Here is a 72,089-nt window from a genome sequence, read left to right on the forward strand (position 1 = left end):
GAGCCCCTGGGAGGGTCCTGCTGAACGCTGAGCTGCCAGTGGAGGTGGGAAATCGCCCACAGTGGCTGCGCCAAATTTCCAATGGTGGAAATGTCCTCAAACTGACCTTCAGAATGTGGCCTTGAAGCAAGCCATCCACGGTCAGAATAATCTTGAATGGATCCTTGCTTTCTCAGAGCCTTGCCTGCTCCAGTATGCCTGCGGAACTCAGTATTATAGATGAGGAAAAGGGTGAACGGGAGATACATCCACACCTTTAGGGAATCATCTCTCGGCGTGAGAGTTTGGGAGACATGGACCTTACTAGCTCCTGGCTCCTGGCCAACCAGCTGCCGGGGAGGCTAATGAAGGCCTGTCAGTTCTCTGCCTTGCCCTTCCCTCTGGTTAATGGGGTGGTCTTCATGGTGGCCGAATTGAGCCCAGGAGCCTGGAGCAGAGCCCTTAATGAGGGCGACTTGGTGATGAAAGGCCCCTTAAGCTTCAGCCACCATTACTACATGATGAAATAAATGCAGTCGGGCTCAGAGCTGCACGAGAATAAATTTGAATAGCGAGACACAAATGCGGCCCTTAACTCTGACGCGCAAATAGAGTTTAATACCGAGGTAAACTGAGACCGCTTTTATTTATTGCTGTGTAAATGTATTTAAAAAGTATTGGCTTTGTGCAGCTACAGAGGCCGGCTCCTCCACAGCCTGGCACTTTCATGCCCGCCGCTGTTATTAGAGCCATAATGAATGGGCCGCTGTGAGTGCACTCTTCAGAAGGGCTGCAGAGGTACAAGATTAATGAGATGACAGCATCGAAAGGTACAGACAGCCCTGTTTCCCAGCCGCGGCGCACTGTCTACAGCAGCACCTCTGCCTTTGTTTGCTCTGCAGTAGCTGTGAAGCTGCGGCAGATAAACGTTGACAGGAACCAGGCTCAGCGATGGAGATTGCAAAGCAGAGGCATCCCCGACACACTGAATTGGGGGCCAGAAGCAACGCATGTCCCACTAGCCTCCGCCTTAAGATGCAGCATCTCCTCCCGGAGGGGGAGAGTCCTTGTCAGCCCCTCTCCAAAACAAGCTGCTCCAGCTACTGCCCCCACCCCAGCCTGCACTGACTTCACTGCGATGCACATTTGTTTTTGTTTCTGATTGCCCATAGCCTCCCCACACTCTCTTTTTTTTGGGGGGGGGGGGAGGGCTGTAGAAAGCTTCCCATTGCTCCTGAAACCCAGTAGCCACATTCAAAGTGAGGAATTGAATGTGCTGGAAGGCTGCTTCTCAGAAAAAGGTGTGGTACGTTTAATATCTGTGTGGAGGTCTTCAGGACGGGGGTCAAATACTAACGCAAAAGTGAGCTTAGGCGGTGGTAAAGAGAAAGGACTATCGTGGACTGGGAATCCACAAACCACCTACAGGAAGATTATCTAGATCAGTGGTTCTCAACCTTCCTAATGCTGCGACCCTTTAATACAGCTCCTCATGTTGTGGTGACCCCTAATCATAAAATTATTTTATTGCTATTTCATAACTGTGATTTTGCTACTGTTATGAATCACAATGTAAATATCTGCTATGAGAGCCCCAAAGTGGGGTTGAGACTCACAGGTTGAAAATCGCTGATCTAGGGGGTTGAGAAAAAATCAATTAGTGTCTCACATCCCTAGAGGGAAGATAAGAACCCATTTTATAGATATGGACACAGAGACAAAAAGAGAAAAATGCATGTCTAATGTGACATGGCTAAGGTGCTAGGTTCGAGACCCATTCTTCAGTGAAAAGGACTTCTGTGTGACAGTGTGGTGCCATGCCGTATCTTCACACTTCAGTCATAGTCTGGATAGTTGTGAAGAACTGATGCAGGCCGGAGAAAAGAGATCCCACCTCTAGGGACAGGGTGAGGATCTGGCGAAAGCGTTTGCATGTAGAGCCTGTGTGAGCCAGGTAAGTCATTCTGGCTCTTCGAGCCTCAACTTGCTCATTTAGCCAATGGAGATGGTGCTATTGCCACATTCTTTGCATAGAAACACATACATCTAAAATACTTAAAAAGACATGACAAGGGGCTGGGGAGATGGCTTGGGTCAGTATTGCACTTGTAAAAGCAGGAGGACTGGAGTTCAAATTCCAGCACACACGTAAAGAGCTGTGTGTTTTGGGTGTACACCTGTAATCCCAGCGCAGGAGAAGAGGACGCAGGCTCTGTGGCCTTATATGAGCTGGTGAAAGACTCTCAAAATTTTGTGGAGAGCAATAGAGAGGATGCCTGGCTTTGGCTGCTGACCTCTAAACTCTCTCTCTCTCTCTCTCTCTAAAACAGACACATATGCATGCAGTCACCCATAAACATGTGTGACTGCATGTACTCCCCCATCAAAAGAAAAATAAAACACATGATAAATCCTTAAAAATGAAAAAAAAATAACTCAAGCACCATAAGAAGGTGATTCTGAGTCTATGCACAACACATTTAGACAGTGTAGCAAGGAGAGTTCCTAGATTGGAGAAGTGAGTTTTTGTGTGCTCTGTTTTTGTGTACAGTTGAATGATCATAATTAATAATTACATTGCATGTCTCAAAACCACCATGAGAAAGGTCTTTGAGTTTTCTACCTATAACAAATTGGCCAGTATATAAGGGGATAGATATGCTAACTGCCCTGATTTGATTGTTGTACAATGGATTCACAAATGTTGCAACCATAAATATAAATACTTAATAAGTCTCATCAGTGTATTTTTTTGTGTTTTGTTTTGTTTTGTTTGAGACAGGATCTCATATGTAGCTCTGACTAGCCTGAAATTTGTTTTTGTAGACCAGGTGGGCCTCAAACTCATACAGATCTGCCTGGTTTTGCCTCCTGAGTGCTGGGATTACAGGCGTGGACTGGTACACCCAGCTAATCAGAGTATGTCTTTAATGCTAGCACTTGCGGGAAAGAGGGATGATCTGGTGGAGGGTGGGGTCTGGACACATTTACTTTTTAGCAGAAAATGTGGCATGGCTTCCCCGCATGTGATCTTGTGTTGGCTACAAGAGAGGCAGCAGTGACCACGGGGCCCTAGCACCTACCTTTCTGCGGTGTACTGTCGAAGGATGTCGTCAGGACTTTGGTGGTGGGAAGGGTCACCAAGAGGGGTGGCAAGGGTGGGCCAGGGACTCAGTGGAGGATGAACAGGTGCGGCGTCACAAGAGAGACATCTCAAAACATCTTAGCCAGGTAGAAAATGAGTTACTCAGGTGTCTGATGAGAAAATTTTCTAGACAAGAATTCCAATCCACATCACCAGAATGAACAACTCCGGCCCAGTTCTGCAAGCTGTGGGTCGTCTCAAGTGCTTCAGTACTGACGGAGGCAGAGAGGACAATTTAGGGTGATTGTGGGCTTAGGAGATAGAGGATGTCCTGGACAAGAACTAGGGCAGTGCCGGGGACAAATAGCAAGCTGGTGGGTAGACTCGTACCTGAACCAGGAGGACGCAGCAGGTGTGTAGAGCTGGGAGTCCCAGAGGCAGAAGTAGAGCTGACCCAGCTGATGCCCAAGCCTGAGCCCACCCTCGGCCCTCCTGGCCCCACATTAGTACTCATTAGCACATCTTCTAACTTACCAAGAAATTCAATTTTCTACAAAATAACCCGCCAAGTCCCCAGGGAACCACAGCCTTATTCATCACAGCCAGCCTCACTAAGGACCTCACTGTCTGCCTGTGGATCTCCTCCTGTAGGGAGACTAGCCCACCGTGGGAAGAGGGACTAATTGGCACCACAGCATGCTGGGGTGTTTTTTTCCACTGGATCTGCAGTTTCTGAGTAAACAGGCATCAAATGAGCAGAATGTATGAGCCAGGGGAAAGTCTGCACACCGGCCATGTGGCTTGAATTAAAGAGTGTGGTGCAGTCACCAAGGCCTGTGTGCTAAAAAACAAACTTCCAGGATGGCAGGAATGGGGATGTTTTCTGTGGCCTTTTAAGGGAGGCAGATGTCAATTTTTAAAAAAAATTCCAAATAAAAATGTCCCTGGCAATATTTCTGACAGCATTTCACAAACATCAGCCCGTGCAAGCTGTAGTACGCATGCTGACATGACATGGATGTGAATATAGATGAGGATGTGTGCGAGAGAGGACCTTAAAAAGTTTTCGGACCCACATGCATCACCGTGGGTAAAACACGTAAGTGGGTGTAAATCTGCATGTGTGTGAATATAGGCTGCATGGATGTGTGTGTGATTACGTGTGGGAGAATGCACGTGAGCACATATGTGTGTGCATGCGTGAGTGTGACATATGAAAAGGCATGAGTGAGTGCATGCATTGTGTGTGCGAATGAGTGCATGTTTGAATGCGTATGTGTGGATTGTGTGTGAACATGTGAGCATACTGCACGTGTGTGTCATGTGTGGACGGATAGGTAGTTGTGTGTGTGAGCACGGGGACTGAATACCTGTGTCTCCTCATGCCTTCTTCAGCAGCAGAGGCGCTAAGGCTGCAGCCAAGAAAGCAATCAGACCTCCCATTCGTCTCCTGTCTGTCACCCACAGGGGCTGGTGGTATGGCAGGTTGGGAGTATGTGGGGGAGTGCAGTCCCCCTCCTCCTTGGAAGCCAGGACTCACTACAGCAGAAGAGCACTGAGCCCCGCTGGGGGCAGGGGCAGGTTTCCACCACGCTCCCAATTACTGGCACCTTCTGAGCAGCTTATGGAAAAGGCCTCGGTTGCCACGAGGAAGATATTCCACTGAAGCATTCCCGTCCCCACAAAAAGAGCCTTCCACATATTAGCCACATTTTTCAACGTAATTATCCCCAGCCCACACACACACAGCTTGGAGGATTAAAACATAAAATACAGTCTGCTCCCCACACATGAGACCAACGCTACAACTGGCATCATAATAAATAAATGAGTGGCCTCTCTCCTCCTTCTCCCCTGCTCCGCTTCCTCCCCCTCCGCCTTTTCTCCCTCCCCTCCCCCTCCACTCTGCTTGGCACCGGGCTTGTTTTGCATCTTGTCTTCTGGTTCCAATCCATCCCTCCCACCCTCTCCCAGTACAGCCCAGGGTGGGCAGCATTGCCACCGAGAAAGTCACCCCACACTGCTGCTGCTGCCATGGATTTCTGCCTTTGTTCAACACGCCACCCAGGGCTCCGTTTGGTGCTCTGCGGCAGGATTCACGGCGCTCTAAGAGCTGGCTGATGGAATGGGGGTGGGAGGAGGGAGGAAAAGGAGAGGAGGGAGATTTTCTAAGCAAATGGCTTCTTGGATCATTGGCGGGGCGTTAAAAATCCTTCCGGAGCACCTAAAACCGAAGCCTTCTGCAAATGGATGGAAAGGCATCAGCTGTGGACCTGCAGCTGTGGCCAGCAGCTCGAGTTGCTAGGGAACAGCCCCGAAAATGTTTTGTCTTCCTGCTTCTGATCTGGATCCACCTGGGATTTCCAAGTCTGGGGCTACTGCCAGTCTGTGGTTCCAACAACAAGGACCAGTGGAAGCAGGAAAGCAGCCCAGTCGGGTTTCAGGGCACCAAACAGGCATCAGGAGGTTCTGGACGAGCATGCGCCCACAGGCTTGTCAATCAGCTAAGGTTGGCCCCATTTGGACCCAGAGCTGGTTGGTCCTGAACCTAATATCCTTGCTCTGTGGCTCCTCCTCCCCCTTCTCCGAGTTTCTCTTGACCATACCACTCTCCAGGAGCATCTTCTGCCCATGTTCATGCTCTTTGAGGATCAGAGACAAGGGATCCTCCCCTATTCCACTGCACATCAGAAATTCTGAGGAGCTAGGTAACTATCGAAAGTTGGGTCCAAAGAAATAAGAAATCTGGGGACAGAGCAGGACCTGGTTCTGTTTACAACACATCCCTAGATGTGAACTGTCTCAGATTTGAACTCAATGTCCAGATTTTTAAGAGGCCGAGAAAATACTTACTGAGCAGGTGGGGCCAGAGTTAAGTGGCAGAAAGAGGCAACTTGTGGTCTCATCACACCTCTGCTCCTGGGGACTGCTAGACAAGACACTGACTCCACTGAGCCTCAGTTTCCTAATCTATAAAATGGGCGGCCAGAGGGAGAATCTAGTAAATTAGTGTACCATAAGTTCAAAGCCCAGGTGGTGCTTCTAGCTCTTAGGCCTGGGCCCAATGTATCTACAAGGCAATTCCTTCTCCACTTCCTACCTGCCACCTCACCCTACCTCACTCACCACTGCCTCTCTGTGCCCACATAAGTCTGCAAGTGTGTCCAAGAGTTGTGATCTTGCTCACTTGCCTTCTGCCCTACCGTCCCTGATTCCACTGGAACCTGCCTGAACTTTCTCTTCTGAGCTTATGTCAGACTTTGCCCTACTGGTGAGGAGCTGGCCGAGGTCTCAGACCTTCCAGACGTACCCCAGCCTCCACAGGCTCAGCATACCTAAGAGCTGGGTGTAAATCCCTCTTTGCAGGAGGTAAAACTGAGGCTTGGAGGTTTCATCTGTGGCTGCACCCACAGAGCATCTGGGGCTCAGATCTCAGCTACTTTGACCCTTGAGTGACTGTCACCTGGGCAGGAGTGCGCTCGTCCCACCATGATGCTTCGCTGACACCAGAGGGGCACAAGGATTCAGGAGATACAGCTTTCAGAATCAAGCAAATTGCCCAGTCTAAGGTCTAGTGAGGGCCAGGAGACCCACAGCTCTCTCCTGTATCCTTGAGGACACCCAAGCAGGCATGGCAACTTCAAGATGATACAGAATCGAGAAGCTAGGAGAAAAGGGGAGACAGAGCCTGTGCTCTGATTTAAGGGTCCAGTCAGCAAAGATGGAACCACTGAAGGGCTGACTTGAGGGTCTCTGAATAGCAGTGTAGAGTGTAGATGTGTTTGTCTACCAGTGTGTATGTATCTCTGTATGTGTGTGTGTGTGTATGTGTCTCTATGTGTGTGTGTGTTTTTTGTCTATGCATCCCTCTTGTGTATCTGTATCTCTGTGTGTATCCCTTTGCCCCTTGTGTGTGTATGTATGTATGTCTGTGTGTATCCCTTTGTATGTGTGTGTCTGTATGTGTCTATGCCTGTGTATTTCTGTGTGGTCCCACCCTATCCCCTGTGTGTGATCCCTGTGTGTGTGTCTGTGTGTGTGTGTATGTGTATTTGTGTATATGTCTCTGTGTGTATGTGACTTTGTGTGTCTGTCTGTGTGTGTCTGCACCTGTGCATGTCTGTTCACCTCCAGGGGTGTGTGTGTGTGTGTGTGTGTGTGTGTGTGTGTGTGTGTGTGTGTGTATGTGTGCAGAGCCTGGGACATCCCTGGAAATCCAGAGGGCCAGAGGAGGCCTGCCCCATGGATGGATGTGCCAGCATCAGAGGACAACTTAAAGTTTCCAAGAGTAGAGAAGACTGAGCTCAAAGAGCCCAAAAGTGGTGTCCTTCTTCTCTGTCTCCTTAAGAGACAGCACATCACTGGCCACAAAGATTCCGTGATGGCTGCGTGGAGTGTGGGAATCTGGGTCAGACTCTGAGCTCGGGACAGAAGTTGCTCAGAAAGAAGGTAACTGGTGTCGCCCGGGCTCTCTAGCCTTTCTTGTTTCCCCAGGACTTGTCCTGCCTCTAAATTCTTCAAGCTTCTTGAAAATCTGCAGTTGAAGTGAAACTCCATTACAGTCACTTGTGTTTGTATTCAGGCATCTGTACTGGCCTGACCTTGTGGGTATCCACTCTCCGCTGTAGACACTAACAGTAACACCTGTGCACATTCACCACCTTTTAAAAGGGCCCTGCCCACCTCCTCTATCTATCTATCTATCTATCTATCTATCTATCTATCTATCTATCTATCTATCTATCTATCCATCCATCCATCCATCCATCCATCCATCCATCCATCCATCCATCTATCTATCTATCTATCTATCTATCTATCTATCTATCTATCTCTCCTCTTCTGCCACTCCTGTTCCCAAAGGCTGGTCCCCTCTCCCTTATCCCCTTTTCCCATTTACTTTCCCCCAACCAAACCAAAACAAACCAAAACCCTTCACCTGAGCTCTATTGCCTGGCATCTTTCTCTTATGCGCCACTTTTTCAAATTAGAGCAACTTGGGGGTCTGGCCTGCTCAGTGCTGCACAGCTTTTCTTCCACATGTGAGAGACATAGGGGTGAGCAGGCCTGTGCTTACCTAGAAACAGCAGCTGAAAGACAGAGGTACTCCTGGTCAGCCTCAGGGCTGCCTCCTCTACAGGACCTTCCTGGACTGCGCGGTACCTCCACCCCACCCCCATCTTTCAGCATGACAGGACCTGTGAATCATCACCAGCACCAGGACGTATTAGCCAGGTCTTTGTGGGTTGCAATGGGAAGCAACTGGGCCTTTTCTCACATCTTACCCTACACAGTAATTTACCAAATCTCCAGGTCCAGCTGGCTCTTGGGTCTGTCTGAAATGCTTTTCTATACCTTGTCTGTCTGGGAGGCTCCCATGCAGCCAACAGAACCTATGTTAACAGTCTGCTCCTCTGGGACACCACCGCAAACTTTCTCCCTCTAAGTTCCTAGCACAGTGATCGTCACCCCTGGAGCCCACCTTTGCAGCTGCCTGTGGCCTGATCTGAAACATTGTTTCCATGCCTGCATCTCTGTCCTTCAGAGTACAACTCTCTCTGTTTGGGACTGCACCTGTGCCTGGACAAAGGGTCCTGTGGCCCTAGGATAGGAGCCAGCAGAAGTAGGCTAGACTTTAGAATTCTAGGTGCCAAGGTCCTATAACAGTGTCCCCAAGCACCTCCTTCCCTCAAGGGCTCAAGCAGGAGAGAGATCATGGGGTTTGACTCCAGGACCCTTCCCACTGGAATCTAGAATTAGGATCCACCTGATTTTACATCGGACAGTTGCTTCAGTTTTATCTTTTAAGAGCAATATAAAGATTAAACTGTAGGCTTTGGGGGAGGGAACCCTAATAATTTGTATGTCATGAAAATTAAAACTTAACCAAGAAATATCGTGAAGAATTGGAAAAGCAAATCACAGAACAAGAGGGAACATTCACAGTGCGTGTGACAAAGGACTTGTACCCAGAATATATAGCCTTCCAACTTAATAAGACATGACAGCTCACAGGAGCATGGGCAGAAGGTTTGAATGGCCACTTCACAAACCTAAAGAGTCAACAGACAGAAGGAACTCAGCTTCACTAGTCAGTAGAGAAATGACAATTAAGTCTGTGATAAGATCCTGCCATACACACTCTAGAACAGTTAAACTCCAAGGGCTGACAAGACTAAGTGTTAACAAGGGTGCAGAGCAACGGGAATTCCTCAGCACTGCTGGTGGAAGTAAAAAAAAAAAATGGCCCAAACAATTAGGGAGGTTGTCAGAATCCACTAGATAAGCTAATGACTCTGCTCCTACAAACCAACACACAAGCTTATATGCAAGCATGTATGTATGCTCTCTGCCACAGCATTCAGAAGTGTTAAAAATAAAAAAGAGGAAACAACCCATATGCATGCAAGTGGGTACAGAAGCAACAGAATTCTACAAAACCATGAAAGTGAGCAAACCCCTTCTCTTCCCAGCTATATGTATGAATCTCAGGATTGTGTACTGAACCAAGAAATATACCGAAATAAGGTTTTGGTCATCTCCCCAAATGGGCAAACTTGTAAAGGACCAGAATGGTGGTAGCTTTGAGTCATATTCTTTTCATTTCTTTCCCTCTCACTGTATGTCTGTGGGTTTACATATATATGCCCACACATGTATTTCAGAAAATTATGTATACATAATTATAAAATATTGACACATGTGTACAATACATTTTGAATCAATATGGTTCAGAAAATGTCCTGTATTTGCACATAATTATATATTATATACAAGTTTTGAAGCATTTGAGAATTTGAAGACATCTTTTCCCCTAATTTGGACATAAATCCAAGTACACTGTGTCAATAAGTTTTGTAAGACTGGAGACACTCACTTTAGTAACCATAAGGCAGTGCTCCGATTAAAACTAAAGCAATATACAAACATGACCTAGACTGTACACCATGTTCTAATTTTCCCCATTGTCCAACTAATCTGGCCGGCCCATTTTTCACAGTCCCGGGTCCAGTCAGCTGGCCCAGCTTTACACGTTATGTCAGGTGTCATGTCTCTGTAGTCTTCTCTGGTCCATGGCTCTTCTTAGGTCTTTCCTTTTGTCTTCACCGGCCAATCCCTGCAGACAGGTGTTCTCTAGAGGGCCCCGTAGTCACCCTCACCCACTTCCCAGGTTGCAGTTTTCTGACAGGATCTCACAGCACACAGGTGCATCTTTCTAGATACAGTATAGCAAGGAGTTCACGGTGTCAGGTGGTCCTCAGGCTGGCCCGGTTTGCGTCACCCCTGACTAACTGCTCCTCTTTGCTTTTTCTCCCTTCTTGCTGAGTATCTGCCATGTATAACAGCTTAGAATTAAACACGCCTTCATTCCTGCATTCAGAGAGAACACAGAGACAATATTTTAATTTGTTTTTTAGATCTGAGAATGGAGTCCGGGCCTCCCAGGTGCCAGGCAAGTGCCCAGCCACTGAGTCACCAAATCAGCCTCATTTTAGACATAGAACTAACAAAGTGTCAGGAACTCAGCTAAACAGATTCAGTGCGGTATCTCAGCTAAACTTTTCAGCTTACCTGAGGAGAGAAAGCTGAAAAAAAAATCTATGATTTGGCCTCATCCACATACTTTTGAAGTAATAGCTATAATATGAATTTTATTTGCCTGCTGTCAAATATTTTATTGTTATTATTATTATTATTATTATTATTATTATTATTGCTATCATTATATTAGCACTAAGGAGGAGACTTCCTGGTCTTAGGACTTATAATTTTAGAATGTGAATTATCTTGCCACAGCCATTCCGTTGGTATGTAGGATTCATGTTCAGGAAGTCCAACCCCAGGTGCACATCCTTAACCTCTACCCCATCTAATCCTGATATGGGGGTGCCGAGCAGTGGGGGCACACTCGCTTCCCAATGAGTGTTTCCTGTCTGTGTCTTCTTTTGCCTCAATAGCCTTTTCCAGTAACCAGTTGAGTTCACGATGGCTCTTGAGATGAGGGTGTCTGTTTTCCTGCATCAAAGAATAAGACAGAGGCAGAGGGTGAGAGGGAAAAAATAGCCTGAGCAGTGGGGAGCAGGAGCTCATCCAGCCCAGAGGACACCCACAACCCTCTCCACAGCACCCCATGCCACCTGGGCTCCCAATCCCACAGGTGCCTAACAGGAAACCCTGCCTTGTGCCTGCACGGAGCCCTTGTGCTGGGTGAAGTATGGCGCTCTCTGATAAGTTCTTAGGTTTCTATCCAAAGCCCACAGCTTCTACTCCTCTGTCAATTCCCGCAGCATGCCCTCCTGCCTACTGGCATTGCCTGGTGTCTGCAGCCCTCTTGTGCCATCTCAAGTCATCCTGGTTGGGTCCTGTGAGCATCATTATACTGAGCTGAGGGGAAGTGGTGTTTAAGGCTTGGCATGGGGGAAGAACACACAGATCTTTGTTGCCAGGCTACAAATGACTCTCTTTTTTTTTCTCCCCCAGAAGAGAGAAACAATGATTAAAAACTCCTCAGTTGCTTGGCAGGCTTCTGGGTGGTTCTCGTGAATGTTGGAGGCCAGGAGGGAGCTTGCCTTTCGCAGAGCCTCTGCCTCACTGGTTTTCTTGGTTTGGGATCTGTGCTGTATCCATCTTCTGAAGAAAGAGGGGATATTGACCTAAGCAAACAATGGTGTTCTCCTTTTAAATATTTTTTTTTTTCCGGAAAGATCCAGTGTATTAATGATTTGGTCCAGAGTGGCAGGGAGAATCCCCAAAGGGCAAAGCAGTGATACCACAAGTGGCAGACTGAGATTAAAGTCAATGAAAGAAAGGCAAACACAATGCAAGAAGGCAGAAGGCGCAAGTGACATGAAGCTAGGAGGCAGCGGGGAAAAGGCTTATCTGGAACCTGGTGTCCAGAGTGGGCAGTGGCCCTGCCCTGTCTGTGCTCTTTCTCTATAACCAGTGACTTTGTCCTGTGAAAGTCCAAGCTCTAGTTCTGCTCAAATCTGGCTCCTCTGCAAGGCCACAGCACTAGGACTTCCAATTTCGTCATGACCTGGATGAAGGGATTGTTCACGTAACTCCAGTATTTTTGATAAAGCTATCAACTTCATTGCTGGTTGCCTAGAATAGCTCTGTAGGATTTTCCATATAAATATTTGCAACATTTTAAAGATAGTCTTTTAGGACAGAGCACTACAGATCCGGTAGCATATAAGGAACAGAGGTCTGCTTCTTAATATGGAGGCCAGCGAGCCCATAATGGAGTGGTATGGCCCCACTCATTACACTGGGATATGGCACACAGCATCACATAGTGAGAGATAGCCAATGATGTTCTGTGGTCTCATATCCCTAAAGAGTGGCCATGAACCCACCCACAAAGAGAGGTGTAACCTTCATAAGTTGGGCACCTTCCCATGGCTGTTTCTCCCATTACTGTTGTGGGGAGTAATCACATTTCCGACCCAAATGTGGGATCACACTCAGATCAGATCACAGTAAGACCACATTGCCCTTTGTTACTATTGTTTGGGTTTGCCCAGTGAGGGAAGATGGTACCATTCTTCCAGAACCCACTAAAGGATCCAGTCATGCTCTGCAGAGGTCCTGGGAACAAACAAAAGGTCATAAAGTATGCATAGCTCACCCAGCTTCACAAGCTAGTAAGTGTTACGAAGAGTGTCAAAGAGGGACCTAAGAGAGCTCAAAGGTGAGATGTTTGCTCTTCCGTAAAATCACCTTGATGCCAAATATGACAATACAGAACTGTCCTCCCAACACGTAGGTCACAGAGGCAGAAGGATCACAAGTTGGAAAACAGCCTGGGCTAATTAGTGAGACTTTTGTCTCAAAAAGACCCCCTCAAAAGAAAAGCACAAAGGCTGGGCCCGTGTTTCCTGACTCCTGAGAATCCCTGGGGAGTAAAATCCCCAGTACATCCACTGGTTACTTTTGTTCTCACCAAGAAGAGTGTCTCCATCCCAAGAGCCCTCACAGGGACCCCGCCTCTGCTTTGAGCTCACCTGCAGAGGCACGGGACACAGAATGACAGCTCCAGTCAGATTTCCTTCCTGGAGCTATCCCCTCACAGACTGGAGCAGCCTGAGTAATCAGAAGGGATGCTGTGGCGAATGCCATCAGACCTCCTCCACCCCCGACAGCAGGGAAGGAAGCCCAGCCCCTAGTCCCTTTCTGGCTGCAATCAGAGCTTCCTGCATGAGCATGAAGGTGAGCCGGTAATCAACACCATCGCTGCCTGAAGAACTCCCTCCCACGAGTCTGCTTCACCGAAGCTACTGCACAAATCACACAGGCTCCGGAGCCGGCCCAGGCGCAGTACGCCCTTGTGTAGGGGTTAGAAAAGCAGCCAAGTCTTTACCGGTCCTCACCTGTGGGTTGATTGCAGTGCTTACAGGTTAATTCACTCTCAGACTTTGAGGCGTCATGTGCACGAATGTTCTTAGCCATTATTGTAAATGTGAGTCATTTCACCCAGCGGCGCGGGCATGGAAGAAGACAGTTGATCGAAGCAGGTAGAATCATCCCTGGACTTCACTGACGCTTTGTGCGGATGTACTTTCAAAGCAGTGAGTTGGCTTTGATATTAGAGTTAAGTTTCCCTTGAGTCAAGGGTTTATTCCCTCATCCTTTGAACAAATATTTATCGACTATCATGTACTATCTGAGAGCATCTCTCGGCCTGGCAGTGTGGTCAGGAACAACGCATAGCTTCTGCTCTGGCAAGGCTGACACTTGGGACCTACTTGGGATATGAAGAGCCTGTTTCCTTCCTCCTCAGGAGTACATTCAGAGTGGATTATCCCTATAAAACAGATCCTAGCACTGAGACGGGAGAATCACATCTTGGAAGTCAGCCTTGGAACTTGGCATCACTCAGTCAAGAAAAGCAAATAGAAAGCAATGGTCTTGAATTAGTCAGGGCATTGCTGGGACGGTGCCCTTCCGGGAAGATCAGCTGACTGGGAGGTTTAGTAGGTCTGTCTGAACTCCAGCTTCTGCCTCAACTTCCTGGGGCTGTGACCTTAGACTGATCAAGGGCATCCTCTGAGCCTCGGTGAAACATGGAATTCAAAGTGCTTGGGGCTTAGTGGAGCCTTTGCAACCATGATCTCCTCTCTTCCTCCGTGGGTGGGAGACTCAAGGATGCTGCCCATGGCCCCAGTTTACCTACTCCCAACCTCTTCCTTCTAGAACATTCTGCTACACTATGGAAACACACCGCTTCCTCTTTAGCCCTGGTTAAAATACAGTTTCTTCCCAGTAGGGTCATGTGAAACTCCTTGTAAGCTGCAAGCCATCTTTGCACCTCTGGTCTTGCTAGCTGTAGGACAGGAACAGAAGAGGCAGGACAGCTTAGAATCATGACTTCATGGCCAGACAAGACAGCTTTCTCACTCCTGCACAGAATCATGACAGCTCCCCGGCAGCCTGGGTGCATAAGCCCGACCCAATATCTTCCCATAAGCCGAGTGGAAGCTGGGTCTGTGGTGTGCTGTAGTCGACATGATTAAGACACATTTTGGGCAAAGGTGAAAGGATTTTCCTGACATAATTGAAGTGTGGGCAAAGGAAAGGAGAGTTCGGCCTGGGAAGGCCTGACTTAATTAGGTCAGGGTGCTTCTTGAACAGGAAGAAGTAAGAAGCAGCTGTGTTGACTACAGACTGCTTCCAGGAGCTGGGACTGGTCAGGGGACAGAAAGAACATGGAGAGGTCAGCTCTAGAGCTCCAAAGGAAGACCTAAGGGAGATAGGAAGCAAAGGTTCCCCAGCTGAACCTCCAGATGAGAGCACAGCCTGGCCAGTGGCTGCATACTAGCCTTGTTAGGCCAGGGATGGAGATTCCATGTAAATCTTCCATAGGATGTGCTCTGTAGCAGCCACCGCCGCCAAGGGATGCCCATGTTAAGCCGCCAGGTTTCTAACCACGTGATAGGCTACAATAGAAAGCCAATGCCACATGAAGTCATTGTTCAGCCACAACTCCACCTCCCCAGGTCCTGTCTCTCAGCTTTGCTCACCACTCCCTGCTCCAGGCTCCTGGACCTTCCCTGCACACACACACGTGCTATGGTCAGTGCTCATGTCCCCAGAAAGCAACTTTGTCTAACAAATTTTGATTGGAACCCGGGGTGATGCTGGTCCTATGGAGCCTATGAGGCTGGCCCTAGCACAGAGGAGCTTGCCCACAGTCAGGGAGATGAAGCCTCAGTGTGAGGTGATTCACCCAAGTGGAAGTGAGATGCCAAGCAGTCTGGGTGCACACACAGGAGTATATACCCTGCAAATATTCATACATGCAAAAATCATACTTATACACATGCAGAAACATGCATTTCCATACATGTACATATATATTCTCACAGAAAAGCACACACAAACACACATATCCACACAAGCATATATTCCTCCCCGTTCACACATAAGCATATCCTAGACCAGGCCAGTGGCGCACTGGAAGGCCACAGAGCTGGTTCCTATTGTGAAAAACAGCAAGGCAGGAGAGTCCATCAAAGGTAGTCCTGTCCCCAGCCACTTATTGACGACAAACAAGCAGTTACTGTGGCTTCCAAGCAAATTCCAACTACTTCTCCAGTGCCCACGGTACATAAAAACTTCCCCTTTCAGAAGAATACCACCACCACCACCCATCCCTCACTCCACAGCTGGTGAGGTTTTTGTTCCTCTCTGCCCCAGCCCAGAGCACACCAGGCCACCCTAGCAGGCTGATGTACCAGCTCAGGAACCAGGCAGCTCCTTCGATATCTCTAGAAAAGCTTGGGAGAAATTCAGTCATCGAAAATCCCTTCCCCCTTTGCTAATAAAACTTATCAGTGTGGGGCAGGAGGCCGTGAGGAGAGGGACCGCAGACAGTTGCCTGTTAAATTGCGTGGAGAAATGGCCCTGATCAGCCATCCAGGAGCTGAAAGAAAGGAAGCAGTGTAACATTTGTGGAGTGGGATTTTCCCACCCACCGTCGCCTACCTAGGTCTTTGAGGCTCTGCAAAATGTTCTCTCCGCCTCACGAATGAAGAAAACCAACGTCAGCTGTACACCAGAGCGAACCAAAGAGGGCCTAGGCTCCCGCCCTGCTGTGTGTGCCCTGTGACTCAGCCTGGGCTGTTACTCTCGAGATATGGTCCCCCTCTTAGAACCCCAACCCTTAAAGGCAACGAGAAGTGAGGTATGAGCACACCAGCCTCCACCTGTCTCCCCTGAGACACACACAGACAAGCCTGGGCCCTCTTGAGAGTAACCTGTGAGCTTTCCTCAGTCCTGGAGATCCTAGACGCTTGCCAAGCTGCGGTGTGACACCTTACCCTTCTTACTAGAGCCGAGGAAAATCCTATTCCCAGACTCCCTCTATATAACATAAGTAGGGAGGGGGAGGGGCGGCAGGTCGTTCATCCCAAACTACAGGGAGGACTCTCCAATGTCTTGACATGGAGCCTTTTGGATTCAGTGTTTCCTTGCATCAGTCATGTTTGAATGGACCTTAAAGAGCGTAAGAACACAGTGGCGGTTCTTGCGGCCGATCTCCTTAGCAAGCCTTCATCTGTGACACCCAGAACTTGCCCCACAACTCAGAAAGAGGCTGGCTCTGAGGGACACATGGGGGCCCCAAGCAGACAGATCCATCCAGAATGGTACAGCTTTGAAGAAGCAGTGGACTTGAACGTAGAAAGAAATGTGGCTAAGTAAGAGAGAAAAATTCCCCTAGGAAACTCTATTAGGCTGTGAAATAGTATTCCACAGGAAGTGGTGGAGGGGGTGCCCGGAGGTATTTAAAGCCATGCTGGACTAAGTAATAGAAGCCGCGTGGTGTGTGGAGTGGCTGAGAACTGGCCTCAGGGGAGCTGCTGTTGAGACCTAATAGGTCGTCCCCAATAGAAGTAATTTCCGCGCCCGCCCCGGCATTCCACAGGGCTATACAGCTCTTGCCAGGCGAGGAAGGCACTCACATACAGCTCAGAAAAAGACACAGGGTTTGATGCTGGCATAGCCATCATTTGCTAGCAGGCTGGCAGTCCCCAACAAACAGATGTCTGCATTCAGCAAACCCCTCTCAAAATCACATCCGCCTTTTAAGTGGAAACTGACAAGCCAATCTTCAAATTCATATAGAATCACAAGACCCTCAACAGAGCCAAAAGGGATCTCTAGACAGAATCAAGTAGGAAAATTTCCACTTCCTAATGTCAAAATTTACTACACAGATTGTGTGGTACCGACACAAGAATAGACATATAGATCCGCAGCACAGATCTCAGAGCCCATAAATAAAATCTTTGCATACTCGGTTGAAATTGTTTTCTTTTTTCATGTGTTTGTATATGTGGTATGTACGTATTCAGGTTTGCATCTGTGTTCACATGTGTGTAGGCACACATGTGTGAGTGAAGCTGGAATTACAGACAGGCTGTCTCACCCAACCAGCATATACATGGGCTCTGGAGACCTGAACTCAGGTCCCCTCGCTTGCATGACCAGCAGTTTAATTACTAAACCGCATTCCCACTTGTGGTCAGTTGGTTTTTGACAAGCATGCCAAGATAATGCAGCAAGAAAAAGCAAGACAATCAGCAAATGCTGCTGGAACAATTGAACATCCACAAGGAAAATAATGGAATAAAATTCCTTCCTCACACTACATGCAAAGGAATGTCTGAACATGTGAAATGTGTATGTAAATATGATCATGGAAAATTTCTTAGAGGAATGTGAGTGAGAAGTTCACCAACCAGAGATTTGGCTCTGACTTCTTTCCTTTTTTTCCCTTTTCTTTCTTTTTATTCTGTTTTTTGTTTTGTTTTGTTTTGTTTTTGTTTTTCGAGACAAGATTTCTCCGTAGCTTTGGAGCCTGTCCTGGAACTAGCTCTTGTAGACCAGGTTAGCCTCAAACTCACAGAGATCTGCCTGTCTCTGCCTCCCGAGTGCTGGGATTAAAGGCGTGCACCACCACCACCCAACCTGGCTTAGATTTCTTATATCTGGGGCCAAAATACAAACACCAAAGAGAAAAACAGATTTGATTTAATATCATTAAGAAAGTAAAATATTAGAAAACTGTGTATTTGATACGACTCTAGAATATACTCTGTGTGTATTTTCTGAATCTCAGTAACAAATAGAAGAAATAATATATGCTTTTAGACTGTGCAAAGAATTTCGAGAGATGTTTTGCTAGTGAAGATATACAAATAGTGAACAAGAGGGGATCAAAATGCTTAGTTATTAGGAAGTGTGAATCAAAATCATAGAAAGATACCAGTTCACATCTGCTGGTATGGTTTAAATAAGAAGGAAAGCTGACAAGTGCTGTCAGGGAGCAGGATGTTGACAAACAGGACCCTCCTTGCATCATTGAATGAGGAGAGAATAGAAACACTTCAACAGCTATCCACAATGTTAAAATATCAGCAGCGACAATCTGACTTCTCATCATAGACACAGAGGATTGGATGCATGCTGTTCATTAGTATTTGCATTAATAATATTCATTATAGGGGCTGGAGAGGTAAAGATGCCTGTCAGCAAGCTTGATGACCTGAGTTCAATCCCCTCGATCTACCTGGAAAAAAAGGAACTGGTACCTGCAAACCCACAGGTTTGAATACTATTTCATTGACCAAGAAATGGCTTGCACTATGACACAGACGAGAGCTGCGTCTATTTACGTGCTTGTTCATTTATGTATTTTTATGTTTATAGACAATTGATTTTTTGTATACCAAGTATGCCAAGACACAGGAAAGAGCAGGCTGGTGAGCAAATGCTTCCAGAACAACTGAAAATCCACAGGCGATGGAGCTGGGTCCCTACCTCACACTGCACACACATGGATTAAAGAGTTACATGTAAGATCTGAACCTGTGGAGTCATTAGAGGAAAGCGCGTCTGTAAATCTTTCCCACCTTGGATCTTAAGCCTTAGAAGCCAGTCACAAAAAGCTACATATCATGATTCCATTTGTATGAAGTGTCTGTAAAAGGTAGATTTATGGAGACAGAAAATGTATTCATGTTCAGCAAGGACTGGGGGAGGGGAAGGGAACGAGATTATGAAATTTTCATTAGATAGTGATGATGACTATACAGTTCTGGGAATACACTAAATCGTAAATATTGCACAGTGAAAGAGTAAGTATCTTGGTATATGAAGTACCTCTCTGAAATGTTCCTTAAAAGTTAAAGTCACCTGTGAACCTACCACACACAGACTGCTTCTGTAGCTCTCTTGTACAAACATCACTTCACTTACGTGAGTCTTCACCATATGCAAAATTTTGAACCTGGCCTTGCTTTCTGTCACAAAGCTCCTCTGTTTTCTTAGCATCTCTTTCTTAATGTGTTCCGTGGTTGCTATTTCCACATAGCCAGGGTCACGTCTTCCTTCTGCAGTGTGATGTCAGGGTGTGCTAGAGTTCTTTCCTTAGGCTGTGCCATTAGAAACATTATTGTGATTGGGCATCTCTGTGTATAAACTCTTATCTGTATTTTGGGGGAGGGTAAGTTTATTTATGTTAAATTCCTGAAGCCGAGATGACTTAGGAAAAGCAATATGTTTTATGATTTTGCTGCTGGTGATGCCAAACCACCCTTTTCCAGAGGCCATTTCATCCAGAGTAGAGTCACAGCCACAAGAACGACCCACTGGTACACTAGGAGTTTATTGTCCTTGAAGTCAGACTTTTCCAGGGTCAAATCCCAGCTCTGGCCCCTTGACACTGAGAATGATCTTAGTCGAGAAACCCAGGGACCTGATCTCAATGAAACTGTTTCTCCTGCCACAAACAGGCATAATCACAGTCATTTATTGTAAAGAGAATAATATGCATAACACACTGTGATCAACCCTCAGAGCTAGGCATCTACTGTATCTGTGTTTGTCCCCTTCCTTCTCTGCCTGTCCTTACTCTTTCAGTAACCTTTTGGGTACTGAGTTCAGCAGAGGTCTGTGTCTTCGTCCCTGTTCTATCGCTGTGAAGAGCCACCCTGAGCAAGGCAACTCTTACAAAATAAAGCATTTAATTGGGGGCTTGCTTACAGCTTCGGAGCCCATTATCATCTTAGCAGGAAACATGGTGGCAGAGAGCACAGCAGCAGGCACTCGTGGTGCGGGAGAAATAGCTGAGAGCTTCATCCTGACCCACAAGCAGAGAGCGACTGGACCTGGTATGAGTTTTTGAAATCTCGAAGCCCAGCACCCAATGGCATACTTTCTCCAACAAAGCCACCGCTTCTAACTCTTCTAATCCTTTTAAACAGTCTCACTCCTTGGTGACAAAGCATTCAAATATATGCGCCTATCTATGAGGGCCATTCTTACTCAATGAGGATACTTCTTTAGTGATGTAGCTATGATTTTGGAAACCCATAGCAAGTATACGCAGAGTAGTAAGTTCGTCATCAGCAACTCTTTTCAGATATACCAAGCTCAGTCAAGGGGTGGCGGCACGGTGGGTAGAGCCCTTGCCTAGCACACACAGAGAGAGCCCTAGCTTCCATCCTTGGCACTGCGTGGGCGGTGCACACTTGTAATCCTGGCACATGGGAGGTTGGAGACAGAAGAACTAGAAGTTCAAAGTCAGTGTGAGATTCATGATACTCTGTCTTCCAAATAAACAATAGCAATCCCTCCCAAAGGACCAGAAAGCTGGATCTGCAGATAAAGGTCCATCCTGCCAAGTTGGGTGAGCTGAGTTTGACTCTCAAGGACAAGTATGGTGGAAAGAGAGAATCAAGTCCCACAGGTTGTTCCCTGAGAGCCATATGCACTCCATGGCATGCAACACCCTCTCCCAACACACACACACTTGCACACGCACACAAAGGCAACAGAAATTTTAGAACAAAAGAAGTGTATGTGTACAGAGGTGTGACCGACTTGTTAATACTGAGTTCATTTTCTTTTCTTCCAGTAGATTATAGACCCACAGATGCCTGGGTAAGCCCTGGATCACCACATACTAGAGTAATTACTAATTACATGCTTCCCCATTCTGTAGCTTATTAGTAAATTGCATGTAGAGGGATCGGAAAGTAATTGCGCTTCTTCTGTAACTTCAGCAGCTTGTGGAAATCAGAAGGAATTACCTTATTTACCTCCTAAGCAATTCCCAGTGGTGGTTTGTCAGATATACAGAAGGGGGGACGACTGTACAATCCCCACATCCTCTCCTGCTCGCTCATGGTATGTGAGGATCACAAGGAACCTTGAGTAGGAAAAGGTTGTTAAAGAGCCACTGACAGACTGGATGTAAACATCCCCAAGTGGCTAATAGATTAATTTTGATCATTGTTCAGAAGAGCAGGCCCTTTAAACCATTGATAGGTGTCAGCTACGAGCAAATGTTTAACCGGAAGCTTAGAAGAAGAGAGCGTGAGCTATGAGAGTGGTGCTGTCTTTCCCAACCCTGTGTGTGGAGGAGTAAGGCGGATAGGAAGGAAGGATAAAAAACGCAGTAAGCAGAAAGCCCGCTTCTCATTCTGATGGCTCTGGGGAAACGATTTTACTGCCCTGGGAAACAGATAGGGCTGCCTTCTCTCTTTAATAAATTGTAGCCATACTAAGTTCCTTTTGTGTGTGTGTGTGTGTGTGTGTGTGCGTGTGCGTGTGTGTGCACATATGCACACGCTATACATGTTATACGTTGTGTGGGTGCACACAACGATGCATGTTCCTGGCTCCTGGAAGTTAGAAGAGAATCTCAGTTGTTATTCTTCGGGTATCTTCTACTGTTTGGATAAGACAAACATTGACTTGGAACTCCACCACGTAGGCTGGCCTAGCTGACCTCACTTGTGGAGATCCATCTGTCACCTCCTCCCATATCACCACCTCTGGGATGACAAGCATATATCACCACCCCTGAATTTTCCGTGGGTTCTGAGGGTCCAAACCTGGGTCTTCGCACTGTGATGCCAGTGCTTTGCCAGCTAGAGTCATCTCCCCAGCCTTTTGTTTTGTTTGTTCTTCAAGTCAGGGTTTCTCTGTGTAGCACTGGCTGTCCTGGAACTCTCTCTCTGTAGACCAGGCTGGCCTTGAACTCCCAGAGCTCCTACTCCCTCTGCCTCCATGCCCAACTTTCCCCAGCCTTTTTTTAAGGAAAGAAATTTAAAACTTTAGAAGACATTTCCTTCTTTTTAGGGAAATCTGATCTCAGTGAAGCTCAGAGCTTCTAGAAGCATCTGGCTGGGACACAGGGTTTCTACCTTTGCTGGGAAGAAAAGATTCTCAGGTAGAAGAACTCTGAGTAGTTCTTTTGAAATACACTGAGGGTCTCAAGAGACCCACTCAATGGAAGGAACAAGGCCACAAAGATGGCCTTTGAGATCCCTTCTCAGAAAACACAAGCAATACATTATGGGAAACTTACATTAACAAGAAAGAAGGCATGGGCCATCTTCCTGTTTGGTTGGCTAGCTCTGCAAGACATGCTTCTGGCCTTTTGGGTAATTTAGCACTGTTAGAGGTAAAGGTGGCGTCCAAAGGACAGTGGCCAGTTTGGTGGCCACCTTAAGACACTTGATCTTGGTATATCCTCTTCCCTCTCCCCAGGCCTGCAGGACAAAGAGTTGACATGGCCAAATGCTACACTCTACAGACTCTGTTCCTCCTGGCTACACAGAACTATGAGTGCATTGTTCATTAAGGACAGAAGTCATAAGGAAAATGTTAATTAGAAATGGCAGGCTACAAGTCCAGATCACCACTAACAGATGTTGGAGTCATGGTTTAGTCTGTGAAAAGTCTCATGGTTCTCTAATCATGACCTGCAAGGCCAGATACCTCTTTTATACAGAGCCTGGATCATCTGTCTTGGCAGAAGCAAGAGGCTAAAACTAAAGCCTGTGGTCTCGTGGGCTATTATATCTGACTGCTTCCTCCCTCACTATAAATCCATTCATTCCACTCATCCTCAGCCACCCCTTTGACCCCCAGGTCTCCCATCCTCCACCCAGTGCAGGAGTCAGGACTGATGAATCTAGAGTCAAGAGAGAATCATCAACCTCCTATCTCCCTGTTAGCAGGGTCATGTGTGGAGTAGAAGGGATTTCTCCGAAGAAATAGCGCTCCCCAGAGAAGGTGAGAGAGCAGTGGCTGGCATCCACTGTGTACCAGGCTCTGGATTATGCTTAGTAGTACCTAACCTATTGCTGGGAGCAGACATCAGCAACTAAGCTCCTACAGCATAGAGGAGACCACACTTGGAACAAGAACAAGGGACAGCAGTATGTGCTGTGGAAGCCAAGTGTCTGCTTGGGGCATAGGGACATCTTCTGAACAACTATGTCTAGATTGTCATTAAAATGTACAGAAGAACCTGTCAAACAGAGGCAATCCCTCAGAAAAGCCTTTGCTCCATGGTAGCCGACTGCCTATGCATAGAAATGGCCTAGGCAAAGATGGCCTTAACTAACCTTTAGTTAGTGTACTCGGATCTGATTGGCCAGGGCAGACAGTAACACCAGCGTTAGGTCAAATTGCCTGATCCCCATTATGAAATGTTCACCCATTCCTGGAAATGAGATCTCCCCAGAAGCATACCTACCCAACATATTAGTTTATGAGACTCAACAGATGATCCTAAAACAGGAGAAGCTGGTAGACTGGAGCCCTACTGTGTAGCCAGCACAGAGTCTCATACACTAGGTGTCTGGCCTCGTGTTCAAATGATGTCAGAAATATTAACAAAATTCCAGCTTGACAGATGAGCCCAGGGAGGCTGGGTGACGTAGATCATTTGTCCAGTCGTACCACTCACCCCTGGGCAAAGGCAGGAGCAAGCACATCGAAACTCTTGACCTTGGGCTTCCGGGCGACTGCACAGCTGATGGCACTTTGCACAGCAGGCTTAAGGCTTTCTGTGCTCTGGGCGGGGATGAGCGGGAGTTACCAGAAGGAACGGAGTCTATCCCAGAAGCTGCGGTCAGGACACGGAGACTCACCATGGTACCATAAAAGAATCTGTCCAGTTTAGGGCTTCACAGAAGAGGCAGACAACTGGGGAATGTGGGGGGCTCTTGGGAGACATTCACCACTGAGGATGAACGGATGGGCAAGATGCCTGAGAACACAGACACATAAGTGTGTGCTCGATCCTGGTTCTATGTGGCCAGAGAGAAAGCTTCACTCAAGAGGCCAAGGAGGCAGGGAAACTGAGAGCAGTTGTGGCCGGAAAGACCCTTGGAAGAAGGCACAGCGTGTCTCCTGCACACAGATTTAACTAATCTTACATTTCATTTTTCAAATTTTCATTTACTTACTTTGGGGGGGAAGGGTGAGACAGAGACAGAGATGGAGACAGAGACAGAGTGAGAAAGAGAGACGACATGCTCGTATGTGCCATGCTGTGTATATGGAGAAAAGAGGACAAAGCTCACTTTCTATTGCCTTGAGGAGGGGTCTCTCTTGTTTGTGTTGCTATATACTTCAGGTTAGCTGGCCCTTAGCAAGCTTTTAATTCTATTCTAATTCGCATGTCTCCTTCCCTGATGTCCCCTAGGAGTGTTGGGATTACAGATGTAAACCATGACTCCCATCTTTTTGCCGTTCTGGGGCTTTAACTCAGTCCATCTAGATCAACTACAGAAAGGGGAAGAAAAATCCGCTCTAAACATGGGCAGCACCATGCTACAGGCTAGGGGCCTGGATAGAATGAGAGCAAAAAGGAGAAGCAATCCAGCGCAGAGCCCAGGAAGTGTCCCTCACTGCATCCTGGCTGCCACGATGTGAGATATCCTGCTCACCATGCTGTCCCACCACAATGGGAGGAAACCCCTGAAGGGGCAAGCAGAGTAACCCGTCTTCCCTTAAGGTGCTCAGAGTAATGGAATACCCAGGTTAACGGTAATTTCTTCTCTTAAAGTACTGGTTACCATTCGAGCTATAGGGAGAATGGTCCAGCAGATTGGCTCAGCAGGAAGTTGTCACTCAGTGGCCAGAGACGTCCTTCAGTGTGTAACTGAGGAGTGCTCAGAGTGAACAGTTTGGGGCTGGTGACAACGTGCACATTCTGAGCAGGGGTATGCTCTGCCCTCTGACTTTACAGTTGCCCAGCAGGGAGATCATCTACTTGGCTTTAGCAGGCCTACAATTGGCTCTCTGTCACCGTGAAGACCAGAGTCCTAACATATGTAAGCGGGGTCACTATGGAGATCTAGGGGAAATAAATTTTAAATCCATACTCAGAGCAAGGTGGGGAAGGGACTGAGGAGATAGCTCGGTTGATACACTGATTGTTTTCCAAGTGTGAGGACCTGGGTTTGAGTACAGAAACCATATAAAAAGACAAGTATAAGGGGTGCCTATAATCTCAGAGATGGGAGATGGGAGACAGAGGAGACCCCCTGGAAGCCCTCTGCTCTACAGGGTGCAGCTCCAGGCTATTGAGATACCATACCTCCAACAGAAGGCAGACAGCCTCTGAAAAGTGACACCTGAGGTTGTTCTCTGAGCTCCACAGACGTTTAAACACATGTGCCCACATGCAGGCACACACACACACACACACACACACACACACACATGGTGAAGAAGATTTGGAGTCCCGGCTCAGGATCATTACACTGTGAAACTGTGATAACCAAACCACCTCTGTTCTCCAGGCTGAAATGAGGCTCTTTGGAGTTCAGAAAGGGAAAAGAAACCTCCTGGGGGCTCGTATACATTCAAGACCTTCGGCCACTGGGCAGAAAGGGTCCTTGACCGTCATTGTCTAGGGGTTTAGAAATGGAGAGATGAAGACACTGTGCATCTTATAGGCCTGTGTCCCCACCCTGTGTTCCTGGCTGCTGGGCCAGTGACCAGCTGAGAGCAGGCTCCTGACGAAAGCCAAGAGCATTCAGCATGCATGAAGATGAGCAATCCTCCAGATTTCAGGAGGGCATAAGGACTACATATAGAGGTGGATAGCGGGATGAAGCTGAGCCACTCTGTAACTCAGGAGAGCTTTGTGTTCTGTGGGAACTTATACTGCAGTCTATCCTGGCAACTGAGGTATCCACACAAGCACCACTCGTTTGAAAGCACCTGGCTTTTCTTTTCTGCCCTTCTCCTCCTTTTCTATTCTCTCCCTTTTTCCTTCCTTCCTTCTCTTTCCTTTTGCTTTTACCTTTCCTTTCTCTTCCTTTTTGCTTCCTTCCCTTTTATCCTCTCTTCCTTTTATCCTTTCCTCCCCTTCCCTCTCCTCTCTAGGACATACACTCTACAGCCTTTACACTACCTTTTAGGGTAACAAGGAGACCTCTAGCTGAGGTAACACGCAATCAGGAAGGTGGACATACAATTGCTTCAAGAGCCATGCTCTGGGCATGCTGATTAATTCATTGCCGTTCAGCTTGTCATTTCTGCTGCTCTCCAGAGCCCGAGATAAGCCTTTGTCCTTGACTCTCTCCTGTTCAGACAAATTTTGTGACTACTTGAATGAAACATACAAAGCTCCTTATCAAACTCATGGATTCCAGTGAGCTGAGAGGGGCTGACAAACAAGGCAGAGGGAGGAGGGCTGGGCCATGTCACTCAGTGGCAGAGGGAGAAACAACAAGTCCCTCTGCTTGCAAACCAAGGTACAAACTTATCAAGTGTACAAGGAGGGAGCCAGAGCTGTGCCTTAGGAGCTCCTGGACCAGAGAAGAGAATCTCCAGTCACCCTCTACTCAGTGGGTCTCCCCTTGCTTTCCACCTGTCTCTTCCTCCCTACCCTTTATCCCTCGTTTCCCCTTCTCATCTCTTTCGTGTGTAGGTGTGTAGATGGTTCCTATTTTCAATGTGTCAAAGGACTTCCATGAAAGAGATGCCACACTGTGTCCACTAAGGGTTACACCTAGCATCAGGAAGTAGATACCCTCCTTCTTTGGGACCCCGACTTACTTTTAGTCTATAGAACAACAATATAGCTACTCATAGCTGAAACTATTTATTGGTGGGAAGTAGGGAAGTGAGTTCCACACCCAGAGAGGCATCCAAGCAAAAGCTGAACTGATCTTCGGGAGATTTTTTTTCCAGGCTGGAACATCCACAGAAGGATGGGACTGACAACTAGACCAAGATCCGCTGCCTCCTACACCTTGGTCCTGGTTACGCGGGTGCTACAAACACCCCAGATGGGATGGAGAGCAGTCACAGTGTCCCATGCTGCCTGCAGTGCACGAGGAAGGAGTTTCCGGGTCAGTTCCCCAAGTCACAGTAGTCACTGATGGTCTTCAAGGAACCAGTAGGCATTTTTCATCCTTTCAAAGATTCTCCCTGGGGACCTGGAAAAACACTTCCAGCATGAAACCTCCATGGGAAGCACGCATGGAGAGCACTGTGTGAAATGTTTCCTCATTGCTTTGGACAGGGGATTAGTGAACCAGAGGGCCACCATTTTTTGAAGAGGCTGGTTGACTAGCAAGTCCTGGGGATCTGCCTGTCTCTGCACCCCCAATGCTGGTATTGCAGGTATAGGTAGATTGGAACTCAGGGCCTCGTGCTTGCACAACAGCACCCTTCCTGAGCCATTTCACTGGCTAATTCCACTGCAGATGCACACATGGAATGACATCATAGTCCAATAATTCCAATATATACATCATGGAGGCCAGGAAGGCACTTTGAGACTCACAATAAACTGAGCAATATGCATGAACTAGTCACTCAATAGCTGCCTCACTGTGGTGTGAAACTTTTGTTGTTTTTTAACTATATTTTTATTTAAAAGTCTTTTTTTCATTTAACATACTAATCACAGTTCCCCCTCCCTCCCTTCTCCTGCTCAATCTCCTGTCTATCCCTAAGAAAGGGTAAGGCTTCCCTTGGGGAGTCAATGAAGTCTGGCATATAAAGTTGAGGCAGGACCAAGCTCTTCTCTCCTGTATCAAGGCTGAGCAAGGTATCCCTTCTTAGGGAATGGGCTTAAAAAAGCCAGTTCATACACTAGCGATAAATTCTGGTCCCATTTCCAGTGGCCCCACAGACTGCCCAAGCCATAAACTGTCACCCACATTTAGAGGGCCTAGTTCACGTCTAAACAGGTTCTCCAACTGTCAGTCCAGAGTCAGTGAGCTCCCACTAGCTCAGGTCAGCTGTCTGTGTGAGTTTCCCCATCATGATCTTGACCCCTTTGCTCATATAATCCCTCCTCCCTAGACTCCAGGAGCTCAGCCCAGTGTTAGCTGTGATCTCTGCATCTGCTTCTGTCAGTTACCAGATGAAGGTTCTATAATGAAAATTAGGGTGGTCATCAATCTCACTACTGGGGAAGGCCAGTTCAGGCACCGTCTCCACTATTGCTTAAAGTCTTGACTGGGGTCATCTTTGTGGATTCCTGGGAATTTCCCTAGCACCAGGTTTCTCCTTAACCCCATAATGGCTGCCTCTATCAAGATATTTCTTTCCTTTCTCTCCTTGTCTGTCCCTTCCCCAAATCAACCATCCTGTTCCCTCTCGTTCTCCTCCCCCTCCTATTAGCCCCTCTCTCCTCTTGCACACCCACCACATATGCTAACAATTTACTAAGAAGATCTTATCTATTTTCCCTTCCCAGGGGTGATATGGGAAGTCCTTCTGAATATGTGTTGCTTTTATTGGTTAATGAATAAAGAATCTATCTGGGGCCTGGCAGGGCAGAATAGAGGTAGGTGGGGAAAACTAAACTGAACACTGGGAGAAAGAAGGAGAAGTCAAGAGATGCCATGTAGCTGCCACCTGGAACAGACAGGCCGGAACCTTGCCAATAAGCCATAGCCACATGACAATACACAGATTAGTAGAAATGGGCTAAATTAAGATGTAGGAGCTAACCAATAAGAAGCTATAGCTAATAAGCCTATTAAAGCAGTGATTTAATTAATACAATTTCTGTGTGGTTATAGCAGGAGTCTTGACAGCCAAGAAACGAACAAGCAGCCTCTTACAACACAGGAGCATCCATGCATGTCTCTCTTAAGGTCCTCCTTGTTACCTAGCTTCTCAGGGGATGTGGATTGTAGCCTGGTTATCCTATTCTTTACATCTAATATTCATTTATAAGTGAGTACATACCATGTTTGTCTTTCTGGGTCTGGGTTACCTCACCCAGTATGATTTCCAAAATTTGCATTCCCACCAGCAATGGAGGAGTGTTCTCCTTACTCCGCATCCTCTCCAGCATATACTATCATTGGTGTTTTTGATCTTAGCCATTCTGACAGGCATAATATGGTACCTCAGAGTTGTTTTGATTTGCATTTTCCTGATAACTAAAGATGTAGAATAATTCTTTAAGTGTATTTCAGCCATTTGAGTTTTTTCTGTTGAGAATTCTCTGTTTAGATCTGTACCCCATTTTTTAATTAGATTATTTGGTATTTTGGTGTATAGTTTCTTAAGTTTTATATTGGAAATCAGTCCTCTGTCAGATGTGGGGTTGGTGAAGATCTTTTCCCATTCTGTGGCCTGCTGTTTTGTCTTATTTACCATGTCCTTTGCTTTACAGAAGCTTCTCAGTTTCAGGAGGTTCCATTGTTGCTCTCAGTGCCTGTGCTATTAGTGTTAAATTTAGGAAGTGGTCTCCTGTGCCAATGCATCCAAGGCTACCTCCTACTTTATCTTCTGTCAAGTTCAGTGTGTCTTTATTTATGTTGAGGTCTTTGATCTACTTGAACATAAATTTTGTGCATGGCAATAGATATGGATCTATTTGCATTTTTCTACATGTTAACATCCAGCTATGTCAGCACCATTTGTTGAAGATGTTTTCTTTTTTTCGTAGCACAATTTTGGCTTCTTTGTTAAAAATCAGGTGCTCAAAGGTGTGTGGATTAATATCAGGATCTTTAATTTGGTTCCACTGATTCACATGTCTGCTTTTATGACAATACCAAGCTATTTCTATTACTATAGCTCTATAGTATAGCTTTAAGTAAGAAATGGTGATGCCTCCGGAGGTTCATTTATTGTACAGAATTATTTTGGATATTCTGGGTTTTTTTGTTTTTCCATATGAAGTTGAGCATTGTTCTTTTGAAGTCTGTAAAGAATTGTGATGGGATTTTTATGGGGATTGCATTACATCTGTAGATTGTTTTTGGTAGGATTGCCATTTTTACTATGTTGATCCTACCTATCCAAGAGCAAGGGAGATATTTCCATTTTCTGCTATCTTCTTCAATTTCTTTCTTTGGAGTCTGAAAGTTCTTGTTATATGGGTCTTTCACTTGTTTGGTTAAATTTGCCCCAAGATATTTTATGCTTTTTGTGGCTATTGTAAAGGGTGATGTTTCCCTGATTTCTTTTGCAGTCCATTTATCATTTGTAAACCACACAAAGACACAACAAAGAAAGAGAATTACAGAGCAATCTCCCTCATAAACATTTATGCAAAAATACTCAATAAAATATTGACAAGTTGAATCTAAGAACACATCAGAAAAATCATTCACCATGATCAAGTAGGCATCCCAGAGATGCAGGGATGGTTCAACATACAAAAATATGTCAATGTAATTTATCATATAAACAAACTTAAAGAAAAAACACCCACATGATTATCACATTAGATGCCTAAAAGGCCTTTGCCAAAATCTAACAGTCCTTCATGATAAAGGTCTTGGAGAGATCAATGATACAAGGAACATACCTAAACATAATAAAGACAATATACAGGAAGTCGATAATCAACATCAAATTAAATAGAGAGAAACTAAAAGAGATTCCAGTAAAATTAGAAACTAAAAAAAGGCTGTCCATTCTCTCTATATCTATTCAATATAGATTCCAAGTTCTAGCTAAAGCAATACCACAGCAAAAGGAGATACAGACGATACACATTGAAAATGAAGAAGTCAAACTTTTGCTGTTTGTAAATGATATGATAGTATACATAAGTGACCCTAAAAATTCTATCAGGGAGCTCCTACAGCTGATAAACACCTTCAACAATGTGTCAAGATACAATATCAACTAAAAAAATCAGTAGCCCTCCTATACACAAATGTAGTGTGATATTTAATCACGATCCTACCACATATCTAATTTCAAAGTTCGAGCAAGTTCCCTAGCCTCTCAGAGCCTCTGTTTCCCAATCTGTGAGAAATATGTCAATGTGGGGCTAAGAGCAGTGCTAACAAGAATGACCTTCTGCACAAGGTGAAGTCAGAAGACCAAAAGACAGGATCAGAGAAGGGAGAGGAAGTTACCCATGAGTGAAGTCACTTTGTACAGGAAGAGTGGCTTGCTCAGTGCAGGGTCTCCCAAACCTCCTGGGCATGACTGCGCATGTCTCACCATAGACAGCTTAATGTCAGAATCATCCAACTGGCCCACCCGTACGCCTTGCACTTGTCACGCGTGCACTTCAAGTGGGCATTTCCAGTTATTTTTAAACCGGAATGAGACGGCTGCTTTGACGCTGTGATTGCTGAGCTTGTGGCTGACAGGGTGAAAGTCTCCCACCTACAGTGAGGGGGCTGTCATCTGTTTTGATCCACACTTGTAGCCCTCGAGAATGACTAATAATCGATGTGCTCAGCAAGTCAATCACAGCTCTGTCTGGTTCATGCTTATTTAGCAAGGCAGTTGCAGCATACAAGAAAGACACCAGGCTGGGTGTCAGCAGAGCGGCACCCACACCCGGCGTCTCCCAGAAGATGTGACTTCAGATCAATCGTTCCCTCATCCAAGCCCACAGTGCCCTCATCGGATCCTCAAGATGGTTCCCTCAGACATCTATTATTACCATCTTGTGTAAAAAAGTAGCATTTCATCCAAGTCTCTCAACCCTCTCTTCATAAACATTTGCATGCAAATCCCTTAGCAGGTGTGCTGGGTTGCTTGCAATGACTTACTTTCCTAATGAATGGATAACTTCCTCTTCTCATTCTGTTTCTTTGCTTTTGCTTCATGATCTCACTTAGCAAGTCATTTCCCCAACATCCAGGTCACAAGCACTTAGTCCGCCCCGTGTCCCTGCATCCTGTCCTCCATGCCCTCATGACTACCTGCAGAAACAATGTCCCTGCTGTACTTATGTCTGCTCCTCTCCTGCTGGGCGCCTACCTTGCTCATTCAGCTAACTCCATTCCAGATAGACATGCTGCAATAAACATCTTTGAACACACACACACACACAGAGACAAACATACATAAAAACAGGCACACACATAAGGGAAACACACACAAACATATACAAATACACAGACAAACATAAACACAGACATACAGACAAACATACACATATACACACAGGCAAACATACACAAAGACATACAGATACACAAGTACATAGCATATGTCAGTACACACACAAACACACAATGACACACATCAGAAACAGACCCACACATGTAAAGATGCACAAACTTTTGCACAGAAACAGACACATATACACAGACACATACGCACAGACACACAAATACATAAAAATACAGACACAGAGAGAAACACACAGGGGCATACACACAGGCACACACACACACACACACACACACACACACTTCCAATTTCCTCATTTGAACATTCTCGATCTTTCCATTTTTGTTAACTCAAAGAAGGAAGCCAGATATTAAGGGTTATTTCTGATGTCACAAGGCAGTGTCATTGGCAGTGGAAGGCACTGAACACTGTATGGCTCACAATTTAGCGTCTGATGTCTTCCCTCACCTTCCACCTACCAAAGCAGCTTCTATACGTCAGGGTCTAGGATTGCCCTGGGAGCCTACCTACTGATAATGTGTTGAGGTCATGGGCTCTCAGAGAGTGTCCCAGCAACTCTGGGCAGAGAACTCATTGGTGGTGGTACTCAGGAGCCCATACCGGCATGTGGCAAGGACTTAGAAAAGGCAAGCTAAAAAAGACTTCATTCGTTCAGAGAGTCAATATCAAATACTCGCAGTGCTCCAGGCCAGCGGAGGGTGGGCTTACTCAGCCCTCCCTGAAGGTATGTGAACATCTCTGGGCCTAGTACCTGTCCCTGCTGAGGATGGGTCAGGAGAGGTGGACCTCCTGGGTGCACTGTCCAGGGCTTTGCAGGTCCCCACGGCCGAGTAGAGAGATGGGTTGTCTAGTCCCCTCATAGTTTCCACATCATGCAACCCTCCTCTGGGAACCGGGAGAAGAGATATTATATTCTTAAGGGATCTTGCCACCTGGCAAGCTGAAAAACTGGTGCCGGAGACAGCAAGGAGGCGCTGCCAACATGTTCCATGGCACTGTGATAGAGTGAGATGTGAGCACTGGACATCCTGGCCTCCTTGTGCTGTTACTTTTGTCTTGGGTATGTATGTAAACCTGTGTTTCTCTCCATGACCCCAAGGACTTGCAAACAACTTGAAATCATGAGTTGTGAGGCCCAAATCGGCCCAGGTTCCAGGCTCAAATGTGCCACCTGCTAGGTGATCTTGGGAGGAGTTTGACACCCATGAAGGTTTCTGGGAGCATTCGTCCCCTGGGCTGCGAAGAAATGTTTTAAAAGCCTTCATAGCTATGAAACCACCCATTGTAGGCCATCAAGAAAATATCAGTAGTGAGAGTGATACTTGTGGGACTTTTTGTAAAGCTCCCTGAAGTGACCTCAGCCTCCAGTGAGGAACTTTTCCACAAATGACCCTTCTTTTGACGCATGTGGATCCTCTAGGAAGCATGTCTAAACCATGTTAGTCTGCTGTTGTTGCTGCTTTTGTTTACAACTTGTCACCTACAGTGTCCCCAGAGTTATTGGCTGAGCCTCAGCATCCTGACTTAAGATGCCTCTGGCTAACACAGCAATGAATGTGGAGTAGGTGTGTCTGTCGGGGAAGGCCTGGGATGTGCACTGGGTATCTTTTCCCAAGTACAAAGGCCTCAGAATCTTGCTTCTAAAAGGTTGTCTTCACTAGCCTCAGGGAAAAAGCCATTTAATTTGAATTTTCCCTTCTCCCTACATGGGGTAAAACCTGAAGGCAATTGGGCTCCTCTGCTTTCTTATTAAAAAGAGCCACCGTCTGACAAGTCTTAGAAAGACAGAAATTGTGAATCCTCTCATATGCATATTCTAATTTTTAATATCTGTGTACATGTAAATAAGGGGTTGAGAGAGTAAGTACAGATTATGAATTTAGGTAGGAGGTCACTCAAGGGAGCAAGAGTTATTGAGGAGGGGTGGGCACAAAGGTGGCTGTAGTATGAAAGCGATGCAGACCCAGACCGCTGGGTTGGGAGGCAAGAGCAAGGGACGGGGAGGGCCGACAAGGGAGGGAGAGAGAGAACAACAAAAATGTCGTACTAAAACATAATCCTCTGTGAGCAAATAAAAAATAAATAAAAGGAACGAAAGTCACCTTCCAACAGAGAAAATGGAGCTGTCTGAGTGGCGCAGATTAACCTGTGTGGACAACTATGAAGACTGGTGTGGGGGAGAGGGACATCCTTTTTGCCTCTGAAATGCTCATTCTCATGGAAATCCAATAAAATTAATGGAAAGTGTGAACTCCGCATTCGTCATTGACAGAAGAGTAATTCACAGCAAAGGTAGCCTTGTCACACGTCCATACCTCAGGGTCACATCCACACCCATCCTTTCCTCAGGAGGGGAGGGTAATCCTCAATCCCTTTCTCCGATATGCAGGGCCCAGCTCCTCCTTCCAAGGACGTCTGTCACCCTCTAAGCATGAATCTTACAGCCAGAATACATGCAGCTGTGGTGATCTACAAAGCCATCAACTTCTTAACGGCCACAGGGACATGGTCAGCTTAGCAGGTCTGTGGCCATGTGGAGGCAAGAGTGGAATTCCTGTCCTGTTCAAGATTGCTGTTTTACCTTCTGTGTCCATCCCTCAGGGAGGGTGTGGCATCAGTTATGCCCTCGCAGAACACCACAATGCCTTGCTCTTCCTCTCTGGGGAAGAAGGAAGAGACTATTACTAAGCCACTGTTACAATCCCCCAGGAGTTGCATGCTAATGCCCCAGGTCAGCAAAGGAAAAGGTAACCAGTTTGAAGGAGGAGGAGGAAAGAGTACTGGCTCTTACAGGCTGGGCTGGCACACGTGTCCTGACCTGAACCACGAGGGCATCTGGGAGACAGAAGAGAAGCATAGTTGTTTTTGTGGGACAGAGGAGCACCCTGGGATTGTCATACAGCAATGGGTATGGTTAGCTGACAGGGCTTCAAATCCCAATCTTCCTGATTCCTGGATCTATGGCTCACCAAACCACGCCGGTGTCACCAGCTCTCCTGCTCCAGAACTGTGGTCCAGGTCATGAACCACTAGTGCATTCTCATAGCACCATTCCACATTCCCAGATTTAAAAAGGGAGGAGAGAGCCTGCAGCACAGCTACTCATGCCTGCCCCACTGCTCTGATTCCTAGCTGCTTTGTTAAATGAAGGATAAATGACAAGAGCCCCTGCTCCAGTGCTGAGGGGACCGGAGAGGTGAGTCAGTGGCCACAAGGCCAAACAGCTGGAAGTACCACTCTCTGGGACCTTCCCAGGGGGACAGAATCCAACACACCCCCCCCCAATTCCCTAAGCTTTTCTGGAAATCCAGTAGGTAGTGTTCCTGCTGCTGGCCTTTCTTTCTCCCATCCCACCCTGCCCCAAGCCTGCCTTTTCATTTGGGAGGTCCTTGGAACCTTACAACAGACCCTGCTCTCATGCTGAGGGGACCGGAGAGGTGAGTCAGTGGCCATACAGCCAGATAGTCAGAAGTACCACTCTCTGGGACCTTCCCAGGGGGACAGAATCCAGTCCCCCCAAAATTCCCTAAAGCATTTTGGCCATCCAGTGAGGTGTATTCTTGCTGATGGGCTTTCTTTACCCCATCCCCACCCTGCCCTCAAGGCTGCATTTTCACCTGTGAGGTCCCTGGAACCCTGCAACACAGCCTGCTTCATTGCTGAGGGGATCTGAGAAGTGAGTCAGTGCCCACAAGCCTGGACAGCCAGATACCCCATTCTCAAGGACCTTACCAGTGGGCTAGAACCTAGGGGCCCCTCCACAACTCCCTAGCTTTTCTGGCCAGCCAGCTGGGAATGTCCTTGCTGCTGGGCTTTCCCCCAACCCACCCTGCCCCCAAGCCCACCTTTCGCCTATGAGCTCCTTGGAATCCTCAAACACAGCCTGCTCCAGTGCTGAGGGAACCTAAGAGAGGGCAGACCAAGAAAAACTCCCAAGTACTCAGTCAGCCACAACAAAGATTGGACCAAGATGCCAAGACCCTGTTGGCCTCATTTGAAGGAAGAGATGGGTAGGCACCAATGCAAGAATTCCTCCAACATTCTGAAAAGCGACATGGTAACATCAGAATCCAGTGAACACACAACAGAAAGACTTGAACATCCTAACCCAGAAGAAGTAGAAGAAAACATCTTTAAACATAACCATATGAAAATGATGGAGACTTTTAAAAAGGAAGTGAAAAGTTCCCTTAAAGAAGCGGAAGAGAAGACAAGCAAAAAGTTAGACAAAATTAATAAATCCCTCAAAGATACTCAAAAAAAAAAAAAACGAGAAAAAGCAATCAAACAGGTAAAGGAAACAGTTCAAGACTTGAAGATCGAAATGGAGGCAATAAGAAAACACAAACCAAGGGAAGGCTGGATATGGAAAATCTGGATAAATGAAAAGGAACTACAGAGACAAGTATAACCAACAGAATATAAGAGATAGAAGAAAAAAATCTCAGGCACTGAAGATACTATTGAAGAAATAGACTCATTGATCAAAGAAAACATCAAACCCAAAAAATTCTTAACACAAAACATCCAGGAAATCTGCAACACCATGAAAAGACTAAACCTAAGAATAATAGGTGTAGAAGAAGGAGTTGAACTCCAGCTCAAAGGCCCAGAAAATATATTCAACAAAATTATAGAAGAAAACTTCCCCAACCTAAAGAAGACTATCCCTATGAAGATACCAGAACCTTACAGAATACCAAATAGACTGGATCAAAAAAAATCCCTCCACCATATAGTAATCAAAACATAAAACAAACAGAATAAAGAAAGAATTTTAAGAGCTGCAAAGGAAAAAGGTCAAGAAACATATAAAGGTAGACCTATCAGAATTGTACCTGACTTCTCAATGGAAACCATGAAACTCAGAAGGTCTTGGATAGATGTGCTCCATGAAGAGATCATGGATGTAAGCATAGACTACTATACCCAGCAAATGTTTCTTTCACCATCGATGGAGAAAACAAGACATTCCATGACAAAAACAGATTTAAACAATACATATCCACAAACCCAGCCTTATGGAAAGTACTAGAAGGAAACCTCAACCCAAGGAAGCCAACAACATCCACAATAGCACAGACATCTGATAACCCTCCACCAACACAACTCAAAGAAGGGAAACACACAAATACTACCACCAAAAAAATAGCCGGAGTTAATAACCACTGGTCATTAATATCACTTAATATCAATGGACTCAATTCATCTATAAAACAGCACAGGATAAGAGATGGATATGAAAACAGGATCCAGCATTTTACAAGATCCAGCTTTTTACAAGAAACACACCTCAACCTCAAAGACAGACGCTACCTCAGAGTAAAGGGTTGGGAAAAGGATTTCCAATCAAACGGACCTAATAAACAAGTGGGTGTGGCTTTCCTAGTATCTAACAGAATTTATTTCAAACTAAAATCAATCAGAAGAGATGGAGAAGGACACTTTATACTCATAGTAGGAACAATTCATCAAGATGAAGTCTCAGTCCTGAATATCTATGCCCCTAATATAAAAGCACCCACATATGTAAAAGAAATATTACTAAAACTCAAATCACACATCAAATCCCACATACTAATAGTAGGAGATTTCAACACTCCTTTCTCTCCAATGGACAGGTCAACCAGACAGAAACTTAACAGAGAAATAAGAGAACTAACAGATGTAATTAATCAAATGAACTTAATAGACATCTATAGAACATTCCACCCAAACAGGAAAGAATATATCTTCTTCTCAGCAGAAGGTTCTTATGGAACCTTCTCGAAAATTGATCACATACTCGGTAACGAAGCAAACATCCACAGATAAATAGGATGTAACCAACTGTGTCTTATCGGATCACAATGGAGTAAAGTTAGAATTTAACAACAATACTACGCCCAGAAAGCCTACAAACTCATGGAAACTGAAAAGTCAACTACTGAACCACCCCTGGGTCAAGGAAGAAATAAAGAAAGAAATTAAAGTCTTCCTTGAATTCAATGAAAATGTTGACACACAACATACCCAAACCTATGGGACATTATGAAAGCAGTGCTAAGAGGAAAGTTCATAGTACTAAGTGCCCACATAAATAAAATGGAGAAAGCTCACATTAGAGACTTAACAGCACACCTGAAAGCTTTAGAAAAAAAGACACGAACTCACCCAGGAGGAGTAGAAGACTGAAAATAATCAAACTGAGGACTGAAATCAACAAAATAGAAACACAGAAGACAATCCAAAGAATCAATGAAACAAAGAGCTGGTTATTTGAAAAAATCAACAAGATTGACAAACCCCTATCCAAACTAATTAAAAGGTGGAGAGAGAACACCCAAATTAACAAAATCATAAATGAAAAGGGGGACATAACAACAGACACTGAGGAAATTCAGAGAATCATTAGGTTTTACTAAAAAAGCCTGTACTCCACAAAATTGGAAAATATAAAAGAAATGGACAATTTTTTAGATAGATACCATATACCAAAATTAAATCAAGACCAGGAGAGCAATTTGAATAGACCTATAAGTCACGAGGAAATAGAAGCTGTCATCGAAAACCTCCCAACCAAAAAAAGCCCAGGGCTGGATGGTTTTAGTGTAGAATTCTACCAGAACTTCCAAGAAGAGCTAATACCTATACTCCTCAATGTGTTCCACATAATAGAAACAGAAGGGTCATTGCCAAACTCTTTTTATGAAGCTACAGTTACCCTGATACCAAAACCACACAAAGACTCAACCAAGAAAGAGAATTACAGACCAATCTCACTCATCAACACTGATGCAAAAATTCTCAATAAAATACTGGCAAACCGAATCCAAGAATACATCAAAAAAAATCATCCATTATGATCAAGTAGGCTTCATCCCAAAGATGCAGGGCTGGTTCAATATACGGAAATCTATTAATGTAATCCACCATATAAATAAACTGAAAGAAAACAACGATATGATCATTTCATTAGATACTGATAAAGCATTTGACAAAATCCAACACCCCTTTATGATAAAGGTATTGGAGAGATTAGGAATACAAGTATCATACCTAAATATAATAAAAGCAATATACAGCAAGCCAATTGTTAACATTAAATTAAAGGGAGAGAAACTCAAAGCAATTCCACTAAAATAAGGAACAAAACAAGGTTACCCACTCTCTCCATATCTCTTCAACATAGTGCTTAAAGTTCTAGCAATAGCAATACAACATAAGGAGATCAAGGGGATTCGAATTAGAAAGGAAAAAGTCAAACATTTGTTATTTGCAGAAGATAAGATAATGTACATAAGTGACCCAATAAACTCTATCAGAGAACTCCTACAGTTGATAAATACCTTCAGTGATGATGCAGGATACAAAAGATGATGCAGGATACAAAATCAACTCAAAAAAATTAGTAGCCCTCCTATATACAAAAGATAAAGAAACTGAGAAAAAAATCAGAGAAACATCACCTTTCACAATAGCCACAAATAGCATAAAGTATCTTTGGGTAATACTAACCAAGGAAGTGAAAGACCTATTTGACAAGAACTTTAAGTCTTTGAAGAAAGAAATTGGAGAGGATACCAGAAAATGGAAAGATCCCCCATGCTTTTGGATTGGCAGGATCAACATAGTAAAAATGGCAATTCTACAAAAGGCAATCTATAGATTCAATGCAATCCCCATCAAAATCCGAACAAAATTCTTCACAAACCTTAAAAGAACAATAATCAACTTTATATGGAAAAACAAAAAAACACAGGATAGCCAAAACAATCCTATACAATAAAGGAATGTCCGGAGGCATTACCATCCCTGATATCAAACTCCATTACAGAGCTACAGTAATGAAAACAGCATGGCATTGGCATAAAAACAGAGACATTGACCAATGTATTTGAACTGAAGACGCGGCTATTGATCCACACACCTATGAACATCTGATTGTTGACAAAGAAGCTAAAATTATACAATGGAAGAAAGAAAGCATCTTCAACAAATGGTGCTGGCATAACAGGATGTCAACCTGTAGAAGAATGAAAATAGATCCATATCTATCACCATGCACAAAACTCAAGTCCAAATGAATTAAAGACCTCAATATAAATTCAACCACACTGAACTTGGTAAAAGAGAAAGTGGGAAGTAGCCTGCAATGCATGGGCACAGGAGACCACTTCCTACGTATAACCCCAGTAGCACAGACAATAAGAGCAACAATGAATAAATGGATCCTCTTGAAACTGAGAAGCTTCTGTAAAGCAAAGGACACAGTCAATAAGACAAAAAGGCAACTTACTGAATGGGAAAAGATTTTCACCAACCCCAAATCAGACAAAGGACTGATCTCTAAAATATATAAAGAACTCAAGAAACTAGACATTAAAATTCTAAATAACTCAATTAAAAATGGGGTACTGATCTAAACAGAGAATTCTCAACAGAAGAATTTCAAATGGTCAAAAGATACTTTAAGACATGTTCAACTTTCTTGGCTATCATGGAAATGTAAATCAAAACAACTCTGAGATACCATCTTACTCCTGTCAGAATGGCTAAGATCAAAAACACTAATGATAGCTTATGTTGGAGAGGATGTAGAGTAAAGGGAACACCCATCCATTGCTGATGAGAATGCAAACTTGTGCAACCACTTTGGAAATCAGTGTGGCAGTTTTTCAGAAAATTGGGAGTCAGCCTACCTCAGGATCCAGCAATACCACTCTTGGGAATGTACTCAAAAGATGACCAATCATACTACAAAAGCATTTGTTCAATTATGTTCATAGCAGTATTATTTGTAATAGCCAGAACCTCAACAGAAGAATGGATAAAGAAAGTGTGGCACATCTACACATTGGAGTACTACTCAGTGGTTAAAAAAAAAATGACATCTTGAATTTTGCATGCAAATGGATGGAAGTAGAAAACACTACCCTGAGTGAGGTAACCCAGACCCAAATATATGAATATGGTATGTACTCACTCATTAGTGGATTCTAGCCATAAACAAAGAACATTGGGCCTATAGTTCATGATCCTAGAGAAGCTAAGTAATAAGGTGAACCCAAAGAAAAACATATATAGGTCCACCTAGAAATTGGAAGCAGGCAAGATCACCACGCAAAAGTTGGGAGCATGGGGATGAAGGGGAGGTAGTGGGAAGGGGAGAAGAGGAGGGAGAGGGGAGAAGGGGATGGCTGGGGAGAGCTTGAGGGAGTGGGACGGTTGAGATGGAGGAAGGAAGGATATGGGAGCAGGGAAGGAGATATCTTAATTGAGGGAGTCATTTTGGGGTTGGCAAGAGGCTTGGCTCTGGAGGGATTCCCAGGAGTCCACGTGGATGAGCCCAGCTAAGACCCTGGGCCGTGGAGGAGAGCATGCCTGAACTGACCTTGTCCTGTAGTCAGACTGATGACTATCTTGAATATCACCATAGAACCTTCATCCTGAGACGGATAGAGACAGAGACAGAGACCCACACTGGAGCACTGGACTGAGCTCCCAAGGTCCAGATGAAGAGTGTAAGGAGGGAGAATATGAGCAAAATAGTCAGGACCACAAGGGGTTCACCCACTGAAATGATGTGCCTGAGCTAACTCTAGCTGGACTGGGAATGAATGAGCATGGAATCAAACTGGACCCCCTGAATGTAGTTGCGTCATTCTAACCCATTGCAGACAATTGGGACAGACCAAGGGGCCAATGATAATGGCACTGGGATTTGTCTCTACTGCATGTACTGGCTTTTTAGGATCCTATTCTTTTTGGATGTATACCTTCCTAAGCCTGGATGTAGGGGAGAGGGCCTTGGACTTCCCACAGGGCAGCGTGCCTTGCCCTCTCTTAGGACTCGAGGGAGAGGGGGGTGGGGAGGAGCAGGAGGTAAGTGGAAGGAGGGGAGGAAGTGGGAATTTTGATTGGTATTATTTTTAAAGTAATAAAAAAGAGGGAAAAAATGAATAAATGACAAAACACAGCCTGAGGGAGGTCAATGAGTGTTGATGCCAGAGAGGCCCAGTGAGGTTAAGGCGCCTGGAGATTTTTGAGGTCTTCCTGGAAAAAGCAGCATTTGAACTTGGAGTTGTCTCTGGCTATGAAGCACAGGCTGCCATCCTAGGTCCTTTACAAGTTCAAAGACTACTGTGTATTAACCACAGAAGCAGACAGGAACCATACCCACCACTGTCCGAGTATAGTCCCAGTTTTCTGTTCCATCCTTGAGCTGGAGCCTGTGTTTACTGAAGGGCGTGTGATCACAGGCCGAGACAGAGCTGTGGACCACCCTCTGTTCCCAAGAGCATCTTTTGGAGGTCGCGTCCTTGGATGTGGGCCTCTTTGTCAGCTGTGCTGACGCACCTTGGCCTTCTGTTTCCTTTAAATGCACACTCCACCCGAAACCCACACTGACCTTTGACACAGGGGAAAAGCACAGCTCTGGAGCCCGTCTGCACATTCACCACTTGGATATGTCCTGCCCACGGCCCTACAAAACAGGCTGGGGTCATCATTGGGGTCAACAACCAAGGAGCAGCCTTTGAGGTTGCTTGTGCCCCAAGAGGTAAAGAGTGTTGTTTCCTGGTATTTGGTGGAGCAATTTCATCATCACTCACTGGTGAATGGTGTCCTGGAAGACATGTTTGTCTAACATCTGGTCCCAGTTCTATCACATCCTCAGAACTGGCTCTGAAGCCCAGCATCTCCCTGAAGTGACTGTTGCAGTTTCCAGAAGCTGGTATTTTTAATTTTTCTGTTAACTACCTTTTCTTCCAGGGATAGGTTCTGAAGGAGCAGAGAGTGTGGAAACCTATAGACTAGGGAAACTGCCAATTGGTCCAACTGAGTAAAGTCAGGGCAAGAGAGGAATACTCACAATACTGATTGGAAAAAGGAAAGCTGAGCATGGGTGTGGCGGGAACACACTGTGGCCCTGAGGTGAGACCACAGGCATGGTGATATAAAAACATGCCAGCATCAAAGTCAAACACGATTTTCTATGAAAGCATAAATGGCTAAAATTAACTACAAAATGGATATTTCATCAGATGAAACCCCAAAAGAAATTGGAGGGGAAAGTTAAAGGATTACATTACTAATCATTTTGCACTAAAAAAACAAGATCAAATAGTATTGTAGAGGATCTTCAAAATTGTAATTTTTTTCAAGAGATAGACTGTTTCCAAGGTTTATAAGCTTTTCCAAGGTATCAAAACAGTGTAAAATGATCTCCAATCGATTTTATGAGTTGGAACATTTCTTCTCATTTGTGTATGTGCACGGCATGCATGCGCACACATCCATGAATGCACCTATGCACAGAGGTGTGGAGTCCACAGATCAGCATTGACTGTCATCTTCTATTGCTTTCCACATGTATGTATGGATAGATGGGTAGGTAGGTAGGTAGGTAGATAGATAGATAGATAGATAGATAGATAGATAGATAGATAGTTGAGGTGAATTTTGTATGTGTGTTATGTGCACCATCTACATGCAGAGATACTGTAGGTCATAAGAGGAAGAGGACCCTGGATCCTAGAACTGGCTTTACAGGTGGTTGTGAGCTCCTATGTGGGCACTGAGAACCAAATCCATGTCCTCTGCGAGAGTAATAAATGCTTTTAACCTCCTCTTCAACCTCTCCCATATTTGAGACACAGTCTCTTCATTAAACCTACAGCATGCTGTTTAGCAAGACTGGCTGGTCAGTGAGCCTCCGGGATGGCCCTGTCTCTGCTTTCTCCAGTACTGGGTTACACATGTCACCCTCACTCACACCATTTACACTGAGTGCTGGGTATCTAAACCACAGTGTGCGTGCTTATGCAGTAAGCATTTTACCCACTGAGTCACTCTTCCAGTCCCAAGTTGGAATAGTTTTTAAAACAATGTCTGACAAATACAATATACCAAAAACAAATCCATAAGGTAACATCACCAAGGGATTTATATGTAAAAATTTTAAATAAATATGTATATGAGTCAGATTTCAGAGACTGTTAAAAGAATAATGAAGTATGATTAGGCAAAATATAGCCTAGGAATATTAGGTTCAAAGTCAATTGATATATTAAGCTAAAAATAGTAAGAAAGGCAAGATTGTACCTTTGTAATCCTATTCAAATGTATTTACCCAGAAAGTTCTGTGAAAGGGGAAATTGTTAGGTTGGATTTAATCAAAATAAAATACCTTTGCTTGTCTCAAGATCATTGAGAATGTTAAAAGACAATTCACAGTTGGGGAGAAAACAGCTGTAAGCCTGCATCTGGTAGAGAAAAAAAAATGTGCATCTAAAACACATCAAAAACCTTGAAGCCCCAACCAAAAGGAAAACAGCATGCAGTTTTGAAAAGAGGTGAAGCATCTGAGCAGACCTTCAACAAAGCCTTCGCCACAGTAGCCAATAACACCGGAGAAGAGGCATGCCACGGTTGATCTTAAGAATGTAATGCTAGAGTAAGAGCAAAATGATAGTCCAGTGCACATCTGTCCGAATGTCTCTAAGCAGCAGGACTGGAATGTCGCGGAGAGCCTACTTCAGCAATGTAGGAGCAAGAAGATGCAGAGCGTGGGCGATTGTGCCACAGTGAGGGCAGACAGGTCTCAAGAGAGACTCCAGAGCAAGTACTGAGATTAGAGATGAGTTTCGAGACTTGATCGCTATAGAATTTCCCATCATACATGTTTGCTAAAACTCACCCAACTGCGCCCCTAAAGTGTACCAGTTTTATAGTAGATGTGTGGCAGCCAATAGTGTTGATTTTGACTGTGTCTGGAAAGCTCTTCAGCAATCTGATTCACTGCTACCTCTGACTGGCAGGGTAAGAAGAGACGGGTCTCTGTCTTGTTTAGGATTCTTCCTGCTTTTCCTGTCAATTACTGTACACTGAATGTGGAATATTCTTTAATTTCTCCCAAGGAGGATGCTTGTAATAGTCCACAATCTTGTAGATTGTGGAAGACACCATCTCCTATACAACTTCTTGTGTGGGATGGCTGCTCAATAAACAGAAAGCGTTCTCTCTCTCTCTCTCTCTCTCTCTCTCTCTCTCTCTCTCTCTCTGTGTGTGTGTGTGTGTGTGTGTGTGTGTGTGTATGTGTGTGTGTGTGTCTTTTTCTGTTTAAAAATAAATCCCTGGCTTGGAGAGATGGCTCAGAGGTTAAGAGCACTGGCTGATCTTTCAAGATCCTGAGTTCAATTCCCAGCAACCACATGGTGGCTCATAACTATCTATAATGAGATCTGATGCCCTCTTCTGGTTCTTCTTGTGTGCAGGACAACATGCAGGTAGAGCACTGTATACATAATAAACAAATAAATCAATAAATCTTTCTTTTAAAAAAGTAAAAAGAAAGAATATCCCCTTAACTCCATTTTCTTGGCCCATTGGCACCTGAGCCAGTGTTCTTGGGAAGGAGACTGCATGTCCCATGTCACCCTGTCTGCAGGATGCATTGCTTGCACTGATTTTCCTCTTTGACACTTGGCTTTCAATGCTGCCAGCAGGAGGATGTGCATAGTCACAACAGATGGAGACACATGGCTGCAGCAGGTAAAGTACAGAGCACCACCCATGGAGAGGTAAGCTAGGAGTCACTGGGTATCCTCTGTCACACATACCTGTGAAGAACTGGGTGGAGGGTCAGAACCTGGGGTCATTGGGTCCTTTCCAAGTCCAGACCTGGCAGGTCCCCTGAAGACTCCTGGGACATGCTCTGTGTATATCTGAACTGTGTCTCCTGGGAACCTTGCAACATTTTTTTGTGAAAACAATTGAGTGAGAATCCATCACAATTACATGTTCCTGACAGTAGGAAGCAGAGTGTAGCCTGAACTGGGCGTAACTCACCAACAAAGGGACTATCCTCCCACCCCAAAGTGTTATACTTTGAAGTGCACTGTTTTAGTTAGGGTTTCTGTTGATGTGATAAAACACCATGACAATAGTCAACTTAGGGAGGAGAGTTTTTCTCTTTATACTTCCCAGTCAAGCTTCATCACTGAAGGAAATCAGGGCAGGAACCAAGCAGGAACCTGGAGTCAGAAACTGAAACAGAGACCTGGAGGAAGGCTGCTTACTGGCTAGTTCTTTATGGCTTGTTCAACCTGATTTGTTTGTTTAGCTAGTTAGTTTTTACATTTTTCCTTTTATTGAAAACAAATTCTTTTCTCACAAAATATATCCTGATATGAGTTCCCCTTGTTCTCCTCTACCCCAGTTCTTCTCCTTTTCCATCTGAATCTACCCCGTTTTGTCTCTCATTACACAAGAACAGGCTTCTAAGTAATAATAAAAAAAATAACAAAACAAAATGTGGTAAGATAAAATAAAAACTCACATTCAAGTTGGACAAGACAAAAAAAGAACAGAAGTCAGGGACAATTATCAGAGATACTCTCATTTGCATAATTCAATTCAATAAAAGCACTAAACTTTAAACCACCATATATAGGCAGAGAACCTGGTGCAGACTCATGCAAACCCTGCTCAGATTGCTTTCTTATAGGCTTCCAGAATCACCAGCCCACAGTGAACTAGGCCCTTTTTGCGTAAGTCAGTCAAGAAAACATATCACAGACTTGCCCACAAACTAATCCGGTGGGAGCATTTTCTCAATTGAGGTTCCCTCTTCCCATATGACTTTAGCTGGTATCAAGCTGACATAAAACTCGTCCGCACAGGCGCTGAGGGAGACTAGAGAGCTCACAGGGATGGGGGTGGGGGTGAGGTTAGCTAGGAAAAGCAATGTCACACCCTGTGCAGGCAGCAATGGGGGGGGCTACTTCCCTTCCAGTTACCCACATGTGGGACAGCAGGCAACGCAGGGCAGAAGCCCCAGAGAAGTACAGTGCCTAAGGTAGTCCATTCTCACCAGCCTTCACCCTGTTTCCTGCTAATGGACCCAAGAAGGCAGAGGTCAAGTTGGCATCACAGTTTGGCTGAGATATATATATATATATATATATATATATATATATATATATATATATATATATATATATATATATATATATAAAGGCTACTGGGAGGTGAAGTTAGTTGTTTGGTGCAAGACCAACTTCTAGATCAAAAAATAAAATAAATAAATAATCTATGTAAAATGATCTCTGGAAAGCCGCAGGATGTCTCAGTAGCTTTCTTGGTAGGTCTGTGCTTGTCTAGCATGAAATACCATAAAATGGGACAGCCAGCAACCAGAAGGTTTTACGATGCCTGTTGCCAAAGTGTACAGAACTATTCACACTGTACAAGGATAGTGCAGCATCTTCAAGGTCCCTGTACACTGAATGGAGGGAGCCTCTGGAGGTGAGTCTGGCTCTCTCCAGTGAATACCACTCCAGACCTAGTCAGAAACTCTCAGAGACCAGCTAAAGCTGACCAAATAAGCCACAGGTAACAACCGGTTTCCAGAGCCAAATCCACTTCCTTTAAAGCAGTGGTTCTCAGCCTTCCCAATGCTGCCACCCTTTAACACAGTTCCTCATATTGTGCTGACCCTAACCATAAATTATTTTTTTCATTGCTACTCAACACCTGTAATTTTGCTATTGTTATGAGTCTTAATGTAAATACCTGTGTTTTCCAAGGGTCTTTGGCAATCCCTGTGGAAAAGTCCTTCCACCCCTGAAGAGATCGAGCCCTACAGGTTGAGAATCACTTAATTAAAGGAAAATAGCAAAACCCAGACTCCTGACTGCACCAAGGGTGCCCTGTCCATTTAGCACCAAAACCCATAAATGGACCAAGAAGTGGGGGACAGAGTGGACTGTAAACAAACAGAATGTCTGCATGAAGATGGACACAGAAAATAGTAGAGATGGTAAAGTTGGCAGATGTTTTGATAGGTGTTAGGGGAGTGCACCTAAAAGAGGGAAGAGGAGGAACAGGGAAAGAAGGAAGAGGAGGAAGAAGGAGGGAGGAAGGGAAAAAGAGAGAAAGAGAGAGGAGAGAAGAGCCAAAGACGAAAAACAAAACATTTTACAGAAATGTTTGACTGCATGGGATTAACAAGGGATTAGGTGCTCCAGGGTGAGAAGATCAATGGACCTGAAGACAGAGAATGGGTTGACCCTGCAGGAAGCAAAGTACTGAAAAGCTGTCTGGGCCTCTGTGAGTCCTGGAGACAACATTAAACCACCAAACAGAAGCATAAAATGAAAGGAAGCAAATTTTTTTGCCTAAATAATGGTTAAACATTTCCAAACTTGATGAAATTTATAAACTCCCTAATTCAGAGTCAACAACCCCAGGCAGGATCAACACACAAAAGAACTGAACCACAATACGTCAGAGTCAAATTGCTGGAACCAACAATTAAAAAAAAAAAGTGCAAAGCAGCCAAAGAAGAAAAGACAAATCCTGGAGATTCTTCTGGGACCCAGACTGTGGCTTCCAAGAGAGGAAAGAGTGGCTGTCTTCCAGCCAAGGTAGAGCTCTGCCCTCCCCTAGGAACTTAGGGGTTTGAAAAAGGCTTCCTTGGGAAAACAGGCCCTCAGATCCACATGGAAGGAAAGACAATTCAGCCTTAGTGGGGAGAGCTATCAGAATGCCCAGACGAGGCTAGAGATGGTGGGACAGTCACAGTGGTGAGACTCCAGCCAAGTGACATGTAACAATGTGCATTCCTAGACTTGGAGAATAGGGGGAATGTTATTAGTCTAGTCTTTGACAACAGGACAGGGTCCAGCCTTGGAATCAAGAACACAGAGCGGGGAGCAAGTTGAACAGAATGATGGCATTGTCAGCACTGGGCAGTCCCCACCAGAGATGCCTGACACAATGCCATGAAGGTAGGAGCACGAGGGTGTGCACCTCAGCTGTCAGAGACAAGTGCTTCTTCACTGCCCTTGTCTGGAAGTTCAGTGTCCACTCCATCATCCGAAGACCCTATCAGAGAGCAAATTTGGCCTTAAGGAGGGCTAAGACACATTTCCAGGCAGATCCCGTGCTGCTGATGGCTGGGATCCTGGCACAAACACACCCAGATATAACAGTATTTTGATGTGTTTCTCTTGTTCTCACTCCAATATGCCTCTTAGGAGGAAGTATGCTGTCTCTAAAGAAAAAAAATAATAAAGCCTTCCATCCTTCCCCACCCTCCCTGTCAGCCCAAACTCCATTCCACAGACAGGTGTCAGGGAGTTGGCTGCTCTCCAAATCTGCCTGGCTCACTCACTCTTAAAATTCCCTCAGCCATAGATGCTTCTAGAATGTGAACTGACCTGGAACACTTTTCATCAAGGGCAGCAAAGCTTTCAAGCAGTTTCTTGGAACAGAAGAAGAGATAGGGGACCGTTGCTGAAAATGAGACTTAGCAGATCACACAAGCAGTCAAAAGAGAGTGGGCCAGCAGGCTGCTGGGAAGGCTGGCTGCCTCAGATGCCCCAGAAAAATCAACCTCTTACACAAGACATGGGGCCTTAGCATGCACGTTGGAGAATGCTACGAGGAGACAGCAAGATGTCTTATATCAGCTGGAGGGTGTGGGAGGCAGGGATGGGGGAAGTGCATGGAGCCCACAGGGCATTCTAGAGCCTGGCTTCAGTGTTGCGTGGTCTCGGGGTCAGTGGTTCCTTGGCTTTAACTCTGGTCTCATCACATTTTACAGATGTAGACCTTAAACATCCTTCTAAATCCTGCCAGGCCGTCTATCAGCTAAGGATATCGAAGTCACCATACCAGTGTATGCAGCAGACAGAAAACATGTGCTGTGTGGTTGAATGCACAGAATCCAGCTCACTGTCTGCACAGTAATGGGCACTGTCTACACCACCCCTTCCTCTGCCTCCCACTGCTAAAAGAACTTGCTAGGGAGGTCGCAAAGACCCTCGCGGATCCCTCCAGCTATTTTCTAACACACACGTCCAGCTTACCTCTCACTCATCTGCTGCTACCTCTCCCAGGCCCTTTTTGACAGGCCTCCCGCTTTCCACCCACACTGCAGCCTGGAACAGTCACCCTCAGTGAGGACAGATGACAGTAAGGCAGATGACAACACAAAACAGTGTTGCTTTCTCACCAGGCGCTCTTGAAGGCATTGAAGCTCTGATTCGCTGTCTCCTGCCCACTGCCTTACTCTGTGGCCAACTGTCCTCTGCCCTGGTGCCCAACTAGGTGACCCATTTTTTTTAGAATCTGCTCACTATGTAGTTTGGATATCGAGGCCAGAGGGCTCCCCAATTTATGAGAAAGAAAATTCAAGTTGTGCCTATAAATTGCTTGCTGACCTCAGAACCAAGATTCCCTTCAGGGTTCTGAGCTCATTCTTGATACTGTGGGCAGGAAGGCCCGTTGGAAGTGACCTCAAGCCCAGAACCACAAATTCCTGCCTCAGTGGCTACATTTCTGCAGAGCAACCCAGACCAGCACTCACTCCCTAGGCCCTGGTCTTGATGGAAAAATATATCACTGAACAGACTACTCTTGAAATTCAGATTTGCTGAAAGCAGTTAACCGGATTGAAAGAGGGAGTTAAGAGTCTAGGGAGACACAGAACATTCTAGAACTTGACTTCAGAGTAGCCCCTAGCCTAAGGGTTGGTTGTATCTTGGCTTCAAGCCTGGTCCCATCACTTCCTACAGACATTATACACTATTATTATTATTGTTATTATTATTATTATTATTATTATTACTACTACTACTACTACTACTACTACTACTATTATTATTGTCTTAAGATATATTTTCTTCATGTAGCCCTGGGGTTCCTGGAACTCACTTAGTAGACCAGGCTGCCCTTGGAGATCCACCTGTCTCTGCCTCCCAATTGCTGGGGTTACAGGCGTGCACCACAATTGTCTGACTCTTAAACATCTTTCTTAACAGAGAGAAAGAAAGTGGCAACTTTGAGAGGTGTGGGCATGGGATGTAGAGACCTGTTCAAAGAACCTGCTTCTCATCTCATGGAAGGTGGAAGGAAAGATGCAGAGCCGTGGGAGGCAGACAGGGGACCACACATGGACATCAGAACTGTTCCAAACACCTTCATATAAACAGACAAACAGCAGTGGCTAGTCAAAGGACTTCGCCACCAGAGTGGTTCCATATCCCAGATCCTTCTTCCTGTGAGTGGCCCATGCCCACTCCAAGTAGTACCAAACTGCAATAGAGGGAAAGAGAAGGCCTTGGTGGCCTGGGAGATTAGTATACCCTATGCTATGTTGACTGTCACTGGGGACTCAAACTTGGTGTTGTTGCCTACTTGTCAGCCTTCCTGAACATTCTGATCAATACTTGCTATCCATCTCCTAAGCCAGTAGGTCACTGACCCAAAGTCAACTCTGCACAGTACTTCATCCAACAATGGTCTTACAAGAATGGCGTGCCTTTGAGAGGCAGGGGTCATCACTGTGGGCAACTGTGTCCTCATCCCACAAGGACTGGAAGACATGAACTTTGTTAAGAAGCTGAGTCATAAGTCTGTTTCAAAGACCAACATCACCATGTAAAAATATCCAGAACTGTATAAGCTGGCCAAGTGACAGGGGACAAAAATGGTCTTTGCATTCTTCCCAAGCCATACCTCAAGTTCTATATGTGTCTAGTGAACCTTTCACACAGAAAATTGAGCAAAATCTTGAAAGGGACGTAAAGTATCCCATGCAGGCGGGCCAAAGTACAGTCGGTGACTCCCCTGTCTCTCAGCCTCTCCATCACGGTAAGAAGTCATGCAGACTGTACAGAGAGGTCAACGACTCACTGTTTGTGGTGGTTTCAATAAGTATAGGCCCCATAGACTCATGTGTTTGAATGCTTGGTTCATAGGGAGTGGCACTCTTAGGAGGCGTGGCCTTGTTGAAGCTAGGTGCAGCCTTGTTGGAGGAAGTGTGTCATTATGGGGCAGGCTTTGAGGTCTCAGAAGCTCAAGCCAGTTTACTTCCTGCTGCCTGTAGATCAAGATGTAGAAGTCTCAGCTCCTTCTGAAGCACCATCTCTGCCTGCATGCCACCATGTTTCCCACCATGATGATAATGGATTAAACCTCGGACTGTAAGCCAGCTCCAATACATGCTTTCCTTTATAAGAGTTGCCGTGGTCATGGTGTCTCTTCTCAGCAATAAAGCCCTAACTAAGACACTGTCCCCAGGTACACCCTTCAGATCAGGGCACAAGAACTGGGGGATAAGGGCCCAGTCCTCAACCTTCCCCAGGCAGTGTGGAAGAGGATCCTCAAAACATCTCAGAAGTCTTGGCAAACCATATCCCACCAGAGAGCAGTCTGCCTGGAAACAGGGATGTCACCAATGCCCCTGCTATTAGATTTTCCTCCCCAACTCCCCTCACCCTCCTGAACCTGCTTGTTGAGATCACTTCCTGATAAGCCACCCCCATCCCCAACCATGGGTCAGCATCCACCTTCCGGAGAATCTATACTCGAATAATACACAAACATCTCTGTGAGCACCGTGAGGCGCCACTGGGTCAGTGCACCCTGCAGATAGGACAGTGCAGGAGCCAATGTCCAGGAGCCTAACTTTGTTGCTGGAGGCTTGGGCTGATCCGATTTCCTAGAGAGGAAGCCAGCTCAAACTCCTGCCACCCCTGGCACTCATGGTCCTAGAAGCTGGCGTCTTAGACTATAGAATCTTCCCTTGGGTTTTCTCTCTCAGAAGTCACAGCCACGTCCCTCTTGAACTGTGGAAGACTCATTCTGCCAAATCATTTCTTTGTGGCTTTGCCCAGGGGCAGTAGAGAAGCATGTGTGTGACTCCCTATGCCTGAGGTAAGTATCTATGGAGCTCACACGTGGCAAAGGTCCCTTCAGTCCCTGAGCAAAGGCTGCACTTTGCAAACCAGCTTCCAAGACAGTCCTGTCATCTACCCAAAACCTCACCTTCAGTCTAGGTCTGGTTTGGGGGCTGAAAAACCTGGGGTAGAGTTTGTGCATCTGACAGACTGACTGTCATAGTCGCGGGAGTTTAAGCGACTACCTAATTCTTTCACTTGTTCAGCTAGTGTATGTTTTAAAACCTGCTGTTTTCTGGTTACTCTGGATGCCAGTGGGTTCTGGTACAGAGCAGAGATTCCTGGATTCAGCTCATGAGTTCACAGTGTGGTCTAGGAGTTCAAGGCAAACCAGGAACAATCGTGGCTGAAGGTGCTGGAAGTCTAGGTCTCTGCCAAACTTAGCGTTTGGGGTTGCTGCTTTCCAGCCACTATTGCGGGTGCAGCTTTCCTCTCAGCCCTGAGCAATCATCTCTGGAGCGCTCCACAGACTCCTAGAGACCAATCCTCTTACCATTTATCCACTGTCTCTGGGAGTTATCTCTTCCAACCTTTGCTTTGTCAAGGCCTGAACATCAACTCTGAGCTCCTCCTTGGTCTGCTCCCGACCTCAGCCTGTCCACCCACCTAGGCAGCATTCCTTGTTGCTTTCATTGCCTTCATCCCTACCTACAGAGCCGATCCTTTTCTCTGCTTCCCTTCCCCACTCTGCAACTAGAACTCAAATACACAGCAATCCCACCCCTCTTTTCCTGGGACACCTACAGCACTGCCTAGTGTCTACCTAGCCACATCAAGACCCAAAAGCAGGTGCTGGAGCTCCAATCATTAAATGTCCTTTGCAAATATCAGAAAGTAGAAGCAAGAGTAATATATCTGTGACCTCACTTTTTGAAAGAGACACACAAGCCCAGGCATACGGACATACACACACTGGAAGAAACTGAGAGCAACATCTTCCCTGGACTTCTGGCTGCCCTAGAAACAGGTGGTTACTGGAGAGCTGAATGAACAGATGCTGTAGAAAGACCTTGGAGCCTCTGCCATTTGACATCTATATCTCTCCCTGGGGGAGGAGACCCCCATAAGCTCCAGAAAATGGAAGCAGTTATCCTAGGGAAGGCTGGGGAAGAGGACTTGGCAACCACTGAGATTCTGTCTGCTGAGCTCTGGTGGTCACCCATGGGAACAGAACACTGGGTTCTGAGCTGGGTCCTGGCTACAGTGCCCCTCTGTGGGACCTCCCTTCAGAGCTCAATCAGAGTCCACATGGCAAGACCTAGTAAAGGGACTCCCTGGGATTCCCTGGCACCCTGGGGCCAAGGCTTCTGAACTACTTGTGTTTCAAGAGAGAAGTAAGAAGACTGTGGTCAGCAGCTTTCTCCTTGATGACAGCGAACACAGCTGAGAGTGAGGCCTCCGCCTAAAGTCTCTGTGTGAAGGCCAATGCCACCATGGACCTAAACTTCAGAGCTCAGAGTTGCCAAGCTCGTGGTGCCTTCCATAGTGGGGGGTGTTAGAAGAGTTCAGAATCCTTCCCTCCTTTCCTCTGAGAGCTAGAGGAGCCAGGAGCCAAGGAGCTCAACATGCTGCAGCCTTCGATGGAGAGATGGCCACTGTCCCCTAAAACTTCACAGAACGATGCACAGCAGATACACTCAGACCCTCTGAGTCAGACCATCTCTCCTTGGCTCTGGGTTTCTTTCCTCTGGGCCAGAGATTACCTCTTTGCCTGGAACTGACAGCCTTCCATAGTAAAGACCCGTGAGATATGTTCCTGCGAGGAACATGCATGTCTAGGCAGAAGAGGATAGAAACATCACCTACTCTCACCAGGACTTTAATGCTGCAGATGATGGGGAACTGCCGTCTCTCCCTCTTATCCACAGGAGGCACGACCAAGACAAGTTGACATAGAAGGGAGGACCTCTCTCAGGCTACATATGTCATCTCTGTCATTTGAAGGGCCAGCCTACACCTGTCCCTCCTCTCCTCAGAGGCTATGGGGTCCCGGCTTGAGGGTTAGCTGCCCTATCCAGCTTCAGGCTCAGGAATGGAAAATTTAATTTCCACTCTGAAATTAAGAAGGTGCTTCAACTATCCAGCCTCAACCTTTGTCCCTAACTCTTTGCCACTTCTACGGGCTGACTTGATGTCCCAGCTTTGATCTGGCTGGTGCTTAAGAAAGAAAACTTATGGTAGTGTGTCTTGTCCTGGCCTCCACGTGCCTGGAGCTGAGCAAAGGAGGTAGTCCCCTGGCCTCAGTCCCTGACTAGCACATGCCAACATCCGGAGTTCCCTGACCATGGTTTCACGTTCTCAGAGGTCTCTTGGAGTAAATTTCTCATGGGAGTTGGGCTGTGATGGAGGGTGCAGAGCTGCACCCTCATTGTGAAGTTAGCACAGAAGAACCCCTAGGCAGAGAAAGGGGTTTAAGAGGAAGAACTCTCAGGACACATATGAGAATAGTCTAGACCCTTGAGATACTTAGGATCATATATCTGAAAAGTGAGTAGGTAGAAAAACCCCTGGGGCTGGCCCAAGAAAGACAGATGAGAGATTAAGCTTCTGGTCCTCTGTTGGCCATCTTGCCCCAATCTGCCCCCACTGACTCCTGCTGTCACCAGCCTACCTGTCCCTGGAGTCTCTGGAACAGGGATATCCTGCATTTGACTATAGCAGGGTGTTACACAAACAAGAAAAGTAAGATCTGGGAATGTACCCTATAGAGGATGAGAGGAGAGAGGAGAGAGGAGAGAGAGAGAGAGAGAGAGAGAGAGAGAGAGAGAGAGAGAGAGAGAGAGAGAGAGAGAAAGAGAGAGAGAGAGAGAGAGAGAAAGAAATGACGGAAGCTCCTAATAAGCAATCTGAAGTCGTCTTGTGGCCATCCTTGACCAGTGTTTCCCAGACTTTTCCAAAGAGCATTCACATCTTTTGCATAGCTTGGTTTACTCGGAGGTGTTGACCATAACCCAGTGTGCTACTGAACTGGGAAAGAGAGACTGAGAGGAGATAACGCAGAAAGTAAAGGGTAGACCAGATGCTGGTTTCCATGAACCTCGCCAAGCAAGACAGCCGGGGTACCGAGAGACCACACATCTGTGGCGGAACTGTGGGAAGAAATAGTTTACCAAAGATGCGGACCATGTGTACACGGTTGTGTATAAAGAGAGAGTCTGACAGAGGCAGGGGTGGGGGTATGAGGAGGTGGAGGGTTTGTGAATATGTGGAAAGAGAAACAGCATCTTGGCTCTGGCTGGAAACTTTGTTACAGAGCCTATGCTTCTGTCTGTTTTTCTCGTTGTCTCTCACACTTCTTACAAGGTTACCTCTGCAATTAGATATTACAAAAAAAAAAAAAAAAACAATGTTTTTCAGGCAGGGAAATGCCTTCAGGCCGTCTGGCCTGGGGACCCAAATCTAAACTCCAGAACCCACTGAGTGGAAGGAGAGATCAGACCCCAGCTCCAGTTGTTCCCTGACATCCATGTGTGTACTCTGTTGAACACACAGACAATAAATACATAAACAAATATAATTTTAAAAGGTTTTAAAAACCAATGTTTTCTTCTAAGGACATGTAAGTTTAAGTGAGAGGGCAAGCTGGGTAATGAGGAAACCAGCAAGGATCTGGGGTAAGGAAACTTGGCTCCCCTCCCAGCAATGGGATCTTTCCCTGGCCTGCTGTGTGGCCTTGGCTTGTGCCACTTCCCTCTCTGAATTCTAGTTCTCTCGTCTATAATTACAGCTTTGGGCTGGAAGTTCCTGCAGATCTTTGCTTCTCTCCTCTGTAGATCACAGTCACTTCAAAGAAGAAAGAAGTTCTGGAACTCCCAGTGCCCAACTTTAGGCTCTGGGCTTCCAAACCCATCCCTTCTCCTTCTGGGATGGAGGACACAGGCATGGATACTCCAGCCTCCATGGGAAAGAATGAGAAACAGGTTCCTGTGAACCTGACAGGCTGCTTCCAGTGTGCTCTGTCATCAGCAGGACTTTCCTCACCCTGTGTCTGTTTTCCAAAGTCTCCCGCACCAGGCACAGTGGCCTTCTTGTCCTTTTGCCCAGCTGTCCAGCCCTCTGAGCCCCCAGGGGACAGATACACAGTCCCCTTTCTCTTCACAACAAGGTCTTTCCTAGCAGGTCCCAGGCAGGTGGCAGCTTAGAACCTCCTGGAGTCGTCTGGATGTGCTGATCCCTGCTTTCGCTCTTGGGGCTGTCTCTACGCTGTACAGATGTTTACACAGCTGGCTGGATTACTTAACTACACTGACATCATATACCTTGATATTTCCTCTATGCAGAAATGGCTCAAATGGGAGAGGAGTAGGCTTTTGAGAATCAGGATTCTTCATAACTGACCCAAAGAACAATCCCATTTACTAAGAAGGCTTTGGACTCAATCGCTTTCAAGCACTGCCATCAACCTCAAGGGCCTCAGTTTCTCCATCTGTAAATCAAAGGGGTCAGTTTGGGCTGACTCAGAGTACATGCGAGTGCATGGAATTGATCTGAAAGACCACTTCCTTCTCCATGCCGATTTGAGACCCAGAATGGGGAGCTGATTCTACAAGACTGGCAACTAATGATGGAGATCCGCCAAGAGACAGGTACGGGGATGTCTCCAAGAGCTTCAGGGTGCCAGGAGCTGTTCCAACCTGCCCAAGGCTGGCATTTCTCCCAAGCCTCAAGTCCAACAAGTCTGGCTTTCTTTTGGCTTCTCAGATTGAAGCTCAGAGAATCACAACTTCACCAAACAGCAACCCAGCACCAAGAGGATCCCACCCACATGTGACTGAACACCTATACCCTTAAACGTATCCGGCATTCATGTCTGACTTCCCTTGTTCTTGAGTTTAAACTGTGACCACAGGATAAGTCAAAAACTGATGTTAACATACTCAGGACGAGGATGGGTACCGGGTGCTGGGAGGACCCTGCTTTGGGGATAAGTGGCCTAGAGAAAGTGACATTTCAACTGGTCTTTGAAGATGAAGCAAGAGCCGACAGGCAGCCTCTGTGGTACATCCCACCTGTGGCTGATGAAGGAGGCTAATGCTCATTCTGGTCACTCTTTCTTTCAAAGCATTCTAGTTGGAGGGAAGATCCAAGAGGATTTGGATCTGAAAGATAACTCTACAGCCAAAGATGACCTGCTGGCCCAGGCTTCTCCTCCTTGTCTGTTCCTCAGGTTCTATCTTGCTTGTGTCCAAGCATCTGGCACAGGGCAAGGCATAGCTCACATCTGTAGAACAAACAAGCACACCTGCAAGAATCCTTCCTAGTGGCAGCAGAAGTTGGGAACCTTTTTGATCACGTGTACAGACAGTGAGCTGCCTCCTTTCACTTCCTAGGGCATACACCACCACAGTCACTCTCCAAGCAGGGCACAGGTAAGTTCCCTCCTGACTGGTGAGATAAAATAACATTGGTCCAAAGTCACGCAATTAGCAAGTGGCAGAGACAGGATTCCTACACAGGCCACAGGGACCTCAGAGCCCATGCTCGAATGCCTCTTTAGCAAGCTCTAAAGTACCCCCCTTTTCTCCCGGGAGAAGTACCGTGGTCTCAGGCATGAGGTGCCACAGCCCCTGGGGCCCATTCTGGGCCCCCTTTTCCTCTCATATCTGTTGTCATTCCCCTTCTGGACCAATTAGAGCCCGCCTCCTGCTCTCTGTCACTCATACATCAGGGAAGCCAGTGCCAGGGCCCATGGCCTGATATTCCACCCAGGCAGAAAAGGACATCCAGTGCACTCAGAGTTTCAGTGCACTCAGAGAGCCTGCAGTGGGATTTCTTGGAGGCGGAACCCTGTCCCTCCCTGGCTTGTTAGGTTTCCATACCATGCCCTCAGCCCTGTCCTACAAAGTCCTTGCTCTGGAGAATGAGAGAGGGTGGAACCCCGCCTCCAGCCACTCCCTGCATCTCACCCTGCACATTTCCTTCCCCCTATCCTGCTGCAAACCTCCGCCAGGGTGGAACGCCTCTTTCCCTCTGGAGCAAGACCAGGGATGTTTTTAAAACACTGCTTCTTTCAAGGCACGTTCTTCAAATACTGACCCTGAGAGATGCCTAAGAAAGCCGGAGGCCTCCAGCACCGAAATCCATGATGACACTGTGTGCTCTGCCTGTAGGTCCCCAAAGCCCATGAAGTCCTGCAGCATGTCCCAAAGGTACCCTGTACCCTCACAGCATGAGTTCCTAATGCAAGACTGAGGGGAACATGGAAGCTCAAATAGGAGTCCCCTTCTCTATCGTCTTGAGCCCCTGGAGCCCCTTCTCATCCCACTGAACACATGCCTGGCTTCTCTTGGGGAAGGGAGATTTCTTGTCCACAGAAAGGACTTTCCCTGCTAATTCCAAAGGCAAGAAGCTAAATTAGGAGGGGCAGCTCAAAGGAGGCTGCTGAGCTGCTTGGGCACATGCATGTTCCAGCCATGGAGGTATATAAGCCAAGGTACACCATCTCAGAGAGTGCTAGGTTACCTCCTTGTTTCTCCAGAATCCTGGGCTATACTTAGAGGGGTTGGAAAGGTGGATGCTTAGGCCACCTCTAGGAACTGATCCTCAGGATAAGTCCCCCCTTTTCTGTAAGGAGAGGTCATGTGAGGGTTCCTGTACCCTGTACGTGCCATCTGGGGAGGAACTGAAGGAAAACTGGTTGATTGTTTGATTAGTGGCTGCTGTCTTCTGTCATCCTGACGGTTGGGCACCATTCATGGGACATGGACTCTGAGCAAGAGATCGGTAGGAGGGACATCAACGAACTTCTTTTTTTTAAGAAAGATATACCTATTTTAGGCTGAATATTCAACCGTCACTTAGTCTCAGCACTTTAACCAGTCATTAGTTCTGTAGTAACTGCTGGTCACTGCAAAAACAAGCTTCTCTGGCCAAAGTTTTGAGCTGAGCTAGTCTATAGACGGAAACGTAAATATTTAGACAGTGGTTTGGGGATACAACATTTCCATTTAACAAAGCACCACAGAAGCTTCTCCACCAGAGCATGTGACTTCCCTAGCAAAGGGCTTTTGATTGGGTTACAGTACCAAGCATGAATTCCCTTCTGTGGAACAGGCCTTGAAACTAATCAGAAAGAGCTGGGTACCCCCAGTAGGCACACCTTGCCTACTATGACAACAGTGTTATGTATGCAGGTTCCGCATCTGGTTGTGATTACTGATGACTTCATTTTCAGTGGCTTCTATAACATCTTCTGGCCAATGAGGAGGAAACTTCCACCTGAGCTCCAGCATGGTCTCTCTTGTGGTCTGCAACCAAAGTACATGGTATCTTCCACAATGGGCCATACCATCTAGTTCTGATGGGAAAGAGTGGTAGTAACATATTGGCTCTACTGCCTTGGAAGCCCTAGGGACTTCCTTGACAAACAAGTCACAGGGAAGTGGCCCACTTCAGGAGCCGCGTCTATATAGGTGTATCCACAATTATAAGAATAAGAGAGAAACCAGCCTGGGGCAACCTCTAAGCAAAGTTGTTGACGGCCCCTGGATTCCTGATTCAAGCATCCTGTACACCGTCATTCAGGTTTTTATATTTATAAAACTCCCGTTATTCTGTAAAATGAAATGTGAGCCTGTGGGACAAATGGAGAAACAGGATGGAGATTGCTGCTGCATACCCAGTCAAGGACGAGGCTGGGTTTGGAGAACATCCATGATCCTCTGGTTAAGATACAGGAGCTGGGGGTGTAGCTCAGTCAGTAGAGTACTTGCCTAGTATACATAAAGCCTTGGTTCTATTCTCAACATCACATAAAACAGGCAGTACATTTCTGCAATCCCAGCACTCTACAGGTAGAGGCAGGAAGATCTGAAGTGCAAGTTCATCCTGTGCTACAAAGTGAGTTCAAGATCAGGAGGGGGTAGGAAGATACTGTCCTTCATTGCATATGAGTTGTCCAGTTTTAAAGAGCCAGTACCCTGCTCCTGGCTTCCTCTTTGTAAGGGAGACCAACAGTCTCCGGTAGTCTAGCCTTCCAATAGAGCTAGAGCACACAAGGACAAGTGCCGGGCACCCTTTCACTACTGAAGACAAGTGTGTTTTTCCTCTCACACTGTGACCCTGCTGCTCGACTCCATATCCACTGATTCTTTCATGAGGAGTACAGCTTCCTCCCAGCTGTCTAGGATCCACTTGAGGCAGATCCAACCTCTCCTGCCAAGAGAACCCAAGGGAGTTCAAGACAGCCCAGAGGGAGGATGAAGATCCCAGACACTGCCCATCAGCTGGTGGGTCTTTACCTCCCAGAGTGTTGGCCATATGAGAACTGCCTCCCAGGAGTCTCTGTCCCTGATGGAGGTTCTCAGGCCCTTGAGGTACAAGACTGAAAGATTCTAGGAGCTTTCTTAGCAAGATGAAAAGAAAAATAAGGTGCATAGTATAGACCCAGATCTCAAGGCAAGTTATCAGTCAGTACCCAGTGACTTTGCTGGTCTCTGCCTAGGATTGGGCATGGTGTAGCTGTAGGGGTTCAGAGCTTGATGCTGTGTGGGGTGTAAGAGGTAACAGCTCCAGAGTTTAGGGGTTGGCACATGTTGGAAGCCGTCCAGTTCAGAACTAGACCCCTATTAGCACTCAGAAGGGTGGAGCCAAGTCCAGCTCACAGAGAGTCCATGTATGCTTCTGACAGAGGGATTTTGGGCAAGGGCAATCTGGTCCACAAAAGCCCATTAATAGTCCTGTCCAGAGCTCCTTCCTCAGCAGTGGAAGCCCCGTCTGGGTTCCACCTTGCCCAGTTGCTAGAGTCACCAATGCGATCCCCCAGCACAGGCACTGCCACCTACTCACCGTGAACTGTATTTAAAATGTAAATAAAAAAAGGCTTTTAGGAGATTTAAGTGTTTCCCTTGGTATTTAAATTATTCAATTATAACTAAAGCTATTAAAATACAGTTAATTAAAATTGTTAGATTGTTTTCCTTCGCGCTGATCGCGGCATCGCCGACTTCTCCCTCTAGCTGTTTAATTCCTATTAAAAATGATAATGCCCTGCTTTATTCATAAACGCAGCAACCTTCCCGTACATTCTTCAAGCGCTCTCCCTTCCCCAAGCCACACCATCATCTTTGCTCCTAGCAATGAAGCAGAAACTCTGCTTTAGTCTTCAGAGGTTTAATCAGCAGTAAAAAGACTCGAAATTTAAACATTAGCAAGGCTCACAACAAATACTACAGCCCCCTATTTTAAAAAATAGCTTTCTAATTCTGATGCAACATAATGTCATTAGAGACCAAAGCAGGACTCCAAGGTTTAATAGACGGTGGGATTCAGATAAAGGTTTTATGACTTACAACATAAAATTACTGGATCATACACTAAATATTTATTTGAAAAGTTTTGTAGCATTTCTGGTGGGAATAGCTCGGTGTGCTGTGCAGAGGGGTGTGTGTTGCTGGAACAGGAAGAAGAAAAGAGTTCAGAAAGGAAGAGAAAATGCAGGCAAAGCCAGTCCCTATCTAAGTCTTGAACTGGGCATCACTAAACACATACCTTCTGAGAAGGTAACAGATCGGGTGTTTCTGTGTTTGAGCTGTGTGTTACATGAAATAATGGTGACGATGGGCCAAGTGGAAAAGAGTTTAGCCTTCCCAGAAGGGCCAGGTACCACCTCGGGCATTAGGGGATATTTGTGAACATATTTGGATGGTGCCTCCTCACATGTCCCCAGATGCCACGGCAAAGGGTGTGGCTACAAACTGAAAGTGGTGCAGTTACTAAGAGATGTGTGTGGTTGTCTTTGGGGAGCTTGGATCCACACCAGCCATGAAAGCTGCATGTGAGGTGTAAGGTCTATTAGTATATTAGTGTGGATACAGAAGATTCCACAGGGGAAGTATTGCTTTGGAGGACTGAAGTCTCCTCCAGACAAAGTCAAAGGGAAGGTGAAGATGAAGGGACAAAAATAAGCTGGTGGGTCTGGGACCCTGGGACCCTGCTGCAGTTTGATGTAGCCCAAGTGGAAGTGCATAGAAGAAATACATGGATTTAGGGACCCGGTTAATAGTAACCTTTGACATGTCTTCTCTGACGGTTGACCACTAACTAAGGGTTGGCCACCATGGCTCATCAAAGACATATGCAGCTCTCAGAGCCAGGCTTGTTTGTGAACAACCAGGTGAAGAACTACAGTGAATATCCGATATGTTCTAGGTACTGACTGGAAATGCCCCAGGGCTGGCTTCTGAGCTGCTGGGGACCCAGTCAAAAGTGTGGGCTCAGCATTCTGAGCTCTTGTACCTGTTCTGCAAGTGTCCTGAGTACTCACACTGAGACTAAAGACTTTCTACCTAGGCCCACCTCCTTCTGTGCCGGATGCACAATAGTGCGTCATTGTAGTCTAGATTTACCCTCCCCTAAGACCAGCAGTGAAGCCCATATACTCTTTCTACTTCCCTGGAGCATTGTGTCTCTTGGACCAAAGGGGCTCATTTGGTGCTACTGGTAAGGCTCTGAAGGGCATAGAAGAGCGAGAGGTCAGCTCAGTCCACCATCAGGCAGAGCTCAGGGGAAATGAGTTGCCACACACCACTGCTGGATATTTGGATATCTTTTGAATAGCTAATATACTTTTGGAAGACAGTAGGCAGCTTTTCCATTGCATCCCTGCAGAGACAAATAAAAGCATATGTCCACTCTGAGATTTGGATCAGCTGCTGGCAACAGCTTTGCTCACAGTTGCCTAAGAGTGGAAACAATCCAAGAGTCCATCCACAGGGGAAGGATGAAAGAAACGTGGTATATCCATTCAAGGGACGACGACTCAACTATGAAAAAGAGCAAACTGCTGAAATATGAAGCATCCGTGAATTTCTGCATAATTATTTGGAGTAAAAGTCGGGCAGAATGGTGTGCGAGCCATATACAGTGCATGCGCCCGGAGATGAGTCGTCACATTCACTCTTGATTGTGGTGATAGATTCATGCCTGCAGACCGATGCGTATCAAAGCTCACACATTTAGTTTATTGTATGGCAAAGACACTACAGAAAAAGTGACTTTAAAAAATAAAAACCCCAGACTTCAGACGGTTCTTTTTTATGATGTTGACCGTGGCATTGTTTTGAGTGTATGAAATAGCAAGAGCTGTCGAGAGTCCCTGAGTAGGCTTTCCTCAGTCAGCGACCCCTACTACTGCCCTTTCCTCTCTCCCTCCTCCTCTTCTGGACAAACTATTCAAGAAATGAGTCCAAGATATTGTCTCCTTTAGCCGAGCACCTCCGGGTGTATGAACCCCATAAGAGAATGTCAGCAACTGTCCTGTAAGGTGCCTAACAGGTGTCTCTCTGTACTAAGATGTCCTTTTAGGATCTCACGGCTATCCACAAGTTCCTCTGAGACACTTGTCAGGAGGATCTTGGTCAGTGTAATGACTCTTTTCAGAGTTTCGGGGTGCAAAATTTCCCTTCTGTATTTTAAAACCCACTCTTCCTTCCCCACTTCCCTTCGTGCTAACGTTGTTCAAATCCATAGGAAATGCGTCTCAGCAGTGGTTGCTGATGTCTCCATGGCAGGATGCATCCTGCCTCTTGAAACTTCTTTCTGTTGATGCCAGAACACAAGGCTTGCACCTTATGACCCAGTAGGTCTGCCAGAGCCCCCCTGCACAGGATGAGCAGGACTAGGCCCTGCTGCCTAACAGCCCTCAGCTAAAGGTGTTGCCTGGCTGGGATAGCTTCTGCTTGTTAAGTCGTAGCTTTAGCTCTTGATGGCTTCAGGGTAGTGAGAGTTGGCTAGTTGATGTGACAAAGGACATCGGGGAGCAGGGGCTGTAGTGTCACATGTGGTCCTGACAGAGATGCAGGAGAAGAGGGGATCAAGGCAAGTTGAGGGCAACTCTGGATAAGGGTGAGCTTGTACTGAAAAGGCCCAGAGGCGCCAAGGTGGGGAGAAAAGTAGAGAGGGCCCACCCACGATGGCAAAGGCAGGGGGACATGGTCCTCATATATTCCATCCCCATAGCTCTGCAGGCCCTGCCCAGATTCTCACACTGCCTGGCTCTGTTTGTTTCCTAGTGCTGCCTAGGTAACAAATGACCACACACTGGGTGGCTTAAAACCCCCGGGGTACAGGCCAGAAGTCTAAAGTAAAGGTGCCGGCTGGGCTGAAAGTGTGGGGTATGCAGGCTGACCTCACATCACATCAGTGAGGCCTCCTTATCTATCTATCTATCTATCTATCTATCTATCTATCTATCTATCTATCTATCTATCTACCTATCTATCCCTCTCTCTTTGTGTCGTGAATTATTTATTCATTGGCTCCCAACTTCCACAGGGTTCTCCCTTCCTTAATGGGGCTCTAGGCTCTGCAATCCTTGCTCCCTTCGCCTCTCAGTTGTATCACTCCAGCCCCTACCTCCACCTTTGCAAACATCATTGCTTGGGCTTATGGGCCATAGCACTGAGTGTCTTGTCCTTTCTATCCCTGGTAAGGTCATCTGCCTCTGGATTCATGCCACCCTGCTCTGGGATGGGCTCATCCAAAGACTAAACATGTATTATGTCACAAAGATCCTTATTTGACTTGTGCCTCCTTTCTGAGGTTCTGTGAGACACCATTGCAGATGGAACACCATTCAGTCCAATGCATAGGCCGTGAGCAGTCTGTCTTTGCCATAGCTTTGTCTAGCTTCCCTGGATCCTTTCTGGCCTGTATGAGTTTCTAGTATGAAAAACTTAGGAAGCCTCATTCTCAAAGGTCTCCTAAGCCTAAAAGAAGGGAAGAGTATGGATTTAGGAGTGGGGAACGCAGAGCTGACTCTGGTGATCTCAGAGTCTCGGGGTTCCACATTCAGTCTTTCCTGTGGTCCAAAGATGAGGCACACTGCAGAAGATGCAAGGGTGAGGAGAGAACACTGCAGTGTTGGGCTGTGCTCTAGAAGCCTAGAGCACATAGTCAGTCTCTCTGTGCTTCATTGTCCTTCCCTGGAAGCTCAGTTTCAAAACTGGGGTTCAAGTGTCTATTGAGTTCTGTAGCAGGGATGTGATGTTGTGTGGAGGGTGCAAAGTTTCTGGGTTCTAGGGTGATGGAGGAGTCAAGGTATCATAGCTGGTGAGAGCTAACTGCAAGCGCATCTGGCCCAAACACCTTAAGACCAAGATAGACAAAGAAACCCTGCACACAGCCCAAAGGAGGGAGTACCGAACAGTGGCATAGAGGACACTGAAGAGTCAGAGAGAACGGGGAGGTCCCAGGGGTGGCATGAACCCAGGGTGAGCCTGGAGAAGTGTTTGATGAATTCGGAAAGTGCTCTCTGGCCTGGGGGGCAGGGTGGGACACTGTGGGGGTCCCAGAAACAACTACAGAGAGATGGAAAGCAACCTTGGGTGCAAAGAAGTCAGGGTTTTGTTCTGCTCCCTCCGGCGGCTGATGGAGGCTGTTCAGCCAACTGCAGAATGAACAAATTTGTAGTGTAGAATGATCACTCAGGCGGCTAGAGGGCACACGCCTGGAGTGGGAGAGGAGCAGAAAGCTACTGCCTCACCCACGAGAGATGATAAGGGCTGAGGTGCGACGGAGGGGAAGGAATGGATGCAAGGGGCTTTGGAGGGCAGCACGCATACGGCATGGTGACCTCACACAAGCCTGCTTGGCAGACCTGTCTCTGGATCACAGAGATAATGGATGGGATGCACTTTGGAAAGTGTGGAACACCTCAGCCTGGCAGGGGCTGGTTTGAGCTGGATCCTGAAGAGCAGCCTCTCCCATCTCCTCCTGGGAGGATCTCTTCCCTGTTTTCCTTTGCCTATAAGCAAAAGAGAGAGGGGAGGTGAAAAACAGACACATTAAGTGCCAAAGCTTATGTTAATACAGCATTAAGGTTGAAAATGTAATCTCCTAGGAGTCAGGAAATTCCGAACAAGGAGTTTCCATGGCAACCCAGCCACACTGCTCCTCTGTCCATTCGGGCCCTGTTTTCCTTGTTAAATATGATCCCGTCGTATATTATATTTTAACCAGCTAAATGTGCTACCCACAGCACACAGAGCTCTGGTGATGGCACACAGAGCTGCCAGAAATGAGTGTGTGTGCACACACATGTGTGGCAAGGAGCAGGTGCCTGCAGGGTGAGCCTGACATAGCACAGCCACATTCTGGTATCTAATAAATGCATTGTAATTGCATTAAGGACAGTTTCCTGATACATCAGTGAGCAAGGGTTCTGTATCCTTTGTGTTCAAAGGGGGTGGGATAGAGTACCCAGTCCGGGTCCCCAGAGATTATAGTAGACACAGTAGGACTCCTCCCAGACACCAAGGGGAGACAGCAGGCTCCAGCCTGAATGGTCAGAAGCCCCCTTAGACGGTGTTTTCTGGATGTGGGTCATAATTACCTGGTCCACTGACTCTTCATGAGCGCCAGCCAATCAGAGATTATCTGTCACTGTTCATTAACATCCCCAGGGCTCATCCACACAGCAAACACACACATAGAGGAAATGTGACTACACATGCACGTGTATGCGCGCGCGCACACACACACACACACACACACACACACACGCACACACACACAGAGTGCAGCACAGAGGACCAAAGCCTTCTACAGTAGATACAGGGACGTAAGAAGGACGATAGGAGAAATGGACCGGAGGGCGGGCAGTGGGATGACTAAGCAGCAGAATGTGTGAAACATCTGCCCCATAATGCAGTGGAAAGAGCCTGGAATTTTTGACTCAGGCTGCTGGGCTCAGTTATCTCCCAGACATGTGGTCTTCAGCAAGCCCCTTAATTTCTCTTTGTCTTGGTTTTTCATCTGCAAAATTGGGATAAAATTACCATTAACCTCACACAGGCTTGTTGGGGGATTAAATGGGATAATTGTTGCGAACACTCGCTGGAAACATCTAAATCCCTAATACACATGCCACGCTGCCAGGGAACTCTGGAAACCCACGCTGCATTCTGGATTCATACTGGATCTAGATAGGAAGGGGCATTAAGGGATCTAGAATAAGGGTGGTCAAACATTTTTCTGGGGAGATTCCAATAGTAAATATTTTGGAATTTTCAGGCCATATTGTAACTTCTTTACCCTAGGCAGCACATAAAACAAATGAATGTGTCTGTTTCAATAAAGTTTTATTTTCAAAAGCAGGAAATAGACAGTGTGCTGGTCCCTAGTCTATGCTATTAGGAAGTATGTGGTATTTTTTTCAACTGAGAATTCAACTCTTCCTCCTATCTTCACCCATTCCCACACAGACATAGCCCCTCTTTAGCCTACTTCACCTTCCAAAACCAATGAAGGTGACCTGTAGGAGCAGCTATATTAGCTTCCTGACTTTTGCCTGTCTCTTTCCTAGACCGGGAGATTCTACAACCACCAACTCAACTCTGTCCTCTAGTTAATAATCCTTAGTTAGTGGTCTGACAATGTGAACAGTGTGTGTGTGTGTGTGTGTGTGTGTGTGTGTATTTCCAGATCATTCAAGACTTCTAGAACAGTCAAGAACATGATCACATCAGTAGATAAAGCTCAAATCTAAGCTCACTCCGTGGCATGGAGCCAGCCAGCTCCCTCTATGGGTGTGAGGGTGTACCCGGGCAGCAGGCCAGATGGCAGGAGCAGGTGGGCAGATGGTTCGAGCTCTGGTGAGCTATTCTACAGCCTCCCTCCCTCTGAAGGAAGAGCACTGTGTCATCGTGAGCAAGCATGCGTGCTAGTGACGCAGAACAGCCTCCGCATGCTGCCCCCAGGAGCCTCAGCCTCCTCCAACTTGAGGTACTGGAAGCTTCCAGAAGTGTGGCAGGCTTTCAGCTTTCTCACTGGCAAGCTTCCCTCCTCCTCCCCAGCCTGGGCTGAACAGTTGGGCAGAACCAAGTTGTGTAACTCACCTCTGAGTCACACTTACCCAGCATGGTGTCTGCTGTGTGCCCTACGGAGAAAAGCTTCCTTGGGTTGTGGGACCCAAATAGAAGACTTGTCCAGGAGTCAAAGCCGGTTAGTGGCTCTTCTCCCAGCACATCAACTAAGGAACTGCTTTTAGTTACATCGAGGAGGAGAAAATATATGAGGGTGTGTTTGTGCATGTGGAGTGAGGCTCCAGAGGCAGTCTCAGATTACTGCATGCATGTGGAGGGGGTAGACTGTGTGTGCAAGTATGTGTGTATGGGATTTCACGTGTGTGTGTGTGTGTGTGTGTGTGTGTGTGTGTGTGTGTGCTAAAGTTCTGCAGGCATGCGCATTGTAAACACACCACCTCGCACTGAGGTATGCACATGTAATTGGCTCTATATCCATACCTATGTGAGCTCACATGTGGGCATGTGGGAGGGTTCTCCACATGTGCTTTCAGGCACATATTTCTGGGCATGTTGAAGGTTGTCTGTTTCCTAAACATGCTGTAGCCACACCTGGGAATGTCTTCTGGGTCTGTGTATGTCTTTAATGTAGATCTCCATTTTCCTAGGGGACACAGTGGCCTCCGTCCTCCAGCTTCAGATGAATATTTAATTCCCTTGCTTTGTAGTGGCATTAGCTAGTGTTGCTATGGAAGTCCAGGGTTTGACAAACTCCAGCTGGCAGGCAGAGTCCAGGCTCCAATGGCAGAGTCTTGAAAAAGTCAGCCACCACTACGGTGTCCTTGAGGAAGGGAGCTCCCCATGCTGGTGCTGGTGTCATTAGGAGCTGATGAGTCAGCCCCTTTCCCACTTCCTCCAACAGTGTTCTCTGAGTGTGAACCCTCACAGGAGGTGACAGGGAGCTCCCTGCTGCTCCTACAAGAAACAGTCCAGAGTCTTTTCATGATTTCTCAAGACGCTCCTGGGAGCAGAAGGTCACTGCACAATGCAAGGTAACAGTGCAAATCTGGCTTCGCCTTGGGTACTGAATTTGTGTGACAAGGCAGCCATGTTGAGGAGAAAGATGAAGGGCACAGAACCAGAAGGCTGTGGACAATGCTCAGAATGGCCATCTTCCAGAATCTTCTAATGGTGCAATGGGTGAGACACTCCTGGCTGCTCTTTCCCAGATGAAGATCCCAAGGATCTAAGAAGGCCTCACCCTCGCCATTCTGAAAACACTCCACGAAACTGCCGCTGGTGGAGATGCCTGACTCTCTGTGGGCCCCTGTACAATTCTCCAGGAGTGATTGAGTGCTAAGTACCACAATAACCACTTAAAGGGTCTCAGGCCACCCCCAACAGTCTTCACACGTCCTGCAAGAGAAAGTGTGGGCTTGTCCCAGGAAACAGGCAGGCATGAGTCAGGTGAATGGATTTAAAAGCCACTCCCACACCCCTGCTGTGTGACCCTGTGTGGGTTACTCAGTATCTCTGAGCCTGTTTCATCCCCTGGTGATTCAGACCTCTTCTAGGAACGCTCCAAGCACAGCACTTGAGAGATGACTCCTTGAGGAAGCTCGCGGTGACTAGACACCATGTGACCAGATATGGGCTCCAGAGCACAGGCAGAGAGGGGATTTGTGTCTTCCTGTGCCTACTGCCTCCCACCCAGGACCTAACACCCTGCAGGTTCCTGGGAAACGGTACTGTATCTGAGGGAACCACTCTCATAGCGGTAGCATTAAAAAGGACTCCCTCTAGCTTGGAAGGCCTGTGGCAATTTGGCCAGACAAGAGACAAACACATGCTTTGGAGATGGAATGTGTAGGTGTGCAAAGGGCTCTAAACTGTGGTCAGACCCCCTCCCACACACCCTGTTATTCATTGCCTTCCATTCTTGGTCCAGTAGCTGTAGTCACAGGTGGAAAACACTAAGTCCCTTCCCGATGCCTGTCAGCATTAAGGACATGGCAGTCCAGTTCCGTCACCACCACGCAGTTGGAGTCTTGCTGTCTGGCCTGCACAGAGGCTGCCCCTGCACTCAGCCCTGGTTCCTCTCATTGTCCAAGTTTTTCCCAAGCTCTCATTATAACCTCTACCTGTTCTGGTCCAGATTTGTTCCTCCCTGATTCACCTTCTGAGTAGTGACCCAAGTGGATCCTCTCTCTGCTCATCCCTTGCCTACTGGTCTCCATTCCAAGGAGCTCAGTGGCACTTTGAGGTGGCGGTGACTAGCCATTCTCTGTCTTGCATCCGTTGGGTGCAACCCTTTCAGCTCTGCTCTGTGCCTGTAAGATGCTCTTGTGGGTACTGCTGCCATCAAGAGTCTGGCTCATCAGCAGCCATGAAGACACTTGGACCAGCTGCACTTAAGAACCCGCGGTGGCCCAATCAACACAAGGGGACACCTCTTCTCACTCCTCCAAGCCCCAAGGCATGTCGCCCTCTTCTCAGCCTGGGTGGTCATGGCAGTGAGGGAATCTTATTCTCCCCCAGCTACCCTCTCTTCTTCCAGCCAGCCTCCCATGCCAACCCTGGCATGGGCATCAGGCACCGTGGAGGGTGCGGGATAAAAGCCTTCATTCACAACAGTCTCAAACCCTTGGCTCTGGAGGGAGACAGATTTGCTCTGGGTCTGAACTGTCGCCGGGAAAGGAAAGCCGATCCGCAGAGCAATGCTGGTTAATGCGCCTCTGTTCTGCTCACCTGGCAGGCCAGCACAGCAACCCACTTGTGCCTCTGAAATCCTAGCTGGCCTCTGGCTGGAAGCTTTGGGGACTGCAGGGGAGACACTGGGTAGAGTGTGCCAGGCATGCACACCCAGCCAACTCTACACCCAGCCAGGGCCAGGAGAAAAAAGGAAGACCAGTGATAGCAGCCACTCCCACATCCCTGCGAGCAACAGCCTCTCTCAGTTGCCCCTTGGGTTCGGTGCACACTGCAAACCTGTGCACGGGGATGGTAGAACATGGGTGCTAAGAGCCAAGCATCCTTTTCTCATTTTTCTCATTTCTAAGACTCCCCTATAAATCTCATGAAGTTGAAGGCTAAAGGAATTCACATCCCAGAATCCCTCAGTGGGCCCCATAGAGACCATCCCCAGAAGTTTCCAACATCTCCCTCCAGAGTGGGGGAAAACCCAGTTCAAACAGGGGCATCAGACACCCATCCCCAGGCAGGGGGACGCGGGGTATGGTTGACAGGGGATGAATCATAGCTCGCGTTTACTTGATTAAAAGTAAATATGACGCTTTACAGAGTATGTTTTGCAAATGAGAGCTATTGAGCTCAGAAAAGCCCTACTCAGATTGTCCCTCCGCTCTTCCACAGGGG

The 72,089-nt window shown here is 46.4% G+C and overlaps 1 long non-coding RNA gene across 1 annotated transcript; it reads right to left on the minus strand.

The window, feature by feature from the left end:
- Positions 1-9,856: 9,856 nt before the first annotated feature.
- Positions 9,857-36,269, minus strand: LOC125391747 (uncharacterized). The gene is made up of 3 exons (XR_007229236.3): positions 36,088-36,269; positions 34,824-34,901; positions 9,857-11,080 (listed from the first exon to the last, which is right to left on the minus strand). It is a non-coding gene; the product is annotated as an uncharacterized LOC125391747 (long non-coding RNA).
- Between the last annotated feature and the right edge of the window lie 35,820 nt (positions 36,270-72,089).

This window comes from Myodes glareolus, chromosome 5 (assembly GCF_982192425.1).
Source record: "Myodes glareolus chromosome 5, mMyoGla1.1, whole genome shotgun sequence".
Taxonomy (NCBI): Eukaryota; Metazoa; Chordata; class Mammalia; order Rodentia; family Cricetidae; genus Myodes; species Myodes glareolus.